The sequence below is a fragment of the Amblyomma mixtum genome, chromosome 7 (assembly GCF_055824585.1).
Source record: "Amblyomma mixtum isolate Tamu chromosome 7, ASM5582458v1, whole genome shotgun sequence".
Classification (NCBI taxonomy): domain Eukaryota; kingdom Metazoa; phylum Arthropoda; class Arachnida; order Ixodida; family Ixodidae; genus Amblyomma; species Amblyomma mixtum.
The window spans coordinates 49,030,949-49,103,037 of NC_143018.1; the positions used below are offsets into that span (position 1 = coordinate 49,030,949).

Here is a 72,089-nt window from a genome sequence, read left to right on the forward strand (position 1 = left end):
AAAGGAAATGATGCAGTAGCTGTCTTACATATCTCGGTGGACCCCCCCCCCCTCCTAGGCGGGTCTGTTTGAATTCCTGCCCCTCCACTATAGGCACTACATTCCAATTCCTCCAGCAAGCTAGGCTATAAATTAACTAGTTGGTTTATGCTGCACGAAACAATGAATCAAATGACACCATCCGAACATTCTGCCGCAAACGGTTGGTTCGCATGATATGATTTTTTCCAACACGCGGTGACAACAGCTACAACTACGGCGGTGATGGCTTTTCGCCTGAACAAGCTGCGTACACTGTCGCGTAAAAGCTGAAGGCCATTATGCCCGACAAAGCATTTCACTGCGGATCACATTTGACATGCAGGTAAAGGAACGTCTTAGAACGGCACTCAAAAAGAGTACTTCAAGACATAAATACAAATTGTAAACACAGAATGACACTGGATCATGTGAATCTTGGGTCACATACAGAGCCACAGAAGTAAAAACTATTCAAGCAAATAAGAAATTTAATGAGACAAGATTAGCATAATATTGCACATTGCTTTGTATTAACCAACCATCAGACAATAACTAAACAAAATAACAGATCAAGCAAACATACCAGTATAGGGGATTTCTATAAATAAAATGAGTGGTACTAGGCAGTATAATGAACACTTCTCAGAAAACCATATACATTTTCAGGTACAACAAAACAGAACAAACAATGCATAAACTATACAGATACAATGTCATGCTAAAATTGACAAATGCATCAACATGATTCAACAAAGGTATCTGGTAACATATGTTGCCGGCCATAGTTGTTCTTGTGGTAGGTGTCTTTCCAAGTCCTCTGCAAAAAGAATACTGAGAACTTCGCTTTGGATTTTGTTATGTAATGCTTATCATTCTTTATGTACTGTAAAAGCACACAATAGCCATGGCAACTTGGGACATATGAAATCGAGAGCTTTTGTTCTATGCAGCACAGGACTAGAGCTAAAATACTGTCTGAACAGAACAGTGCAATAGACGAACAGTAATGATGAATTCCAATCGCAGGTCCGGAGCTCCTGAATCCTACGGAGAGTGCGCGACCTGAAATTGCAATTGGAGTACACTTGACCTAGCCAGAGCATGTAGGTGGCGCTCACGAACTGCTTGAGGAAGTACCCGTCATTCCTTGTGCTTGCCCACGCTTTTCGCGTGCGCATCATCTGCTTTCTGAGCTGGAATCTTCAGAAGAGTAATCTGCACCGCTACTACTCTCCGACTCGCTGTCGTCAAGCAGAGCGAGCGGCAGTGCGCAATTCACTATTCGGCGGGAGATGCTGATCGTCTGCTACGGAGCGCAGAGCGGGCGCGGCGGACGCGACAAGCCGCCGGAAATGGAAGGCGCCGCTCACAAAGAACATCACGCAAACTTCCGGTCGACTCCGCCGATTTCGGCGGAGCAGTACCGACTGATCGACAGAGCGATCTTGGCTCAGCAACCGCTCCTTGTCTACGATTGGAAGACGCGATCCGTGGCTCAGATCTGCGTTTGGAATACAGTTGCTTCGAAAAGAGCAGAAAATGTTGCTCCCGAAGTTCTCCAACTCTGCGTTTGGAAGTCACCATAAGCTATATAGTGGCCGTTACAGCAAGGTTTTTCAAATGAATGCACTTCCATTACACTCTTGAGAAAAACTGAACATAGCACTGTGCACAACCCTCGAAACGTGCTCAAGAGGCTGATGCATTTGGAAAGAAACTATTTGAGAGTCTGAATGGCATTCTTTGCCATTCCGGGATTAATTCTGTAAAACTGAATCATGTGCAGACCTTCAAAGCCGCCTGCATACAATACGCACTAGCAGAACACTCACCCAAAGAACAGCTTTCGGACTTGCACAGAGAAGCCATCTGGCACTGCAACACGTCATAGCAAGATAATTTCATATCTTTTCTAATTAGTCACTACTTCAATGAATCGGGGATATAATATGAAACTTTGGCAATGCAAGCGTAAATGTTTGCATCAAGGCCTTTTGATAAAAAATTTTGCGAAGGGTGTGCTAATAACGGCTGCGAGTGTTGCTCTGTCACGTAGAGCTTTTTGGGTGATTCTAATAAGTGCACGGTCTTTATTTACGCAACTCGAAAGAATCAAAGAAACACGTGTAACAGGTACCACTTGAGCAAATAATGATGTATAGAAACTCTGTGGTTTCCATGAAGCTTAAGAAGGAACTGGCAGTCATATATGGTCCCTTCATGTAAGTATGTTGGACAAAGTAAGTTTGGACGGTGAGCGATTGTGAACTTGTGGAGAAATGAGGGCATGCCACCTGGGTCAGTGGAGCTTCCTTGTATTGATGGCATTCTTGAGGTTCAGCATAAGGCCCTCTTTGGAATGAGAAGATTACCGCACATGAATGCGCCACACACAACAGCAGCTGCAGGCAACTTCTTCATTTAAAGTGTGTGCGCTCGTGACGTGCCAAGTTATGGGAGTAGGGAGTAGAATATAGGCAGAAATTGCACTTAAATGGCTTAGCACCGGTATGAACACTCTCGTGATTTTGCACGTGTTGCTTCAATTTAAACCTACGTGGGCAAAAGCTGCATTCGTATGGCCTTTCACCAGTGTGAACTCTGAGATGTGTTCTCAGATGACTAGAAGTGCCTGTAGAGTATGTGCAGAAGTTGCACCGAAACTGCAATCTTTCACTCCAAGCCGCACTGCTCTCTGGAGCTTCTGTCTGTCTTGTGGGTCTCCCTTGCTCACTCCCACTGCAACCATTGGCTCTGGATTCCAGGAAGAAAGAGGATACTGTGGTGCTGTACGGTGTCCGTTCCAGTGTTCCAGCGTTGGACTGCAACTCACCACTTGAAAAACCTGGAGGCAAGCAGTAAACAAACATTTTTCAAGCAGTTAAAAACATTTCTCACAGCAGCAGCTTCAATAATTGCTATACATAACACTTCCAACTCAGCTCTATAGGTCTGCAAGGAAGCTCATCACCTTTTCGTGATTTGCTGAACGTTTTATGCACACTAACCCAGTTGTGCTAAATTTAGTTACGCTCACATATCAAATGCAGGAGCCCTTCATGAAAAGGAGACTGCTAGTATTCCATAAACTTCACTAAAGGACCATAGAGGGCCTACAGAAACTTCTGCCATAAGAGTCTTTAGATCATATTTTACACGTGCCAAAAAAATGACCAATTAGCACTCTGTGTAAACCCAGTAAAGGAACCAAGACAAGTGTAAGTTAACGAAAAACACAGGTACAACTCTGTCCAATTGAAGGATCAAGTCAAACTGCATATAACATCCTTCCCAGTGTTGACAGTTGTAAGCTTTGATTTCAGTTCCCAAGAAACACTAATCCTCCACGAAACTTGAATTTCTCGCAATACACAGCCAACTAAGGCAAAGAAAGCCGAATGTATTATAAGCACCTGATTATAGTTTGTTTGCCTTGTACTCATCTTGTGATATGAGTTAAAACACAGAGTAAACATACCATATTTGCATGTATATAACGCGAGGGCAGAGTTTGAGACCTGACAAAAATGAAGAGAAAAAGAAATTAGCACGTAGTCTCCCATGCAGCAGTGGTCTTGTCACAGCTGTGCCACCTCTGCTTTGTGCTACCTAGTCCTATGCCTGTTCGCCTTTTTTCCCTTTCTCTAGTCCACCCGAATCTTGCGGTGCTGTCTCATTGTCAACAGCCGGCGCTACCTGCTTTCCACATACATAGCTACCCTCTGATTTCCCCATGCACTCGGTGCAGCCCGCCCAAAATCGTTGAAAAGTTGGCTTCTCCTACAAGCTCGTGGTTCTTGTGGTGAAGGCTGCTGTAGTTGCCTTCAGCAGCGAGAAAAAACAAAATCATGTAATAATCACACTCTGATTCTGATTTTGGCACGAGGTGCGTTCTGAATCTGGTGAAGTGAAGAAAAAAAAAAACTTGAAATTTGTGCAAATACGGTAACTACTAGAACAACAAAGTCAACAGAACACTGAAAACAAAAAAATTATACATGTTGGAAATGAAAAAAAAAAAAATCACAGATGACACATGAAAGACTAGAGATCAAGGACACCAGGAATAATTTCACATTATAAAAGCACCACTCAATGAAATCACAATACAAATACAAAAAAGGCAGCAAGAGAACACAAATACCAAAACTAAAAAAAAGCAGAAATTAAAAATTTATACGGCATACCCACACTATAATTTCCACAGTGGCGATATGTGGAATGCCAGAATAAAATCTGAGCAAAAAATAGGTAACGCAAACATATACCAGTGGCGCCTTTTGTTTCAGGGTTCCTATCTTTTTTTTTAAATTAAAAGTGCAGTGAAGCGGAATCTGAACTCGTCTTTTTGCCGTGGGAACTCGATCTACACGTTCCGAGCATCCTTAGAAACTTCGACTTATTGCTCTGTGTGGCTGATTTCCCTAATTAAATCAGATTAACGTCCGGCTCCTGCCTTTATTTTTTGAATTCTCCCTCGTACGGTGGGTGGAGTCGACCAACGCGTGGAGTGCCTTTCACCCCGCTCTGTGGAGGCTTTGCTTTCACTTTATTTTGTTTTTAGGTTTCCGTTAGTAAATAGTTTCATTCGCAGATAATATAGCCGCAAAAATAAAAATACGCGCGGACTATTTGCTACTACGGATTACTAAGTATTACTCCGCCGATGGCAGAGCGGCAAGCCTCCACGGAGCTGGCTGAAAGGCACTCCACGCGTTGGTCGACTCCGCCCACCGTACGGGAACAATAAAAAAAAAGGCGGGAGCCAGACATTAATCCGATTTAATTACGAAAATCGGCCACACAGGGCAATAAGTCAAGTTCCTAAGAATGCTCGGAACGTGTAGATTGAGTTCTTGGGGCAGAAAGATGAGTTCAGATTCCTTTTCATTGCACCTTTAAGTTGTGAAACAGTGCTCTGAAGGCCATGGCAGCAATTTATTTCTATGGCTGTAGTCTGAGGATCTTACCCTCCATCAGAGGGTGAGAATCGAGGCAGTCCAAAGCACAGCACAGCGTGTCTTTTGGTTCTAAAGAAAGGGCATTCACAAAGTCCATGTTCGACTGTCTCCTCGCAGCCATGTGTTACAAGTAAGGCTGTGATGGACATGCTAATTCAGAATCAGCACTGTTTTGTAACAGAAACGTCGAGCCACGGACGGCACAGCTCAGGGTCTAATGTATTGAAGCGATGGTCGAAAAACTCGCCCGTGTTCCATGCAGCAATTGTGAGCTCCCATGCCAGCCTGCAAAGCCTATGCCGAACGCATCAATGCTCAGGTACAGAATCAGATGGAAATCAGGCTTCTCAAGAACTTCAGGTGATTTGTAAATGAAAATATCTCTTAGCAATCGTTACTATCAGACATGAAATGGTCTATTTTAGCTTTTTTCAGAAATGGTAGTGTGCACATCAAATCAGATGTACTTTCACTGATTTATTACACTATTCCTATGTTACTATCCTCAAGCTCAGCATTTCAATGCCTGTCCTAGGCCTATGCGCCTTTGTATGTACACCGCAAAAACTTTCACCACAGCTGTTTCACGAAATTCACACTAACATTTGAGCAGTACGTCAATGTAAGTAGCACTTGACACAATGATTCTATAAGGTCGTCAGGTCGGTACATGCATTCTGGCAACTCTCTTCAGACAGGCACTTTTCGAGCTTATCCCGAGGCATTGTAAGAAACTACTAATTGTCCAGAAGTAAACAAAGTACTTCATAAATTTGAATGGAGTGATAAAATGCACGACTTCAGGAGAGCTGCCCCTCATCGTCTCCTCTGTTCTTCAGAACTGCATCCTAAAATGGGGAGCAAGAGACAAACGCATTATTACCAGTAACTGCCAAGACAATATGATTCCACTTTTGACTTTGAGACTTGTTACTGCAATCATACCACACATAAAATTATGAGTTTTATCACAAAGAGTTGCACCTACTATTTTCATCACAAACAGCCTTCACAGCAGCAATGTTACTCTACATAAATTAGCATAGCATTGTAACAGTGAAAAATTATCAATTATAATGTAATGATATGCTAGCAATACCTTCAGCATTCCTCGAAACACTCATGGCAATTACAAAAGCAAAAAGGCTTCTAAGTGATATCAAATCTACCTCTGCTCATACCTTGAGCATGAGTAATTTCTCTCAACAAGCACAAAAAAACCATTTTACATCACAACATTTCACAGGCTACTCAAGAACTGCGCAAATATGACACAAAACGTCAGCAGAAATACTTCCTATAACTAATGAGGTAATGATAATCTCCATGAAACAGACCACCTATTAGCATGCAGTGAATGATTGCTCCACATGTATGATATACAAGCATACTATGCTTTTTCTTCATAGTAGTTTCATGCTGAAGGCATGGGTCCCTCAACGACTTTTCAAGTTCAGCTCAGAAGTAAAACAAATTGAGTACTTGAGAGCAAATTAAACATTGTCTTTCATATGTCTCACACACGTATATTCAAGAAAACCTTAACTGCAACATCACACTTCTATGAACATTGCAATTAAGTGAGAAGTAAAAATTCTACAGCTAGGTTCACTGGCTTAGGGCACGAATCGGCAGAAGCTGTTATAGCTTTGGTTTAGCCATACAGCCCTCCATTCTGACCCTCGTCATACCTCCTCCTTACACTTTAGCCGCCCTCTGGATTCTTCCCATGGCAGCCACCTCCTAGTTGCACATTCCTCCGCTATCGGCTTAACCACTCAAGCCACTAAGCCACCCATCGCCTCCCACCCTCTCTTTCTTTCCTCTCTCCTAAAAGTGGAGAGGGCATTCCCTCTCTCTACACTGCCCCCTGCCCAACGTGGCAGGACACAACTGAACTGAATTGAAATTAAAATAACCTAAATTAAATTGCCAATGCAGCCACTTGCCACATGTGGTAGGTGGCAATTGAAAAGGATTTAATTAAATTGTGTCAAGTAGCAATTAATTTAATTCACTATACAATTCGTCTAAAAGGTGCAGTGAAGAGAAATCTGAACTCGTCTTTTTGCTGCGGGAACTCAATCTACACGTTCCCAGCATTCTTAGAAACTTCCGATTTATTGCCCTGTGTGGCCGATTTCCTTAATTAAATCGGATTAACGTCTGGCTCCCGCCTTTTTTTAAATTCTCCGCATACGGAGGGAGGAGTCGACTAACGCATTGAGTGCCTTTCAGGCAGTTGCGTGGAGACTTTGCTTTCGCTTTTATTTTGTTTCTTTTAGGTTTCCGTGAATAAATAGGTGTCGTCAAAGACTACATAGCTGCAAATTAGGCCCACGGAAATAAAAATACGCATGGACTCATTGCTTTCGCCGATCACTATCTATCACTTCACCGATGGCAGAGCGGCAAGCCGCCACGGGACTGGTTGAAAGGTTGGTCGACCCCTCCCACCGTTTGCGGGGAATTAAAGAAGAAAAGGCGGGAGCCCGACGCTAATCCGATTTAAGTTAGGGAAATCAGCCGCACAGGGCAATAATTCGAAGTTTCTAAGAACGCTCGGAACATGTAGATCGATTTCCAGCGGTAAAAGTGCGAGTTCAGATTTCTCTTCAGCGTACCTTTAAGGCTGATGGTGTATTTTCCATGGTAAAATGCCCGGCTATATGGCTAAACCAGTCCTATAAAGCTCTCGCTGTAAAAAAAAAAAAAAAGTCACAAAGCATGTTGAATGGCTATGTTGCAGGTACAGCACAGAGCACAAGCAGATATTTAGAGTATGACTACATTAAATTTTTATGATGCAAGGGCAGTTTTGGCAAAAAAGAGTGCCATGGAACAATTTCCGAATACTCAAGGTGGGGTCAAAGATCCATTTCACAAGCTTTTCGCCCTATAAAAGCTGAGCACCAGACCAGGGGAAAGCTTGTCACCAACGTATCACCAATTTTACCTGGTGGCACTGGGGATCGAACCCCGCACCTTCTGCATGTGAGGTGGATGCTCCAATCACTAAGCCACTGCTGCAGTCAGGCATGAGGTATGAGTACGATGTAGTTCAAGTAAAGAGAAAACAGGAAGGCGGTATCCTAGACAACACATAACAAAATGGACACGGAGTTGGAGGAAAGCATCATTCTGTTAGCCAACATTTTGATAAGAGAATTTGTCTTCATCTGGGTATACTTAGCAGGCGTTTTGGTGAAAATAGCAGATATAGTTTTTTAGGTGGAAAGTAGAAGAAAATGATAGCTATGTGACTAAATTTGCAACTTCTCCACATTACTCTACAAGAAAAATATATCTGCTCATGAAAATATCAGCGCACAAACGCTGAAACTAACTTAACCTTTTCCAGTCACCTATAACTATTAGCCTCTTTTGTCTAAAAACTGACAGCTCTAACTTGTGACAACACCTCATTAAAATACAGTCAGCACACTAATACATACTACCACTTGCTTTATTTCACACATTTTCTTTTAGCATGAATGATGGTGTAAACATGTTTCTATTAGCAATTACCTTAGTAAATCTCTTGTAAGCAGCATGCAGTAAGCTAATCCGCTCGATGGGCATGGAAACCGTTTCACCTCATAATGCCAATAGCGATGTCCGATACTACCATTGCTCCAGGCAACAGGTGCACGTAAAAAGTCATAACTGAAAATTACCTTTTCAAATTACACTAGGTGCCTAAAGAGACGCTGAGGGAAAATTGAAGTTGGCTTTTATTGATAGATCACCACATTCTAACGTCAATGAGACAACTGGAACTGAAAACAGAGCTTCTTAAAAGCTAGAAAATATAAAAAAAATTGGACAAGTATCGCCACTACCAGCCAGTTTCATCAGAAAACTGCTGTGATTCCAAGGCAGCTTCTTTTGCACAGATCCTACTCTGTCATTCACTTCCAAACAATGATACTCAAGTCTTTTTCAGCAGTCACGAGTTTGGATGGAGTTGTGGGAAAAAGAAGTTCCACTTTTAAATCCAGTTCTGTCAGCAATAAATGTGCCCACTGCTGCAAACAAACGTCCATAATTGACAGAAAGAAGCAAGCAATCGATTTTCGCTACAAGCATAAGTTGGATGAAGTTTCACTCTGTGTTGCTTTAGGATACCTTCGTGCATTCCTTTCTTTTTTATCCTGTGAATTATAGTGCCGTCAAATTATACTCATGACTTGCTTTAGAACCACAGAACCTGTCACTAGTACCAAGATGCTAAAAAATATTCACATTATAATGCGTTTACATTCCTGAACATAACTTGCAAAAAGTAAGGCCCTCTCACAGCAACCACTAAAAGCTCCCGTTGCCACAGCAGCAGTTCACCAGGCATTGTTTCCTGTAGAAGAAAAGAAGGAAGGTGATGTGCAATTCAATAACACCACAAACTGGCATCCCTAACACATGACAAGGTGGAGGGCTATGGGAACGCTCGATCATGAGATTACATTCTTCATTAATGCATTAAGATATGGTTTTTTTCAGCATGGTCCTTTCCTGCACCAAACACAAGTTCAGAAATACCTGCCTGTTCTGTAAAGCACCGAGACTTTTCAAGAAATCAGAGTTTATAACACTTCCCTCTTTTAGGAGCATAATGACTTGCGGCAGATCTACAACTGCGTTTTCTCCTAAGAGTAAGCTGGAATGGAAAGCCATGTGTATGTTCATACAGCACTGATTTTAACATGGTGGCATTCTTGGATATTTGATTTTTTTTTTTAGTGTAAAACAGTGGTGCGAAATCTCATTTTTTTCTGGCGTGTCCGAGGTCATGTCACATCGAAGAAGAGGCCAGATGAGGCTAAAAATGTCACAACCATTTTTAACGGCCTGATTAAACAGATTTTCTGCCCCTTTAGGTTCCACCCGGGAACACAGATTCTGCAGGTTACTTTTAGCTACCTGAGCAGTGTACAGCTTATATGCCATTGCACATTGCCAGTGTTCTCACATAAACATCCAAGTTAGCATGAGTGCAGCTGTCAGTAGGCTTATCCCTTGGACTTTAAAAGAAGAACGTGCCTTCATGAGTAACATCTGCTGCCAAATTCATGAGCCTCAGTACCGGCCACACATATGCCACCTAAACGTGAATGAAGAACTGCAAAAACAGAGACGGCAAGGCAGGTCAACCCAGAAATCACTGCTGAGATGCAATTCTGCACTGATGGAAAAGCAGAGTGCAGGCTGACAATGAAGAGAGCTAGTAAGAAAGCGTGTATCCTCCTGAGACCGGGCAATGAAAAATTTGTCCAACATATTGGACAGCGGAAATGTATGTGCGGCAGCCATGCTCTATAAAGCTCTTTCACTGCCACTTTTATAACCTGTGCTGCTTTCTAGAGTGTACGATCAAAGTTGTACCACATCCCTCCTCTGACGGAGCTCTCGAATGAGTGGGAGTCAGTGTGAGCACATACGGTGGTGGTAAAAAAAAATAAAATAAAGGAACCGGATTCACATGCACTTTGACAGGTGGTGCAGCATTCTTTAAATTTATTAGCAGTTATAACAATGCAAGTAACACACATAAGCATGTATTCGAGAGACAAATGTTATAATTTTTCCTTGCACTTCAAACATTTTATAATTTTTACCATAGTGTAAACTTCCCAGCACATAGCCAAAAGCTTGAAAAATAACAAAATATATGTCAAACATGATTTGGGACCCAAAGTGTATTTGTCTGAAAAAAAAAAAATGGAGTAACACAGTTTGCTATCAGGGACCCGGGAAACTACCTTGACATATTGCAGGAACACCTTTTTCGATGTTCCAAACCAACCTCTGCAATGTTCTTAGGGAGTTGGCCAACTGCATGACCTGAATCATTGTGGAGTGAGGTACAGTCTTTGTCAAAAGTAACCAGGCTGCATGTTTTCCTTCTCAGTCGTCAATTATAGCTATTAGGCCAGCCCTCAAGGTCTAAATCTCTGGTATTGTAAGAAGAACCCCTGTTCTCACCTTCAAAGAACTTTTTGATTATTAGGGAAGCCGCGAGGGCTCTGTTATACGAATGAGAAGCAAACCATGGAGCCTGGTTACTTTTGACAAAGACTGTACATTCCAAACATGTCCCCTGAGCTGCATGCATTCAGCCAAGTTCTACCGCACAGTTCATGCGGCCCTTTTGAGAGTTTACTCACCTTTAGTTCTTCAAGGCCCATTCCTGGATAAACCAAGCTGATGAGCAGTGGCATGCATCCACATGGAAGATTATTCAATTTTGTCCACGAGTTTGAGACTTCTGCAGCCATTTTTGATAATTTATTGAACCATACTCCAACAAGAGACTCAAGCTGAAGTATGGCAATACCAAGTGCGCACCACGTTTCTGTGCTTGCTTGCTCCGAAACACCACGGTGTATTAATTATGCAGCCCGATGCTTAACCTAAGCCTGGATCTTCTGATCTCGAGTGCAACCACAAGATTTTGAACAGTCTAAAAAATCCTGGGTTCTGGCTGCCCCTCAGCCTTCGAAAACTGCAGCAGTTGCGGCCACTGTTATAGTGAGAAAGGTCTCACATTGGCCATCTTCAAAAAAGACGTGTAAAGTACTCTCAGATAAGGATGGTACGAAGCTAAGAACTGGTCAAATGTTTTAGGGGAATCCCCCAAGGTGGAATAAACTTGTAATAAGGGAGTAATTACTCACGACTGACTCCGGTGCTCCGGTGAAGCGGTGGTCCCAGGTTCGAACCCCGGACCAGGACGAATTTTTCTTTAACTACGAAGTTTCTGAGAAAGCTGTATAGCTTTCCTTCGTAGCCGTAGGGCTGCGCTTGGGTGGATGCCAATGAGTAATTACTCCCTTATTACAAATTTACTCCACCTTGGGGGATTCCCCTAAACATTTGACCAACACTGTTTCCACTTCGAGTTATTGATCAATTCGCTCTCGCCCTACCATAAGCTTGCCATCCCAGTTAGCTCAGTTGGTAGAGCGACTGCTCCGGTGAAGCGGTGGTCCCAGGTTCGAACCCCGGACCAGGACGAATTTTTCTTTAACTACGAAGTTTCTGAGAAAGCTGTATAGCTTTCCTTCGTAGCCGTAGGGCTGCGCTTGGGTGGATGCCAATGAGTAATTACTCCCTTATTACAAATTTACTCCACCTTGGGGGATTCCCCTAAACATTTGACCAACACTGTTTCCACTTCGAGTTATTGATCAATTCGCTCTCGCCCTACCATAAGCTTGCCATCCCAGTTAGCTCAGTTGGTAGAGCGACTGCTCCGGTGAAGCGGTGGTCCCAGGTTCGAACCCCGGACCAGGACGAATTTTTCTTTAACTACGAAGTTTCTGAGAAAGCTGTATAGCTTTCCTTTGTAGCCGTATGGCTGCGCTTGGGTGGATGCCAATGAGTAATTACTCCCTTATTACAAAGTTAAGAACTGAGCCACACAATGCTGACCATGCATCTTCGAAGCATCCTTGTAAAAAATCGAAACTTCTCTCAGTCACTCAGCATTACAGCGAGTCATGCCTCCTAAACACGGCTGACCATTCTCACCTGCATTTAAGCAAATCATAATCTCACGCACAGAGGCATCAAAAATTGATCAAAAGCCCACGAATTTGGTGCAGCCAAAAACTGATACAAAGGAAAAGCAGTGCGAGCACCTTTCTGGCAATGAGCTTCTCACAGTGCCGCCGTACGTCCATCATGTGATGTACCGTGCCGGTTGCCTGAACTGCACCTTGGCAGCTCAGAGCTTTCCTTGATCCTTCCAACTTTCTTTTTATGCGAAGCATACTGCTTTAGCTACCACTTCAGCCCTTCACCGTGGTTATGCGCCTCCAAATCACGTGATACATGACGTCACACCACGTGACACGATGACGTCACGACAGTGGAGAAACGGGGGCCCACCTCGCGCCGTCGCTGTGGTTGTGCGCCTCCAAATCACGTGATACATGACGTCACACCACGTGACACGATTACGTCACGACAGTAGAGAAACGGGGGCCCACCTCGCGCCGTCGCTGTGGTTTGCGCCTCCAAATCACGTGATACATGACGTCACACCACGTGACACGATGACGTCACGACAGTGGAGAAACGGGGGCCCACCTCGCACCGTCGCTGTGGTTGTGCGCCTCCAAATTACGCGACACGATGATGCTTCGCATTCTCCAGGCTTAACCAAGTTAAGCCTCAGCCATTTTTTTCTTTTCTGGTTGCCAAAGTTAGTGGATCAAGCTACACAATGTATCGACGAATGCATGAGGAAATACGGTAACAAATGCATTATAGCCCCAAATACGCAATCTCTATTTCTAAAGGGGTACAGACACAAAGTTTCTGGGTTTTTGTCTTTTTGACTTGAAAGAGGCCTACGGGCAGTGTCGGCCTTGGTCAGCACCAGCACTGAAGTGCTCCTGGAATGCCGCATTCCTGATGATGTCGGCATTGCTGGCTAGCACTGCTTGTTCCAATGAACGATCACTGGATCCGGTGATGTCACAGTAATTGGGGCAGGGGCACCTTGACATCGCTCGATGCAAGCGGAAATCCCGAGCAGCTTTTCAGGTAACATTAAAAATCACATTAAATTACATTTTACTCAATGTCTGCGATTGAAACTTGCTGAAAGGCATCTCTTTATGCCCATGAAAAATATATCACTTGCATTGAAATCTTGTGTCTGTACCCCTTTAAGCAACCGCAATTTCCAACCTCCTCTCCCCTTCTATGTCTGGGAACACTACCAGATGCAATAGATTTGTTTGTTTCTTCATTTATCAGATACCGAGAATACCTATGCACTACCCAAACGTTCCCAGAACATCATGCACTAGAAGAGATTATGTATGGAGTATTAGCAATTTCACTCTCCAGTCATACAAACAAATGAACATGAAAACAAGAGAAAACAATGGTGCTGACAGAAAGACAGCAACAGTTTTAAAAGCGATGACTACTCCTCAGCTGACATGCATTGCAGGCAGCATTTACATTGTGCCTTTCAGCAATATAGTAGTTCTTTTTTTTCTGACTTGTACCTCCTAGACAGATTTGCTTTATGGGGTTTCACATTCCAAAGCGACTCAGGCTATGAGGAATACTGCCGTGGAGGGCTCCGGATAATTTCGACCACCTGGGGTTCTTTATTGTGCCCTGACATCCCACAGTACACGGGCCTCTAGAATTTCACCGCCATCAAAACGTGACTGCCGCGGCCAGGATTGAACCTGTGTCTTTTGGGTCAGCAGCCGAGCACCATAACCACTGAGCCCCCGCAAAGGCTCCTTCTAAATATAACTGCATCGCAAGACAGCTGATGAGTTTACCAAACAAGGCTTTTTCTATGCAATGAGGAAAAGCTTCTTTACGCTGCTGAAGAATTAATAGACCAGAGTCATTTGCAGCATATTTACTTTTGTGGATTTATTTATTCAAATTCGCAATATTGTGTGTTATGTCCGTAGTTATGATTATAGGCAACTGTTGTGTTGCAAACTGTCAGTTACATATGCTTTTTCCGCCTATTTATAAGCATCTGAGCTAACACAGATAATTCAGTCACTATATATGAACTGGTGCTTCACTAAATCATATCGCAAGCTGCAACACGCATTACCGTAGCATGTCCTTTACTTGTTTGTGTATCCTGCTCTAAAATTCGATGGAACTGCATTTGGTGGGATGAAATGTGGTACAAGTTGGAAAATGATGCGCCTAGCACAAGCATTAAAATAGTAAACTTTTATTGGGTTTGGTCAGTTGAGTTTCGTCCAGGCTCGCAAGTGGCCTAAGAACCCAAAAGCGGACTCTAAGCAAAATATGATGAGATAAACAGAGCGATTTTTTTTCATCACGTTCTTGTGTCAACTAGCCCAACTATAGACTGACGTCAACACTCTAAGCAGTTTATCACCACTGATATCTATCCCGTGCAGAATAAAAGCAGGTCCTAGCAGTCGCACTTCTTGTCCTCAACAACGTTTCCGCAAACAAACCACTGCTGCCAAATTGGACAGTCGTCAGATCGCCAAACATGACGACGCATCAACTTCAATGGATGCAGCCTCCCCTACGCCGCAAGAACGGATAACATTATCCGTGCTTGTGCCGCGTACGCTTGTGCCACGTTCGAAGTATTTCACGCAGCGCGTACCGACAATCAACGTCGCACAGGATCCGGTATCAGCACCAGCTCCAAGGAACCACTCACCGTGCCTCCGAAATATTCACGTACGTCTCTCCGAAGTTCTCAGCATCAATACTGAGCCGGTACTTTGAAGATTCAACTTGACACTGAACTGACGAAATGCCCAAGCAGTTCCTGCATGCGGCTACTGCGGGCTATAACTCAGTTCAAACAGTTCAAGCTGCCCGGTAAATCACACATGTTGATCTCACATGGAGGAAAGCCGCGCTAGCCGCGATGCTGGCTACCGTTGGCTACATGCGTAAATTTGCAAAAAGCTGCAACTGCTACCGTGACCGTTGCTTACAGCTGCCAGCATGCTGTAACTGCTTTTACGATAGCTGTCAATTGATTATGTCGCTCCCTACACTCTTTAATGCCCAACGTCCAGACTGCTGTAATTAGCGCATTCCAGTGCTGACAAGGGCGCCTCTAGCAGCAAAACTCACGTTTATCGCAGGAGATCCGCACGAATCGCGCGGTTCGTAGCGTGACCATCGCGGTTGTCAGTTCTGATTGCTTGGGAATTGTGCTCGGAAATAGAAATATGCCCAGGTCAAACGTGAATTGTTGCGTTGTGGGCTGCTCAAGCACCTATACGAACTCACCAGGGACCAGGTTCTACAGTTTTCCCAGTAAACCTTACGAACTACCTCGGCGGCAGGAGTGGATAGCCCTCGTTCGGCGACAAAAGTGAGTCAAATACAAAGGCTGTTCGGCGGCAAAATTGAGTTGCAAAGAAGACGAAAAATGGCAAGTGGTCCATCGATCTCTCTCTCTCTCTCTTTTTTTTTTTTTTTTCAGCAAGAATGGCACGGACTGGAAACCGGCGCCTCACGCCAGAATATGCAGCAAACATTTTGTTGGAAACAAAAAAGCGAACGAAGAGGGGCACCCGGCTTATCACCCTTCCATCTTCCCAACTGTTTACAAGAAAGCACGAAGATCTCTTACCCACGGTCGACGTGCCCGGTAGGCAGTGGTTGTGCATTTGTTTGCTTTTTTTCATTGTTAGATTTAGGTGATGAGGGCAAGTGAACCGCTTGGGGCATGGAACGCCGACAAAACCATCGCATGCGAAATACCTGCCTGTTTTCATAAGTTCTAATTTTTCTGTGATTGCGTTAATTTGGCGGTATTGCAGTCTGTTATGTCCACTTTTATTACTCTAGGAAACGAGATTCATCAATACAGTATGCTTCGGAAAAGTGAGTGCGCGAGGAAAGGCTCATTCATCCTTGCGAGTCGCCAGGGCTGTGCAACCGTTTTATGCAAAAAGCGACGGTCGCAAGAGCACGCAGCTTGAATTTCTAGCCTTGCGACCGCGAGTGAAAAACGGCTAAACCAATCGGCAGAGCCTCGAGAGTGTCCGAAAACTTATTCATCCGGTCGCTTATTGATAGTGGCATACACGAAAATGGCGGGACGACAAAATGGAGTGCTTCGCGGAACTTCGCGCCAATTCTTTGAGGTGGTGCCGGTTTTTATTCGACAAACAACGCGCAGAGTTCAAAAACAGCAAAGAGAGACCTGGAATGAGAGGAAATTGGAAGAGCATTCGGCCTACCCCGTAAGTACCACACGCCTTCGCGAAATGCATTTTCGCGCGGGAGCAATTCTGGTGACCGACAAGATAAGTTATTAGCTTTTCTTGTGTAACAGCAGAACTTGTATGGTAACAATAGAAGATTTAAAAAAAAAATTGCATTGCTCAAAATTAGGTTTAGAGTGTACACATTATTGTAACTAAAGAAAGACAATGATGAAGGCACTTTCTGCAGGCATCTTAGTGGGCAGCCCAGAACCATTTTAGTTCCTCATGAGAGCGGCTGCTCATGTTTACAACATAACAAAATTCACTGTCAACTGAGTTTTTTTCTGTCCTATCGCTCTTTGTTCATGCCTGTCTAGTGGAGTGGCCGTGATATATACGCGATATATTCGACGTAGAACTGCAGTCGTATATTGGTCACAGCCCCTAACTTGGGAGGGGATAATAAAAAAAAAAATCGCAAAGAGCAACTGCAATTCATGTGTGTATAAATTTCCTTGCACGGCACGCTGCTTGCGGAACTGCCAGCTGAGACCTGCCTGCTGCTAGTATTGTCTTACTATTACCATTAGTACAATCTTCCAGCATTGATTTGTGTGTCGCTGTGAGCTATTTAAAGGGGTGGAGACACCAAATTTTGAGGCTATAAAAAGCCTGCTATGGGATTTCTCAGTACGCAAGGACACTCACAGCCTGGTGTTGGACACAACGACAATTTAAAAAATATTTTAATTCGGTTCCAAAGATTACCTAAATGCTCACTCTCACAATCTAGACCCATCGCTAGCGCGATCAACGCTGACGTCATACCAAAATACAGTGACGTACGATGAGCGGGGCACAGTCACAGCTGCAGCCATGAGGGACAAGTGACAAGCCACCGCCACTCGCTCGGTTAGTTTTTGTCAACGTATTGCGGAACTAGCCATGTTTACTGGCATTTTGCAAAGTGCTTCGCATTCTCACACGAATCCACGAAGGCGATATTATGGTGTGATCGTGCAATAAAAAAAAAAGTCGATGTCCTCATTGGAATCAGATTCGTCAAAATCCGAGCCGCTGGGACTAGCCATGCCATTGCTTGTTTTCATGCGCTGGTCAGCATGTGTGTGAGAAAGCAGACGGTGCAGCAGTAGGCGCATCACAACTTTGTGGGCCCATGTTATCAGGCAAAGTACTTGCGCATCCTAGATAGTGACGTCACCGTCCAACTCGGCGTTCAGAAACCGAAAATTGTTCATCTAAAAATGCAATATTAAATTATTCACTGTGAATATATGAATCTTCGAGTGTGTATCATGCTTCCTGGAGCAATAAGAAACGTTTGAAACAAAGAACGCCCCAACCACAAATTTGGTGTCTGCACCCCTTTAAGCACAATTCAGATAACTGTACTCTGTGTAGATGGCAATGGCCGACCACAAAGTGGCTCCTACAGTACGGTTAATAAGACTATAGCTTGAGATTGTCTGCTAGTGGATTTTGGGTTCTTGGGGTGTGGTGTCCTCGGACGTTGTTAGACGCTTTAAGCTACAAGATTATCAAATTCAATGGATGGAACCAAAGATGACATCATTTACAAGGAGTCTGATCCGAGCAGTGGCGACAAAGTTATGATGAACTCTAGCTAGCTGGTGTTATTCCTCATCCTGTCTGTTACGTGCAAATTCTTCAGTTAAGGTTTACCAACTGGCCTAACAATCTGCACCAATGTAAAATCTTGGTCCGCAGAAATGCAGACGAGGCCACAAGCCAGGAGGACGTGGGGATGCCATGCATTGATCATCCCTCCCAGATTGGACAGCAAAGGGCAACGCAAGATGACAATATCCGCTTATTGTGTATGCGTTTGGACACTCGCCTGCAGAATGCACCATTGCACGTAGCCAAAGACCTCATGCACAAAATCGATGTGATGGTGTACGAGGCTGAAATCCAGCACAGAAGTTCTTTGGTGTAAAACAATGTCTTTTATTGTACAAGTTTCCGTTATATTAATAAATGTACAGTTTCCATTCAGTCATTTTCTGTTTCCTTCTATATATATCACATGGTAATACTTCATTAATAATGCTTAAAGGTGCACTGAAGAGGAATCTGAACTCGTCTTTTTGCCGCGGGAACTCAATCTACACGTTCCGAGCATTCTTAGAAACTTCGATTTATTGCCCTGTGCGGCCGATTTTCCTAATTAAATCGAATTAACGCCCGGCTCCCGCCTTTTTTTTTTTTAATTCTCCCTCGTACGGTGGGCGGAGCCGTCCAACGCAGGGAGTGCCTTTCACCCAGTCCCGTGGCGGCTTGCCGCTCTGCCATCGGCGGAGTAATACGTAGTAGTCAGTAGAAGCAAATAGTCCGCGCGTATTTTTATTTCTGCGGGCTTATTTTGCGGTTATATTATCTGCAAATGAAACCATTTATTCGTGGAAACCTAAAAAACAAAATGAAGCGAAAGCAAAGCCTCCACGGAGCTGGCTGAAAGGCACTCCCCGCGTTGGTCGACTCCGCCCACCGTACGAGGGAGAATTAAAAAAAAAGGCTGGAGCCAGGCGTTAATTCGATTTAATTAGGGAAATCGGCCACACAGGGCAATAAGTCGCAGTTTCTAAGAATGCTAGGAACGTGTAGATCGAGTTCCTGCGGCAAAAAGACGAGTTCAGATTCCTCTTCAGTGCACCTTTAAGTAAACATATATTAGTCTAGGTCGTATTGTATAGACCCTTCTTTGGGCAGCGAAAGCCCCTTTATCAAGGTGTCCAAACCTATTTTTGGGGGCAGAAATTGGGTGCAGCAGGAGAGCCATCTATTGTCGGAATAATGCTGTTTGCTCTTCCTGCTTGTTTTTGTTGTGTTGCTGTTGCGGCAGAAGGGTTATGTAGTATCAGGGACAAAAGTGGTATACTCCATGCGGCGGGAGCCAGAGCAACGGAAAACTGCGGCATTTTGGCTAGCTAAAGCACGAAACATTGAAACTAGCCAAGCGACATGCTTGTTGATAAAATAAAGGTCACGCATTGGCTGTCTCAATCCCGGATGCCGCCAGTAGATGGCGTTGCAATGCAGTTTTGTGTTGCTCCGGCTCCTTCTGGTGGAGTATACCACTTTTGTCCCCTATAGTACAGCTGCCAAGCCATTGCTTTGCAAGCGCAGTTCTCCCTCCCCAAGTTGCTATCACGAATGAAGGGTGAAACGCAGCTATGACAAGATACTGTTCGTCAGGTGGGTGCACATTATAAGGCTTGGAACACAAGTAATCAGCACTGTACCCAACTTCTGCCCCTAGGTTTGGGTTGGGCTGCAACGGTAAAAGGAAAGCTGACTTAGAGTTTTGCAAGGGGTTTATTGAACCGCATAAGTTGCTGACTTCTTTTGCTCTTGCTTATGTCATGCATGATACGATTGTGCAGTGATGGTTTCAAAGAATGTGCAGCAGATCTTAAAATTAAGCACAGGCATTTAAAGGGACACTGAGGAGAAATTGAAGTTGGCTTGTGTCGACAGAATACCAGCTCCTTATTACAGAAACACCACTCATACTGACAACAAAGCTATTGTAACATAGAAAAGAGCAAGAACCAAAATACAGGTATCGTCGCCACAGGCCAAACTCGCAAGTACAAACGTGATGACGTCATAGGACAAAACAGTGTGTTCTAGCAACACTAGGACACGAGAAGCCACGAATCACTGAGGCGCAGCCAATGCATGCGCAAATCTCCTTGACGTCGCCAGATGACGCCACGTACCCGGCAGCTACGCGCGCGCCTGCAGCATAGGGACCAATCAGCGCCTGATCACCGGCGATAGGCGTGCTCCGTGTATTCCGCTAACGGTAACAAGGTACACGGTATGCAAAAGGTGCCTATTTGCGAGAACTTCGTTGACGACTTCGAGAGCAGGATCCATCGTAACGCTGTCAAAACGCCGATGCAAACGTAAACGAAGCGACGGTAGCAACGGCCGCAATAGCCGCAATAGCCGATAGATGCCTTCAACGTGCGGCCGGCGGTAGCTTTCTTTTCGGCTGTTGCTATAGCCGCACTGCTGGCCGCAAGAAATCACGGAGTCTGCCTTACGTCATGTGCACGTCATGTTTCACGTCACTTAGTCCTGTGTCGTCACAGGAGAATCCCAAGTTTGAATCAGAGCGGCGGGAAAAACTTTTTGAACTTCGAATCCAAATTTCTTAGAAATAAATGCATATTTCGCTGCCGGCCAAGTGGCAACAAAGCCATGAAATGCCGAACTATTGGATTTTGCTTTAAAAAAAATATTAATAGAGCTCTCCTCACTGTCCCTTTAAAAGATACAAATATGCCCATACGAATAACATCGCTGTTTACAACTGGCCAGTATTTGTGTTCCCGTTCCATTTTTATACTTGATGAGATTTGTCGTACCTTTAAAATATATTGTCACGTAGTGGTGACTGCAGTCCGGCGAACAGGAAAGCAGCGAGAATGTCTTCGAAGGAAACTTTATTTGGGCTGACTTGCACCCGCTAGGAACTGAATCACTTGGTGGCGGCGAAGCAACAAGCGTGCTCGGCGATCGTCGAACAGAATGCCCGCCGCTGTCGGCTGTGCTCTTTTTAAAGCTGATAGCGAACCTTCAAGATAAAGCTTGGAAAGTTACTAGAACATTCTGGTGCAAAGTAGAATCGGCTCCGCCTGGATGCGATCGATCGAGATAAATCTAGGCGCGTCTTGCGTCACAAACGAAGCGATAAAGCGGTGTGCCGGCAGCTTTGAAGAATGAACAAACAAACATTCGCGGCATTACTCCCCTCTCAAAGAAGCATCGACTCAATGCTTTAGAACATAATTCGCCTGCAAACAATTAAAAACGGATTGTCCAAAAATAAACACCGAATGTGGAAACACGACATCCTATAGCGTGCATGATAGGGCTTTAGGCGGACGACATGGACCACTTCTGGTCGTACGCGGCGTTGCTGGGATGCAGTCATTTGGTCAGGGATGACTTCATAGTCCAATTCACCTAGCCGATGAAGAACCTTGTACGGGCCGAAATAGCGGCGCAAAAGCTTTTCACTCAATCGTCGGCGGCGAATAGGCGTCCAAACCCAGACTCGGTCTCCTGGCTTGTATTCCGCGTTGCATCTTCATAGGTTGTAGCGTCTGACATCGGTCCGCTGCTGGTCTTTGATCCTTAATCAGGCAAGTCTTCAGGCTTCTGCGCGTTGAAGGTAGGCGGCGACGTTGACGTTATCTTCCTCGGTAATGTTCAGCAGCATGCCGTCCAGCGTGGTCGTGGCCTCTCTGCCATGGACGAGCCTAAAAGGCGTCATCTGGGTGGTCTCCTGCACTGCGATGTTGTAGGTGAAGACTACGTAAGGCAGAATGACGTCCCAGGTCTTGTGTTCGGCATCGACGTACATAGCGAGCATATTGGCAATGGTTTTGTTGAGGCGCTCGATCAGTCCGGTGGTCTGCGGGTGGTATGCAGTTGTCCTCCGGTGGCTGGTTTGGCTGTAATGCAGGATGGTTTGCGTCAGTTCCGCCGTGAAAGCTGTTCTGTCACCGTGAAAGCTGGAGGTCGATGAAAGAGGTAGCGAAAAGACCGTATTCATCACTCCTGATGGCCCCTTCGAGTTCAAGGTGATGCCGATTGGTCTCTGTTCCGCACCAGCCACATTTCAGCGAGTAATGGATACAGTGCTGGCAGGCCTGAAGTGGCAGATTTGTCTGGTATATTTAGATGACGTCGTTGTCTTCGCCTCAAACTTTGAGGAGCATCTAAAAAGGCTCCGAACAGTACTAGATGCAATCAAATCGTCCGGCCTAACCTTGAAAGCAGAGAAGTGCCACTTTGCCTATGAAGAGCTGCTCTTTCTAGGCCACATCATTAGCAAGGAAGGAGTACACCCAGATCCGGAGAAAATGGCTGCTATCGCAATGTTTCCGGCGCCGGCCGATAAGAAAGCTGTGCGCAGATTCCTCGGACTGTGCGCGTATTACCAACGATTTGTCAAGAACTTTTCGCGCATCGCCGAGCCACTGATCCACCTGACAAACGCAGACGTGCCGGCAGCTTTGAAGAATGAACAAACAAACATTTACTGCAATATGACTGATATAAAATTCAAGTTTTTTTTGCTTGCTCAAACACATGGTGATCATGAAGCAATTGTCGCTTCCTGTGTTACGAGAGCTGTACATGTACAGGGCGCGGCAGCTATTTGACAACAGCGTTGTGTCCGCACACACACACACAGACCGGATAAAGATCATTTGTGATCATTTAACATTGTGTATAAGCGGCCATGCATGCAACGAATGTCATCATTGAATGAAACTGCCGTCGGCAGCAATCGGACTCCAAACGACGTTGAAACGACTGCAGGCACTGATGACATGCGTCATCGGAACATTAGCCATTGCATCAACAACAGCTCCTCTTAGAGCTGCAATAGTGTTGTGCGGGTGCCTGTTGGGCTCTCTCTCAACAACGCCCCATACGTAGTAGTTCATTAAGTCGAGATCTGGGGAGCTGGGAGGCCACATGTTCGGAGTAACATGGTCGTGATTTTCGGTTTATTCTTGAGTTGTATCAGCTGTGTGGGATGGTGCAGAGTCTTGATGGGAAACGTATGGCTTCCCACGTCCTGCAGCAGTAATCCAGGGCTTCACAACCTTGTTCAATACCTTAGTGTAAGCAGCAGCATTGACTCTGGCGCTGTGAAAAAAAAATATGTGGAGGCATCACGTCTCCTTCACTACTCATGACTTTCAGGACCATCACTGATGCTGTAAATTGTGCACGCATGACATTTGGAACATCCTCAGTGTTTTTACACAGCCACTGATCATTTTTGCGGTACAGCTTTTGTTCCTGGACAGAGTTTTCTTAATCACAGAAGAACCACAACATCCCAGGATCCTCTGGGGTGCTTCAGTTTGTTCAGAGTGTGTGGCTATGATCAGGCATTTCTCCTTGGTTTTCTCAGGCAAGAACTGTCCTCTCTGCATAACATATGGCTTGTAATAAAAGTCCTTATGAACTGCATGTCTGACAATGTCCTGGTCAACCTCCACCTTCTTGGCCAGGGTCCTTATCGACTTGCCAGGGTCTTCATCAATGTCACTTTGGATGCAGCTGATTAATTCTGGCATCATAACAGTGTCAGAACGATGGCAGTGTCATTTCCTTTGGGAAACAGTGTCTACATCATCGCTGGCAGCCCGCAGTTCTTTCCAAACTTTGAACAAGAACGATTGGCAACCTTCAAGAACGTTGCGATCTCTGAATCGGGGTGTTCTGTAGCCAAGGGCATGATAACTGCATGCCTTTTCATTTCCTGAGTTAGCTGAAGTTATTTCATGGTTACCTGCAGTGAAAAAGGATTTGTGACCATTGCCACTAGCGCAAAAGACGGCAACGAAGATTGCGGAGGAAGAAGAAGAAGTGTGCGGCTCGTGCTCTCTCCTCGGCCGTTCTTGCTGACTGCTGCGGTGCTTAAGTCTTCGGGCTTCGTTCTTGATTGGCCCGCAAGGCTACTTACTACATGACATTTGGTTGAGGTGCAGGGTACGCCTTCCGTGTACCGGACGCCCCGTACAAGCCGGAAATCAAGCCCGAGGACTTAGGCACCGCAGCGGTCAGCAAGAATGGCCGAGGAGAGAGCACGAGCCGCATACTTCTTCTTTCTCCGCAATTTTCGTTGCCGTCTTTTGCACTGGTGGCATTATTGGATGCTGGATGCGGTTCTGGAGAAGTGGTACGGCCTTGTCCTTGCAAAATGTATGAGTAAAGGTGCACAGTAATTTTGGCTTGAATGTGTGCTATGTGCGGAGGCCGGATTAATGATTCTCAAACCATATCCTCGCAGAGTTTTCGAGCGCGAAGTACACATGGCACAGCTTAGTGTCAGGACCCACCTCATTGAAAATGAGGTGGGTCCTGCGGGGGGGTGGAGCAGAACTGTCGCTGTTGATGTTGGCGGATCCACTGTGTCTACGCCAACGCTTCGTGTTACCTTGCAGTCAGGGAGAAGTCCGAATTCGAGAGGCAGGCCTTTCAGTCGGTGACTGGCCTGGTGAACTGGTGTGTCCACTGTTGGTGTGTGTCCTGGGCTACACATTCTTGATGAGCACTTGAGCGCGCCGCCACGTTCTAGTGTCATGGTGACCATCGGTACAATGGCAATCCGAGCAACAGAAGGTGTCGTCGAGAGCAAGCAGGTTTTGCTTCTGGAAAGAGGCATTGCTGTTGCCCGGGCAGTTGTTTTCACTGATGGTAAAGTTGATGTCTTGCTTAGCAACTTCAGCAATGAACACCAGCACTTGAATAAGGGGACAACTGTGGCGCACCTTGAAGCCATCAAAGAAACTACGTGCGCGCATTGTTTAACCAGCGCTCCGCCAACTGCATTCAACGCCCCTACTGACCTGAACTACGATGTGAATCCGGACCTGCCTTACCGTCGTCAAAGAACTCCGGACTCCGTTCAACCGCTACCGTAGCTCCTTTGCATCGTCGGCACGTGTCGGATGCACACATCTTGTATAGCACTGCATTATTACAGATGACATTTTCCGTCCCCTTCGTCATTCACCCTATCGCGTTTCCCCTAAGGAATCCACTGCTATCAGGGCTCAAGTTCAGGATATGCTGGATACCAGCGTCATCCACCCATCTCGGAGCCCGTGGGCAGCCGTTGTGGTCCTTGTAAAGAAAAAAGATGAGACGTTGCGGTTTTGCGTCGCCTACCGTCTCCTGAACAACATCGCGAAAAAAAGTGTTTATCCTCTGCCAAGAATCGATGACACCTTGGATCGCCTCTGTGACGCCAAATATTTCTCTTCTACGGACCTGAAGTCGGGGTACTAGCAAATCGAGGCTGACGAGAGGGACCGTGAAAAGACGGCTTTCATCACACCAGATGGAATATACAAGCTCCAGGTCATGCCTTTCAGTGTTTGCTCCACACCAACCACTTTTCAAAGACTCATGGAGACCGTTCTTGTCGATCTGAAGTGGCACACTTGTCTTCTGTACCTGGACGACGTGATTGTCTTCACCCCAAATTTCATGGAGCACCTTCGTCGCCTCAATGCTGTCCTGCAGGCTATAAAGTCTTCTGGCCTTGCACATAAAGGTGCACTGAAGAGGAATCTGAACTCATCTTTCTGCCGTAGGAACTCGATCTACACGTTCCCAGCATTCTTAGAAACTTCGACTTATTGCCCTCTGTGGCCGATTTCCCTAATTAAATCGAATTAACGTCCGACTCCCGCCTTTATTTTTTGAATTCTCCCCGTACGGTGGGCAGAGTCGACCAACGCGTGGAGTGCCTTTCAGCCAGCTCCGTGGAGGCTTTGCTTTCGCTTTATTTTGTTTTTTAGGTTTCCGTGAATAAATAGTTTCATTCGCAGATAATATAGCTGCAAAATAAGCCCGCAGAAATAAAAATACGCACGGACTATTTGTTTCTACGGATTACTACGTATTACTCTGTCGATTCCAGAGTGCAAGCCGCCACGGGACTGGGTGAAAGGCACTCCACACATTGGTCGACTTCGCCCACCATACGGGGGAGAATTAAAAAAAGAAAGGCGGGAGCCGGACGTTAATTCGATTTAATTAAGGAAATCGGCCACACAGGGCAATAAATCGAGGTTTCTAAGAATGCTCGGAACGTGTAGATTGAACTAAGAACGAAAACCACGCAAAGGACGATACACAGGGAAGAAGTAGACAGGACGAGCGCGGACTTGCAACTGTTTAATTGAAACACATCTTCCTTCCATCACCAACCCTACGCATGCGCAACAAGCTATCTCTATCTAATCGAGTTCAGGAACTTCAGTTCCTTCTTGTACAGATGGACCGAAGCCTCGCTTACACACTTTTCGGGCCCATATCTATCAATCTGCCAGGCTTCGATGACCTCACGTGTTTTCTGGTCTTTGGCCCTTCCAATTATCTTTGTGCGCTCAGTGGCGTGCATTTATTGTCACACGAAAGACAGTGTTTTGGCAAATGCATGCCGCTGTGAGAGCCCAACGAATTTTTATGTTCTTGTAGGCGCTTATTAATGCAGCCTCCTGTTTGTCCCACGTAAACTGAGCCGCAACTAAGCGGGATTTCGTACACTACTCCCATTCTACAGGACACAAACTTGATTTTGTGGTTAACACCACAGCCTGCTTTTGTTCTTGATTCATTGTTAGTTAGCGCGCACAAACGGGACAGCTTGCAAGGCGCCGAAAAGAAGATTTCCACACCGAATTTCCTTGCCACTCTCTTCAGGCCATGCGAGGTCTTATGTACATAGGGCAGTACTTCAAACATAAAAATTCGTTGGGCTCTCACAGCGGCATGCATTTGCCAAAACACTGTCTTTCGTGTGACAATAAATGCACGCCACTCTTTGAGCGCACAAAGATAATCGGAAGGGCCAAAGACCAGAAAACACGTGAGGTCATCGAAGCCTGGCAGATTGATAGATATGGGCCCGAAAAGTGTGTAAGCGAAGCTTCGGTCCATCTGTACAAGAAGGAACTGAAGTTCCTGAACTCGATTAGATAGAGATAGCTTGTTGCGCATGCGTAGGGTTGGTGATGGAAGGAAGATGTGTTTCAATTAAACAGTTGCAAGTCCGCGCTCGTCCTGTCTACTTCTTCCCTGTGTATCGTCCTTTGCGTGGTTTTCGTTCGTAGTTCATGGATTACCAACTAGCCCCCCATCGTACACTCCTTCAGTGTAGATTGAGTTCCTGCAACAAAAAGACGAGTTCAGATTCCTCTTCACTGCACCTTTAAAGCCAAAAAATGTAATTTTGCTTGCGAGGAGCTGAAGTTCTTGGGCCACGCAGCCAACCGAGACTGCGTCCTTTCGGATTCAGAGAAAACCATTGCCATTGCGAATTTCCCGGCGGCGCGTGACCTGAAAGAAGTTCGCTGCTTCCTCGACTTATGTGCATATTACCTCCGGTTCGTCAAAAACTTCTCGTGCCGCACCCCTTACGCGCTTGACCAAGGCTGATGTGCCGTTCACCTGAGGCATCCTGCAGGAGCAGGCTTTTCAGGAACTCCAATGTCACCTTCAGACACCACCCGTACTGCCGACACAGAGGTGCACACCGATGCGAGCAATGTTGGTTTGGACGCTATTCTTGTATGGAGGCCAACTACTCTGCCACCGAAAAAGAGTGCCTCGCTATCGTATGGGCCATTTCGAAGTTTTGTCTATACCTCTATGGGACACCTTTCAAAGTCGTCACCGACCATCACGCGCTTTGTTGGCTAGCCAGCCTCTGGGACCCCTCAGCACACCTTGCAAGATGGAACCTATGCCTTCAGGAATATGATATTACTGTGACGTAAAAGTCTGGCTGTAAACATTTAGACGCCGACTACCTATCCCACACTTCCATGCACCCAGTTCCGGCAGCCCCTATTGACGAGGACGCCTTTGTGAACGCCCTCAGTCCCACCGACTTCACCGACGAACAACGCACTGGCCCGGATATCCAAGCCGTACTTGACTTCTTTCAAGGTACACGTGCCACGCTCCCTAAGGCCTTTGGCCGCGCTTTATCTTCTCTCTGCCTCCGCGACGGCGTTCTTGTCGAGAATTTTGCCCCGAACAGTCGCCAGTACTTGCTTGTCATGCCAGCAAGCCTAGGCGACGAAATTTTGCATGCCTGTCATGACGAGCCCTCTTCTGGCCACCTCGGCGTCACTCGAACCCTTGCCAGAAATAAGGAAAGGTACTTTTGGCCTGGTCTATCCGCTGCCGTGACGCATTATGCACGAACTTGCCGGGTCTGCCAGCGACGCAGTTCCACCTCTCAAATCTGCTGGTTTTCTCAAGCCCATTTCACCCCCGTCCCGTTCATTCCAACAAATTGGCATGGATTTGCTTGGACCGTTCCCTACCTCCAGCTCTGGAAACAGAGTAATCATAGCAGCTACTGACTACCTGATGCACTACACGGAAATGGCTGCTTTCCCCAGTGGCCATTGAGATCGCCAAATTCTTCGTTCATCAAATTGACTTGCGGCACGGCACACCAGAGGTTCTGATTACAGACCAAAGACCTGCCTTCTCGGCTGAGTTAATGCCGCACATTCTTGTTCTGAGTTGCACTCAGCAGCATAGAACGACCGCCTACCACCCCAAGAAAAACGGACTAACAGAACGTCTCAACAAGACACTTGCTGACATGCTGTCGATGTACATGGACGTAGAACATAGAACATGGGACGATGTCTTACCTTATGTCACGTTCGCGACAATACCGCCATCCAGTTACACTTTTCTCCAACGCGCTGAAGATGCTCGCCAGCTCGTCTGAGTGCGTATCCAAGGACAGCAAGACCGGGATGCACGCTGCTGCAACCTGCGCCGACGAGATGCCGAATTTCTGGCAGGCGACCTTGTCTGAGTTTGGTACCCAATCCGACGCTGTGGAATGGGCGTAAAACTCCTGCGCCATTATTTGTCCCTCAAGAGACGCCCGAACCCCAACGACGGAAGTGCTCCAAGGTGGTCCACGTTGTTCTCCTCAAACCTTACCACGCTAGGACGTACTGGCCTTGTGTCATGTGTGTCGTGTCAAGTGTGTGTCATGTGTGGGAAGCATCGGGCTGATGCTTCCCGAATGGGGCTTGGGAGCCAATGCCACCAGCGCAAAAGACGGCAACAAAGATTGCGGAGGAAGTGAGCGGCTTGTTGCTCCCTCCTCGGCTGTTCTTGCTGACCACTGCAGTGCTTAAGTCTTTGGGCTTCGTTCTTGATCCGCCTGCAAGGCTACTTACGGGGCACTATGATGCAAAGGATGGAGCATCACCTATAATGTATGTTCTCCAATACCTGCCGCACCCTGTACACATTGCTGCTTTTCTGTCATTAACTGGAAAGACATTTCGTTCTCATTGCCTTGTTACTGTAAAAGACGCTACTTTTTTCTGTTCATATATGTGTATAAACGTTTGTTTAATAAGCAAAATAAGTCCTGCAATCACTGTTTGTATGAAATAAACTTCAGCATCGTTCAACCTACCATCTGCTACTTATGATTGCCGGTGACCATTGCGTGTTGCCACGGGACTTGACCTGCCATCACGAAGTGGTGTGCCAACTTTTGACGAACTAGCCTGGCTTAAAGGAATTTCTGTCTGAAGTTTTAATAGATTACCAAAATAAGCCATCAACATAGTTTCATCTCATGGCGCCAGAAGTGTTCTAGTCCTCTGCTGTGCAGCATTGTAAAGCAGGGGTTCTGTTCCCCAGAACTCTTGGGCTCCTCAAAGTATGTTTTGGGTTTGTTTAATTTGGGTTTTTATATGTAAGAAGTAACAAATACATGAGGTTTACTGAATTGAACAAGTGTCATCACCAATGCCTGACGCCTAAGGTAGCTTATACACCAGTATGCTCTCCTTTCGGATGGTATATTTTAACGTGCAACGTGAAGGAGAACCACCAGAGCAGAGACGAAAAAACTGCAGCGATGCCTAAGTGGTCAGAGCGCGCGAGCAAGGGGCAACCAACTTCTTCCTCTACTAGCACATGCACTACCTCTGCTTCTACAATGGCATGTGTCACTGCCCCCCTATTCTGCAGCATCGACACAATATGGCTGGTAAGGCTTCATGCGAACAATGCGCATGACTTCAGTACGGTGCGACCGGCATGATGAGCAAGCAGTTGGGGCATGAGCAACTTCATAAGTGACATCACTGATGTGGTGCACTATTTCATAAGGGCCGAAGTATCTACGCAGCAACTTTTCAGAAAGTCTGCGGCAACGAACAGGTGTCCAAACTCGCACAAACTCGCACGGCGCATAACTGACGAAGCGTTGTCCGAGGTTGTACCTAGTGGCGTCAGTCTCCTGTTGAGGGTTAATTCGCAGGTGTGCCAGTTGCTGCGCTTCCTCAGCATGCTGAATGATGGTGGCTACATCGAGGTCATCACGAGTTGCAGTAGTGGTCCACGGGCAACATAGCATCCTACGGAGTGGTCACCTGTCGACCGAAGAACAAGCTGGAAGGGTGTCAGTCAGGTTGTTTCCTGCAGGGCGATGTTGTATGCAAACGTTACATACGGCAGAAGGGTGTCCCAAGTTTGATACTCAACGTCAATGTACACTGAAAGCATGTCGGCTAGTGTGCTCAAAGTTGAGTTACTCTACCAACCCATTTGTCAGTGTGTGATACACTGGAGCACGTCGATGGCTAGTGTGTGATGGGGATCATGGACTGGGTTAAGTGCGCCGTGAAAGCAGTCCCCGGTCAGTAACAATAACGCCGGGTGCTTCATGATACAAGACTATGTTGTGGATGAAGAACTGCGTCACTTCAGCAGCAGTGGCTTTGACAAGGGACGAGGCCTCAGCATACCGTGTCAGGTAGTTGGTCGCAGCAACTATCCAGCGCTTCCTAGACGAAGACCTCAGAAAAGGACCAAGGAGGTCCATACCCACCTGGTGAAAAGGGGTCTTTGGTAGATCGACGGGGTGAAGAAATCTGACTGGTTTCAATGAAGGAGACTTCTGACGTTGGCAGTCATGGCATGTTTTATTGTATAAGCAATACTGTGCCAGGTTTCGAGCCGTCGTGTCACTCCCAGCGGTGGCCACGGTTGACCTTGGCAGCGGTGCCGAGCAGTTTGCTCTGTCTACTACAGATGGCGCCACTAGGAGGTCCGGCACCTCTGGCTTTCGAAGTCGGCGTTAGCAGCATTGGTGCGCAGTGCATCAATGGCATTTGAATGATATCGGTTAAGCAATTAGCCTAATTTCTAGTCAGGCCACATAAATAAAAAATAACACTGAGTAGGAGATTGGTCAAGTTGGGGAATCGAACCAGGGTCTGTGGAGTGTGAAACGAGCACGCTAACCACTCCGCCATGCCAGCTCGATGGTTTGGAATGAACAAAGGCGCGTCTAGTGAATAGGGTGTCTTCGTTCACTCCCATCTTCCTCCTGTCCCATTAGGGTGAGGTTCAGGTGTCCACCGAGATATGCGAGACAGGTACATTTCCTTTCCTCAAAAACCAATTTACTGACGAGCAAGGCGTACAGCCGAATGGGTGATGGCTTTCTGTGGACTCTGGCAGCGTGGCGGAATGGTCGCGTGACCAGATATGGCGACGCCCATGCTCCCGCGCTGTAAAGCGTCTATAAATGCACGCTTGCCTTGGCGTGAATGCTTTGCTATACAGTCCTTGAAGGAGAACTGGCAGCGACGGGAAGAAGCGAGAAAGCGACAACGTGCGTAAGAGATGCCAGAACAGCATGAAGAACGTCTTGCAAAGTGTCATGCTATGGATGCAGCTCGGCGACAACGTTCTACCTCGCAGAGTGATTGGACGTCATCGGTCACCAATGAAGCTCAACACCTGACTGCTCAGGAATGCCGCAATGCTACCAGGGGAAGGTAACACGCCGAAGAATCGCCAGAAGAACGCGTGCACCATTGCTAACGCAATTTACCCGGTTTAACCAGAGCTAAACCACTACCAGTTTTTTATTTAGGCACGCGCCGATGGGAGTAACATGGTCCAATAATACTTTTGTCGAATCCGCACGAGTGTACGGCTCACTCCAAGATGGCTGGCGGGTGGTGCATCATGGCAGGCACTCAAGATCTCAGGCCACAGCTGTGATGGTACAAGAAGGAACGCCTCTGTGTAATTGGCACAGTTGCGCTTGTAGAGAACACCAGATTGTAAAGTGAATGTGTGGAGCCCTCAAAGAAAAACGCGCGGAATGTGAGCTGGTCCTAAGGACGTTGGAGTGGGCCCTAGTTTTAAAACTGGTATGAAAGAAAACCATGGCATGCCCGATTCGAGCTTTGTGTCTATTCAAACTATTCAAGAACTTGAGATCGTGTTCGATTTCTTTCAAATAATTTTGATTATGCACCATTTGATTTGTTCAGTGAATCGACTAGAAGTATGTTCGATTTGATATTTGAAAATTTTGAATATTTGTACGCCTTTACTAATTACCAATAGCTTTGCCATATAACAAACCTTGTACCTAGTGGAGTTGGGACCTGTGGTTCTTGGGGTCATTAAAACACAGCCGCAGTCGCTCCAACTGCCAGAACACAACTGCCCCTTCCCAGTCTTCACTGTTGGCAGAGCCTGGTGGACAGTACATTGCGGAGGATGCTGTGGACTCTTGGAGGAGAAAGTTGTATAGCACTGTACATGTGACAGTATATCTGTTCACAATAAATGCTTTCACCCTAGAGGGTTGATGCAGAATCCTCCACCTCTGTTCAGGATTCCAAGGCGTTTTCAATTGTGGCTTAAGCGATAGTTGAAAACTCGTCACTCATGTCTGTGAAGACTGCATGGCAGTTTTGTGTAGGGCTGCAGACAAGAACATGAAGGATACGTTACAGAAAACATTATCACGAATTGTTTTTAGCTAGCAATACATGGCAAAACTAAACATGTATAGAAATCACTGCAAGTTGGCTGTTAGGGACAGGTGAGTTACGCAGGGAAAGAAAAATACAAACTGTTCTTTGCATAAGTTTTCTCAGCTCTGGCCCGAATATAACATTGAAGCTGAGGTGCTGTTGCAGCTACTTCTTAGAAAATGACCAGCTTTGTTTTTTATGCTACAAAACTTAGTGGATCTTTCAAATTTGTGTTTAAACTACAATGTACCCTACATTGGCTGGTTTAAACTACAAAGTACCCTGCATTGGCTAGCTCTACATCATGATGAGATGCCTTCTTGGCTGAGTACGTAGCCTTAGCACTGCTTTCAGAAGGCATGGCATGCAGTAGCCCGCTTGCAAAGCACCAGCACCATGAGTTTGGTGAAGTGTGTTGATGTGCTGGTCATTTAAGGACAGGCCTCAAATATCAAGTTCTAGCAGGCCATGTCTCTGGCATACTGCTGGGACAGCAAATTCTTGAGTCTGGTTTGTTACACAGAGTGTATGACCTTTGAGCCTTGAGTGAAGCTGAACAGTTCAAATCGTAGACAAATTTATCTGCGGCTCATATTGGCGTTTCCAAAAAAGATGACTCGACAGCATCATTTTTGGTGCTCCTACTATTGCACACCTGGAGTGACATTTCGTAAATTCGATCTACATGTACACCTGTGGTCTACACCCCTGCTAAGATTGTCGTGCTATATGCAATATTACCTGCATTGAGCATCATAGACAGAAAACTCAAATTTTGGGGTGCACTCAATTCCATTATGTGTGAGATACAATTATTATATAGTGCCACTGGATGCCTGGGCATGGTGAAACTTGCGGTCAGGTGACATCACTTTTGGTTCAGTTGATGCCACTTCCTGTTTGGTGACACCATTTTCAGTTTGGTTAATGTCACTTCCGAACTGGGGATGTCACTTCTGGCCTGGTGGCATCACTTACAGTCTGTCATGAGTCATGACTGGTCATATTGACGCCAGCGCTCGTGCAGATGGAAGCGCCTTTCAAGAAGAAGAGGAAGTGTGTGTGTGAAAGTGATCTGGAAGCGCACGTCTGGGCTACGCCGCTGTTGACCCTCGGCCACTGATTACCAACATGACAATATGACGTGGTACACACATGCGCAGAGACCACACAGGGCATCACAGCATCCACATATGCCAAAGCACCACTGCGTACTGCCTGGGCTCCGATGTCGTATCACAGCATCAAAGCAAAATGGTCCAATGAGCTCATTATGCTGTTGCATAAATTTGGCAGAGACACTTAAGACTGCTATGTGCAAGAACGTGAAAGTATTAAATGCTGAGTCATGCTACATTACAGAATGACTGAGTCATGACTTTTATATGTTATGTTATAACATATGAGTCATGACATTCACATTTTAGTCATGACTATACATGTTCACTTACATGGGTTGCAACCTCGTACACTGGTGCTCTGACATCATCTGAATTTCGTGCTATGGACGGCTTGGTGCTAATGGGACATATTGTTACATTAGGCGGTGCATGCACTGATATGCGCACAAGGAAGGACGAAGACGAAGCTCGTAAGTTTTGAAGAAGACGACGGTCGAGCAGTGTCGGCCGGTGCCTGAAGTAAACACCTGTCGTTTGAAAGCCCTGTCTTCCGTGTCCGCTCTCTCCAGTCTCAAGTGACCCGCAACATCTTGGTTACGGGGTAGTTCTGCTTGAGACTGGAGAGAGCGGACACGGAAGACAGGGCTTTCAAACGACAGGTGTTTACTTCAGGCACAGGCCGACGCTGCTCGACCGTCGTCTTCTTCAAAACTTACGAGCTTCGTCTTCGTCCTTCCTCATGCGCATATCAGTGCATGCACCGCCTAATGTAATAATATAATGCTTTTGCATTAATAAACATGCCCTTATAGTTTCTGCTCATTCTCTGAGAGTTTGAGAGGCACTCAACAGTGTGGATTTGCCATTGATGGCACCAACGCAGTGCAGCATATGAGAGGCACTCAACAGTGTGGATTTGCCATTGATGGCACCAACGCAGTGCAGCATATTCCAGTGCTCTTCAAACTCTGCTGCAACCTACAGAATAACTTTTAAAGGCTATGCTGTACTTCCATATGCGAGAAGTGTTTTGGTTTGGTCACTGATTAATTTTTTCTACAAAGCATGGAAGAAACCATGCACATAAGCAATCCTTTACTATTACAACAAAGCAGTATGCACCTGGATAATATAACAAAGTATAGCCAACGTTTAGCCACTCGCGGCATCCCTCATAGCCTGAGTTGCTTTGGGACATTAAACCCCCATGAACCATGAATCTTTAGCTACTCGACAGCTACCCATGTGTGTCTGATGTGAAGTGCCCGGCATACTGTTGTCACCATGCAGCATGCTGTGGACTGACCCACCTGAAATCAGAGGGCAGTTCTCGCAAGCTGTGGCTCGTGGTTAGGAACCTGTCCACCAGTCCACAAAGAAACCAGTCCACAAAGCAGTGGAAGCCCAGTGGTCCTGAATATTGACGCATTTAGCCGTTATTGCAAAGAACAAAGTGCACTTAACGGTTGTGCAAGCTGGGTGGTCTGTGTGGAGGCACACTGAGTTACTGTACAGCGAAAACCTCCATTTACTCTCTTAGGATGCGTTGCAAGTCATAATGAGCGTGATAGTACATGTGAATTTACTGGCATGCAAACTCTCCATCTCTTTAGTAATCTGGCTCACCTGATAGGCTTGTTGAAACTGTAAGCTGCCGAACCTGTGCTTATGAACCTACTGTCTCGCACAGTGGCTGCACTTCGCGCCAACTCAAGCATGGTATCAAAAGTGTGTGGTGCCATCTGGACGAAGCTGAGAAGAGCAGGAAAAGCAGGTTTCATGATCTGAGCGAAACCTGTGTAACAAGAAGCAAAAAGGAAAACTTACTTTCTGTAATTTTTTTTTGGTGGGCACTCGCAGGTCTGGTAGCTGGTGGCTTGCATGCCTCGCCACTTCCCGGAAACGGGAACATGGGCAAACCCACCACTGATGCCGTTGGTGTTTTTTTCAACACTACATGCTGCAAATGCTTGCGTGGCCACTGTGCACATTAAAAATGCCGCAATGCCTTCCTCGTTGCTCAGGTCATCATTATGACAAGTAGTGAGGGATGAGCAGGAATGTGGGAGATGCAGTCAAAGCAGACAAAAACCTCTAATAGCGCTGACGATTCCATTACAAAGAGTTCATTTTGAACTCAAACCAAGCAAGAATGCAATCCACAGGCCACCCTTGCTATAGTCGGATACAACTTAAGTCTGCAGTGAAGCTCCGCCCTCATTCAGCCTCTGTGCACAGAATTCCTCCACGATGAAAAAGTAGTCCGCTGCTGAAACGTTTCTTGTTGCCTAAACAAGAAGCTTAGCACAAGAAAAATATTATGAGCTCTAGAATTTTGATACAGGGATTGTTTGATACAGTCAAACATTAAAAAGTTGATTTCGTTTACTGTTCGATTGGCCAGCGGAGTAATACAAGGCGCCGCAGACCGCTGCCCGGTGTTAGCAACTGCTTTTTTTTAAGTTGTATCCTACTATAGTGATCACTGGGGCCGTCGAGGTGCTTCCTGGTAGTAAGTGACAGTGTGTCACAGGCCTTTCTCGGCTCACAACTATGAATGGGCCCTGAGGCTTTTAAAGGGACACTGAGGAGAGCTCTATTAATATTTCTTTTATAGCAAAATCCGATAGTTCGGCATTTCATGGCTTTGTTGCCACTTGGCCAGCAGAGAAAGATGCCTTTATTTCTAAGAAATTTGGATTCGAAGTTGAAAAAGTTTTTCCCGCCGCTCTGATTCAAACTTGGGATTCTCCTATGACGACACAGGACTAAGTGACGTGAAATATGACGTGCACAGGATGTAACGCAGACTCCGTGATTTCTGGCAGCCAGCAGTGTGGCCCAGCAGTGCGGCCCAGCAGCAGCCGAAAAGAAAGCTACCGCCGGCCGCACGTTGAAGGCATCTATCGGCTATTGCGGCTGTCGCTTCGTTTACGTTTGCACCAGCGTTTTGCCAGCGTTACAATGGATCCCGTTCTCGAAGTCGTCAACGAAGTTCTTGCAAATAGACACCTTTAGCATACCGTGTACCTTGTTACCGTTAGCGGAATACCGGGAGCCCGCATATCGCTGTGAGCTGGCGCTGATTGGTCCCGGCACTGCAGGCGCGCGCGTAGCTTTTGGATACGTGGCGCCATCTGGCGACGTCAAGAAGATTTGCGCATGCATTTGCTGCGCCTCAGTGATTCGTGGCTTCTCGTGTCCTAGTGTTTCTAGAACCATTGGTTCTAGCAACACTGTTTTGTCCTATGATGTCATGAAGCTTGTACTTGCGAGTTTGGCCTGTGGCGGCGATACCTGTATTTTGGTTCTTGCTCTTTTCTACGTTACAAGAGCTTTGTTTTCAGTATGAATGGCGTTTTTGTAATCAGGTGCTGGTATTCTGTCGATGCAAGTCAACTTCAATTTCTCCTCAGTGTCTCTTTAATGTTGGCATGAACATCGTCTATGAAATGGCCATTTATTGTCGTTATGAATTTTTGCATCACTGTAATTATGCTCAACTTTCTTTCCTTGTAGTGTTTGTGTATTTATTGCTAGAGCAGAAAAGAGAGATATTTGTGCAGGCTGGACCGTGAAAAGCAAAGTGACAGCAAGAGAGACAAAACCATGAAAGGCAAGCCTATGGATGCAAGAAATAAGCATGGTTGCAGAGACGTCTGGACAATTGAAAATGCTGCAAGTGATGAGGGCTGTCAGTTTGTTGATGTAAGTGAGACCTTATTGCAAAGGTTGTGTAGGTGCAGTGCTCGTCATGCTTGTGCAGAGTGCTTCCAAGGTGGTGGGTTATATGAAAGAAGCCAAGAGTCATTGAAACCAAGGAAAGTTTTGGCGGATATTTTATAGAACTAGCTGCAGTGCGAACAGAAGCATACACAAAAGAGCACAACAACTAGGGCGAGCGCTGTCCCTGTTGTTGTGTGTTCTTTCGTTTGCATTTTTATTCATGCTAGCAGCTAGTTGTAGTATGAACCAACCTGCCCAAAGGACTCTTGTGCATTATTGGGGAGTGTTTTATTAAAATTTTTTTTTTAATGTGGCAGTGATCAAAGTGTTGAATTAGTAGTGTAATCATTTTCTATTTCGAACATTATTTAATAAGAAATGCCTCAGACTGCGAGCATTTAGTTACCTCTATGGTATAGGCAATGGTTGCTGGATATTAATACTGCTAAGATTATGCACATCATTTTTTCAACTTGCCAGTGCCTTTTGTATCAAGCTATGCTCTTGTCAGGGAGTGGCTGAAGACAGTGTCTCGATGCAAGTACTTGGGGGTGCACGTAACTGCTACTGTATATTGGTACACCCATATCATCAATTTTTTATCATCTGCTAACCATACTTTGGGTTTCTTCCATCAAGTCCCTACAGACTAAACCAGAACTGATACATCCTATCCGATTACAACCAAACATCTAATCTGTCTGGCATTGAGTGAACCTTATCGCTTTTTGGTGTGGCTGAGGGGCATAACATTCAAAGTGTAATTTTTTTTGACGAAATAATTTATTGCATGCCTCAACAAAACTGCCTGTTTTGTTTACCTCCTGCTCCTGTTTCAACTAGCACTGATAACTCTTGCAAAGTTTAGCTGCCACTAGCAGATGCATCTATCCAATCAGCTATCCAATAGCTATCCAATCATGGAACAAGGTCCCTAGCTCGGTTTTTGTGTCAGCTGACTCTAAAAATTCCTCTGTGAGGTCACTGATGATTCGGGCCTAGAATGTGCCCGATTCACTCCAGTCCACTAGGGATGCTGATGGGTGGACGCTTCACACACACACACGCACACACCACAGCATTCGTGTTGCTAGAAGACTAGTATACTGCTGATGAAGTAGAATAGCCTCCACATCGCTAGGCTCTCATTCAACTTGCTTCACCATGACCATGGAGCCAACATAAAATTGTGATGTTTTTGGTATGACTACTATGTCTGGGATTCTCCACTGCTATGTTCTGTTTGTGATTCTCTTGGAGCCCACGATATTCTACATCATGAAAGTAACATGCATTCCCCACACTGTACAGGAGTGTAATTGAGGGGACAAAAGCAAAGACTTCTTTGCGATTTTCTCAGCAACAGTCTCTTTTTAAAGCAAAAGTTTTACTTTCCTAGTCGAGCGAGTTTCACCATGTGTAATCCATTTGGCCTTCAACTCGAATTGAAGGAGTTATGCCACGTGACTCGACGCAGCTGGAGCCGCGCGTCTTTGCCGAAGCCCCGACCACTGCTTGGTTCTGACTGAATACCAAAGGTTGCTTCTGAAAGCCGGGTGCTAGGCCATGTTATCTGTGTGGGGCTGAGAATGTTGACTGCAAGAGATCTACAAACAAATCTTAGGAAGGAGCAGTTGCTTGGGAAAACCAGCTTGGAACCTCAGTGTGTTTGGAGCCCTTTATTTTGGTATATTAGATGTTAAATAAAGACCTGTTTGTACTTTCATTCGAGTCCATAGTCTGTGCCTCTTGACAGTTAGCAGTTTCATTAATTTCTGTAAGAGGTGCTGTACTGTTCGAAATTTTATGTCCAACACACAAAATCCAAATGACCACATTTTACTACCTTGAAGCCAAGCTTGGTGTTATACAGCCTGAGGGAGGCACGTGTTTATCTGTATGCATGGCTGTTTCCTCCTTTGATCTATCGTTCTCCAACTTATTGGAAAAGCTAAAAGCTTGATGCTGTGATATAAGTACTTAGCTTTATCAGGCAAATTATGATTGCTGCATAATTTTAATTGGACAATCGTACTTGTTTACCAAAAGATAATAAAATTCGGCACCTGAGGTAACATGCAATAAATCAACGGCAGAATGCACAACTGTTCCACTGCCTTTCAAAGCTGCAGTACAGATTGTTGTATCGTGAGTGCCGCCGTTTTGGGGTAGTGGCAACTAATGTCTAGGCCGGTAATGACTGCCATGCTGGTATGTGCGATTGCATGAGCAGTATGCACAGCAGACAAGACACAGGTGACCCCAAATGGCATTTCAAAGCTTCCGCATTCATTTCGTCATGTCCTAAAAGCTTCTGACTGACAGAAATAATTAGCTGATGATTGCGCTTCTCGGTAATGCAATTTTTGAGCGCAGCTGCTGCAGCACTCAGCTGTAGGTGACCGCATACGGAACACGCAGTGCTGAACAGAGGTGGCTGTGTGTTTTGACTTGGGTGGTGCACAGAGTGTTCCGCCACCGATGAGCTTCGGCTCAAGCGAATGGGCAATGCGTAATTACAGTATGCACAACTCTGGTGCTATCTCTGGCGAGCGGCGCATACCTTTCCGATGCCGTCATTGGCGAGCAGACAACCATGTGCAGCACTCCGGTGCCGTGCAACCTGCCTTCGCTGTATCATTGTACCCTCCTCCGCTTTCCTCCTAGCGCTGCCTTCGTTATCACCGCCTTTCATACTCCACTGCGCTTCGCACGCGGTTACGCCAAAGATGGTGAGGCATGCCACTCTACCCGGGAATGGGCGCCTGATAGCTGTGCTGTAAGAGGTTTTCCAGCAGCAGTAAAGCCTTTTGGTCAAGAAATGGCCCAGACTTCAGCAAATGATGGGGCCAGAGCTGCGGTCATTGTTGTGCCGATGATTGAATTTGACTATCAGTCGTATGCAACTTATGCGGTGCGAAGTAGCGGTGACGGTGGTTGAGTAAGCGATGCAGGACAGCTGCCATTCTTCCTTCTGTGATATTTTATCGAGTTCAAGAGATATTTTATCGAGTTCAAGAGATAGACTAGGGTAACGAATTTGGACTGTTTGATGCTATGAAGTTAGTCTTTTCCTTACGGCTGTTGTAAGTGCGTTGATTTATTGCACTTCATTTGTCTAAGGTCCAGCGTGCATGCATTTAATTTACTGCTTGAATCGCTGCAGCACGGAGCTTTCACGATACGTCTCTTACCAATTTTGATGGGAGTGAAAGTTGCCTTCATGAACCGTTATATTCTAGCGTATTTGATGTGAACAAGTTTGCATGTTCTATGAAATGGCTCTTTTTCACATAGCCACTCGTACTGTATACAGCAAAAGGTTATGCAATGCATGTTCTTAGAGCGAAAGTATAGTAGTCGTTTCTCGTGACCAAGCTGCCTTGCATTGTCACCAGTGGATGAAGCATGCATGTCTTCTCATACCTTCATTAATTTTGAGACAAGTGGCTTGCCGGACTATGCCGAAATACTTTTTTGCTTGCCGCATCCCATAAGCTATAGCTACTAGCAATAGACCTTATGCGAAATGCACTGCCATCTAGCGGTCGCCGCGCGCGATCCGCCATGTTGGAGGATAGCCGCCGCATTCACTAGCACACCGGTACACGCTCGTCGCGCGCGCTTGAGTTTCACCGTCCTCAATATGCCCACATTCTGTTCAGTGTTTTGCTGTACGGGTCACAAAGACGTCCAGGGAAAAAAAGCGCTTGATTTGAGCGCATTTCTATTTTTGGACAGCGATCCCCGACATCCGCAGCACAAATGTTGCAGAACCGTCGCTACATGTCGAGGCATCGCGCAACGCATTTCGTTATCTCCAGGCAGCTAATGAAATAAGAAATTGTAAGCACGAAGAAAATATCACACAAAAGCTGTTTTTCTCCTGCGATTTTCCATGAAGTGCTGCGATTATCGGCCTCGCAAGAGAGTAATCGTGATCAGCTGTTCAGTGGTACGGGTTGCGCTTTGTGTGAACCGTCGTCGCTCCTAGCGTAACCCGCCGCAGCGATTACATGTGTTAGTTTTAGTGCGAATATTTGTTTTGACGGAACACTAGCAAGGATTCACTTCATTTATTATGCAGCACACCACTCCGAGGCTTTCGCAAGGCTGCTCACCACTGGTACGAACTGCCCGCTCGCCGCACGAAGCAACTTTAAGCACTAGGGCAAACAAATGCTGCATGAAGTTTTCAAGGAAAATGAAAGGCGTTGCATGTTGAGAGGAAACTTTTTTCGACACTACCAACATGAGCGTGAGGTTCACTATCATTTGCTTTCGGCGCCGACGCTCGGCAGAGAAAACGCTACCACAACAACAGCAATTCAAGCGGCACGCCCATTCGCAAAAAGTTTCGAACCAAATAAAAACTGACTCAAACTAGACCGAAATGCGCACATTTTTAGCCGTAAACGAAAACTGTAATTGCCGTGTACATTTCTTGGTCTTCGGCGTCGGCAGACTGACCTAGGACTCTGTGAAAAACGTTCGGGAAGTGTTTTGGGCGCGTAATAAGTGTTTGCGAAGTCACTTGGAAACTTGGGCAGCAGAGACAGGTCGACTGACCATTCAGTCATGTTTACAGGCTCAAGTGAAAGGAAATAAGATTTTGGAGCCAGCACAGCCGTAAGGAAGCTATCGCCGGGCGCGTCTAAATCCAGAGAGCAGAGGTGCAACGAGCTTCAGTCATCCTCCAACATGGCCGATTTCCACTGGTTCTTCTTTTCCCCGATAGATGGCAGCAATTTTGCATAAGGTCCATACCTTGTGTAGGTACTGGGTTTGTGACTGTCTGTTCTCCAAAAGTGTTCAGAGGACATGCGAATGCAGCTAATGGGACAAAACCCTTTTGGTTGATGCTTGCAATCCAAAGATGCTGCTTGTCTTTATTTGATGGGATGAAACTGGAATGGCTGGCACTCAGACATGCCACAGCTATCGGCGCAGTTCACGTGGTCCTGCAGCTAATTTTTTCTGCTTCCGATAGTCGCTGGCCAATGCCTAGTGGTAGTCCAACAACCATGAATATCAATTCATAACAATGTCTAAACACAAAACGCTTTGCAGCTACTTCATCGCGTAAAAGACTGCGTAATGCATACGTATTCTGCTTACCTTACCTTGGCGCTCCTGCTGCGTACACATACTACTACGGAGGAGAGGTTTATTGGTTTATTGGGGTTTAACACCCCAAAGCAGGGTGAGCTCACGGGCTAGTTGGTTATTCATAATAATTTTTCAACAGCGCATGCTACACAAGGACACAAGACGAGGAAACACACACAAGAGCGCTGAACTGCAACTTTATTTGAGAAAAAGGCGCCAACCTCTACATATATACCCTCAATGCGTTAGTACGCCTTCTGTTTCTCTGTCAAACAAAGAGATAGCGTTCTTGTCTGTTTTTATGTGATTTTGACCTGGTTTTTTCCGGTAGTTCTTCCTTCGTTTTTACTTTTGATTTTACCCTCCTTTTTGTACCTCTGTTTTATCTCTTTTAGTCTTCGTGTTAGCACTTCTTACATCTCATTTGTCACCACTTTTTTAGCCGTGTTAGTTGTTGGCCCTCATGCACTTCAGATGTTTTTTCGCCTCGGTCTTCATCATGCTTAGTTACCGTGATTTGTGCTTTTACCACTTTTAAAAACGATTTCTGCCCACTGTTTGTTACGCAAAAAAAGGGCAAGTGAAATAATTTTTTCTCGCTGCTTCTTGTAATCTTTCTTCTTTTTTGCGGTCTTGGTCACCCTTGTATTGTATGCTTAACTCTTGAATATTTTTTCTTGCTTGTGGCATGACACGTGCAGTGATTTTAGGTTTTATCCTAGTGGGCGGTTCCTTGAGGGTATATATGTAGAGGTTGGCACCTTTTCTCAAATAAAGTTGCAGTTCAGCGCTCTTGTGTGTGTTTCCTCGTCTTGTGTCCTTGTGTAGCATGCGCTGTTGAAAAATTATAACCCCAAAGCAACTCAGGCTATGAAAGACGCCGTAGTGAAGGGCTCCGGAAATTTCGACCACCTGGGGTTCTTTGACGTGCACTGACATCGCACAGCACACGGGCCTCTAGAATTTCGCCTCCATCGAAATTCAGCCGCCGCGGCTGGGATCGAACCTGCGTCTTTCGGGTCAGCAGCCGAGCGCCATAACCACTGAGCCACCACGGCGGGGCATGGAGGAGAGGTGTTACACGCACCAAGTTCAAGCTATTTTCCTCTTGTCTGTAGAAAAATCATATAAAGTACATAAATTTTAGGCTGTTTTGCTATTAGGGTTAGCTTTTGAATGACTAATTTGCCAGCAGGCCTCCTGCATATCTGGTACTTTTGCCATGATTTGACTGAGATATCATGAAAGGCTATTTTCATAATATTATGAAGAATTAATAAACAATTATTTGAGCACAAATGAATACTGTTCACATTTTTGCTGTATATATGTTTGCATGTGAAACGTTGGGCATTTCAGCACTGACAAGTGTTGGCTAAAATTTAACCTACTCTGTCTTCTGTAAGTTTTTCTGCTCCTCATCAGCCATCCTGTGGCAGAAATGCTAGATTTCACTGTGCGAAATGCGATTTCCTTGTGTCCTCTTTGCAGGCTGCAACCATGACTGAAGGCTGTGATGATTTCTCCTTCAGCACGGGCTTCATTTTCACATCGGCATTGTGTGATGGCAATGCGTCGTCATTCATCAGCCACCAGGAAACCCGCACCACAGATGTGGGAAGTTCATGACATCTAGGCTCGTGCGGCTAAACCATCTTGTTGATACGCAAGCACTCTTATTGTTGTAGGGTTCAAATATCCTTAGTAAAAAGGTCACCATCATTGGACAGCAGTCATCTTTATGAATCATGTTTCTAACCTTTTACTACCTTTTTGTGTCCTTGCAGTTCCTTTCAGTGTGCACATAATAACTGCAGCTTTTGTACTCAGCGATATTATCAAGTTTCATGTTGCTGCCTGGAACAGTCTTATGTGGGCATTGAGAAAACTGATTTTGGTCACCTTGCGACTCTTATCAGTGCACTCTTTTAGCTTCTCTATAATTAGATATGTCCCCGAGGATCAGCAGTGCTGGCTGAATGCCACCTCCATTCAGCACACAGCGTTGTTTCAGTATGTTCTTCCCATTCTGTACAGCTTGCTATTCAGGGCCATTGGGCTTAGGATCCAATTCACTGCAAACATGTTTTTGAAACTGCTAGCCCTCTTGGAACTTGTGGAATTCCTATGCTGTGAAGCAGGTTCCCTTGCCCAGCTGTACAACTCTTGGCATACGCTGTATGTAGCAAAGCAGCACTTCATTGCTGTAATTAGCTGTGCTGCTTTTGCATTCATTGGTGTCAGAATTGATGTCCACTATTATAATCTGTTTCCTTATTTTGTCAAGTAAGCCTATGGCCACTCATTCTCAATGCCGGTTTGGAACCTCTTTTTGTAGAAGTGCTGCTTTTGGTGCCTGTCTTTATGATGCTTTGCAAACAAATGCTGCACCTCTGCCTTTGAATGAGATGTCTTTCTGGCATAGGCATTTGGTACACTGTCTTTGTTGCTCATCCAAGAATGCTGTTTATGCTTATATGACAAGTGGATGTGGCCTTCAGCGCACTCTTTTTTTTTGTACCTAAGCCAGCAATCATGGAACAGCTTGTGTTGTGGCTTTTCCTAACTGTTGTAAATATTGTTTCTTAGCCCCTTTAAGCACTCATTCTTTTTTTTATAAATTTTATTTCTTCACAATTCACCTTCACGGACAAGTCGCTTTATGGACATTTTTGCTCGGGAACCTAAGTGTCCATATTTACGCGACTAGACTGTACTATATAGTAATGAATGCCCGTACACTTTTCCTAACCTTAGTCATCATCATTTCGTGGTGCCTTTAAACATTTTTTTTTTTCTAAATTTTATTTCTTCACAGTTCACCTTTATAGATTACTCTCTGTATGAACATTTTTGCTCAAGAACCTGAGTGTCCATACTAACATGACTATACTGTACTATTTAATAAAAAATGCCAACCATACATCATGTTACAAACACGACATTTTTACTTTTCTCTTATATGTCACTGAAACTTATGTATACCTAAAAAGCTTCATTTCTACTAAATTCATGTGCTAACCATCTGTGTAGAATGATAGTCTTGAATTGTACTCAGTGAACTGGAATTGGCTCAGAATTAGGCACCTTGCATTATATTTTTCCAATTATTTTTAACAGACCCATTTTTCGAAACAACCTTACCTTTACCCTGCATTTACAATGCCGAAAGATACTGCATCTGTGCCTGTTCCATAAAATATTTTATCTCTCTCATTCTTCAGGGCAAACTGCTAATGTCATATCAAGTTTCAGCTTGCGTTGATGACCATGACAAGGTCAGCATTTCTTCACGTCAGATACATTTTTTTATCTGCAAGTTGGGACTTCCTTAAAGGGTTGCAGAAATCACTGAGTAATGCATCTTTTAGAATTGATGTTAATGACTTGTTTTATAAAACAGCCTGTCACATTTTGGCATTTTATACATATTCTGTTACGCTTCTTTTTTAATCTGTTACAGTTTTTAATACTGTTGTGCTATATTCACTGTGGCCCCTGTTGCTGTGAGAGACTATGTCGCATTTTTTTCTTTTGAATTTTGCTTGTTTGCTTTTGATTTTGTTGTATAACCACACTCCCCTTTGCGATGTTCTTTGGTCCTGGTGTACACATATGTAAATAGATTCATAAACAGAAATTGTGCATTATCCTCATCTTTTCCTTATCACTTTCTTAAACAAATTTTTGACTGCAGGAGGAGGTGGCGTGAAAAAAAAATGAAGAAAAAAAAATGAGCGCTTTACTGCGAACAATAGCATAGCTACTCATTGCTTTGTCAGCTTTTGCGAGTTTCTCAGGCTTTGAGCAAGCATATAATTTTTTTTTGTCCGTTCTGGGTTTATTGAACTTCGTGGGGATCGCAAAATAGTGCAGTGCACATAGTATCCAACGTTCAAAATTTTTCAAAATAGGGGGGTTCGAAATGCAGAATCTTTTAGAAATATACTGTCAGCCGTGGTGGACATCAGTTACCGTGATAGTTCTTAGATAATTAACGAAACTACTAATTAGTTTTAATGGTACAGTCTGGTGTTTAGTGCTAATAGGTAGGTCAAAGCCATGGACAAGATGATGGTATATCAGTTTTTGGAACAAAGAAAAAGCCATTCCCTAAAGCTCTACAGTGCAAGCAAATCCGGTGATTTTTTTTGCGAATGAAACAGAAACTGAATGCATGAGACGTGTCAAAAGCTCGGCTCAAATGCAGGCGTATTCTGATTACATCTTGCAATGACTAAAGCTCCAAATTTGGACTGTCTTCTCCGTTTTGCCACGTGATATGTACATTTTCTGCTTCGTCACAGTCAAAAATAAAGACAACATAGTTGATGGTGACTATCAATTGTCTTGCTCCAAACGGTGAAGCAAAAGAATGTGCATGGCATAGTACAATAGTGCAGGCTGTTCGAATCGGATGCTATTTAGGTACTGTAGCACATCATGGCAAGTTCGTAGCCATTTACAAGACAATGCCACATGGTTTTTGCAATTAGATCAAGCCCTGCAGTGCGAGGAGATTTGGTGCTCTCTTTCGCCCAAAGCAAACAGAGCATTTGAACTGTGCAGGAGCATTTGCAGAGCATTTGAACTGTGAACAGTATTCATTTGTGCTCAAATAATTGTTTATTAATTCTTCATAATATTATGAAAATAGCCTTTCATGATATCTCAGTCAAATCATGGCAAAAGTACCAGATATGCAGGAGGCCTGCTGGCAAATTAGTCATTCAAAAGCTAACCCTAATAGCAAAACAGCCTAAAATTTATGTACTTTATATGATTTTTCTACAGACAAGAGGAAAATAGCTTGAACTTGGTGCGTGTAACACCTCTCCTCCATGCCCCGCCGTGGTGGCTCAGTGGTTATGGCGCTCGGCTGCTGACCCGAAAGACGCAGGTTCGATCCCAGCCGCGGCGGCTGAATTTCGATGGAGGCGAAATTCTAGAGGCCCGTGTGCTGTGCGATGTCAGTGCACGTTAAAGAACCCCAGGTGGTCGAAATTTCCGGAGCCCTTCACTACGGCGTCTTTCATAGCCTGAGTTGCTTTGGGGTTATAATTTTTCAACAGCGCATGCTACACAAGGACACAAGACGAGGAAACACACACAAGAGCGCTGAACTGCAACTTTATTTGAGAAAAGGTGCCAACCTCTACATATATACCCTCAAGGAACCGCCCACTAGGATAAAACCTAAAATCACTGCACGTGTCATGCCACAAGCAAGAAAAAATATTCAAGAGTTAAGCATACAATACAAGGGTGACCAAGACCGCAAAAAAGAAGAAAGATTACAAGAAGCAGCGAGAAAAAATTATTTCACTTGCCCTTTTTTTGCGTAACAAACAGTGGGCAGAAATCGTTTTTAAAAGTGGTAAAAGCACAAATCACGGTAACTAAGCATGATGAAGACCGAGGCGAAAAAACATCTGAAGTGCATGAGGGCCAACAACTAACACGGCTAAAAAAGTGGTGACAAATGAGATGTAAGAAGTGCTAACACGAAGACTAAAAGAGATAAAACAGAGGTACAAAAAGGAGGGTAAAATCAAAAGTAAAAACGAAGGAAGAACTACCGGAAAAAACCAGGTCAAAATCACATAAAAACAGACAAGAACGCTATCTCTTTGTTTGACAGAGAAACAGAAGGCGTACTAACGCATTGAGGGTATATATGTAGAGGTTGGCGCCTTTTTCTCAAATAAAGTTGCAGTTCAGCGCTCTTGTGTGTGTTTCCTCGTCTTGTGTCCTTGTGTAGCATGCGCTGTTGAAAAATTATTATGAATAACCAACTAGCCCGTGAGCTCACCCTGCTTTGGGGTGTTAAACCCCAATAAACCAATAAACCTCTCCTCCGTAGTAGTATGTGTACGCAGCAGGAGCGCCAAGGTAAGGTAAGCAGAATACGTATGCATTACGCAGTCTTTTACGCGATGAAGTAGCTGCAAAGCGTTTTGTGTTTAGACATTGTTATGAATTGATATTCAAGGTTGTTGGACTACCACTAGGCATTGGCCAGCGACTATCGGAAGCAGAAAAAATTAGCTGCAGGACCACGTGAACTGCGCCGATAGCTGTGGCATGTCTGAGTGCCAGCCATTCCAGTTTCATCCCATCAAATAAAGACAAGCAGCATCTTTGGATTGCAAGCATCAACCAAAAGGGTTTTGTCCCATTAGCTGCATTCGCATGTCCTCTGAACACTTTTGGAGAACGGACAGTCACAAACCCAGTACCTACACAAGGTATTGCTAGTAGCTATAGCTTATGGGATGCGGCAAGCAAAAAAGTATTTCGGCATAGTCCGGCAAGCCACTTGTCTCAAAATTAATGAAGGTATGAGAAGACATGCATGCTTCATCCACTGGTGACAATGCAAGGCAGCTTGGTCACGAGAAACGACTACTATACTTTCGCTCTAAGAACATGCATTGCATAACCTTTTGCTGTATACAGTACGAGTGGCTATGTGAAAAAGAGCCATTTCATAGAACATGCAAACTTGTTCACATCAAATACGCTAGAATATAACGGTTCATGAAGGCAACTTTCACTCCCATCAAAATTGGTAAGAGACGTATCGTGAAAGCTCCGTGCTGCAGCGATTCAAGCAGTAAATTAAATGCATGCACGCTGGACCTTAGACAAATGAAGTGCAATAAATCAACGCACTTACAACAGCCGTAAGGAAAAGACTAACTTCATAGCATCAAACAGTCCAAATTCGTTACCCTAGTCTATCTCTTGAACTCGATAAAATATCTCTTGAACTCGATAAAATATCACAGAAGGAAGAATGGCAGCTGTCCTGCATCGCTTACTCAACCACCGTCACCGCTACTTCGCACCGCATAAGTTGCATACGACTGATAGTCAAATTCAATCATCGGCACAACAATGACCGCAGCTCTGGCCCCATCATTTGCTGAAGTCTGGGCCATTTCTTGACCAAAAGGCTTTACTGCTGCTGGAAAACCTCTTACAGCACAGCTATCAGGCGCCCATTCCCGGGTAGAGTGGCATGCCTCACCATCTTTGGCGTAACCGCGTGCGAAGCGCAGTGGAGTATGAAAGGCGGTGATAACGAAGGCAGCGCTAGGAGGAAAGCGGAGGAGGGTACAATGATACAGCGAAGGCAGGTTGCACGGCACCGGAGTGCTGCACATGGTTGTCTGCTCGCCAATGACGGCATCGGAAAGGTATGCGCCGCTCGCCAGAGATAGCACCAGAGTTGTGCATACTGTAATTACGCATTGCCCATTCGCTTGAGCCGAAGCTCATCGGTGGCGGAACACTCTGTGCACCACCCAAGTCAAAACACACAGCCACCTCTGTTCAGCACTGCGTGTTCCGTATGCGGTCACCTACAGCTGAGTGCTGCAGCAGCTGCGCTCAAAAATTGCATTACCGAGAAGCGCAATCATCAGCTAATTATTTCTGTCAGTCAGAAGCTTTTAGGACATGACGAAATGAATGCGGAAGCTTTGAAATGCCATTTGGGGTCACCTGTGTCTTGTCTGCTGTGCATACTGCTCATGCAATCGCACATACCAGCATGGCAGTCATTACCGGCCTAGACATTAGTTGCCACTACCCCAAAACGGCGGCACTCACGATACAACAATCTGTACTGCAGCTTTGAAAGGCAGTGGAACAGTTGTGCATTCTGCCGTTGATTTATTGCATGTTACCTCAGGTGCCGAATTTTATTATCTTTTGGTAAACAAGTACGATTGTCCAATTAAAATTATGCAGCAATCATAATTTGCCTGATAAAGCTAAGTACTTATATCACAGCATCAAGCTTTTAGCTTTTCCAATAAGTTGGAGAACGATAGATCAAAGGAGGAAACAGCCATGCATACAGATAAACACGTGCCTCCCTCAGGCTGTATAACACCAAGCTTGGCTTCAAGGTAGTAAAATGTGGTCATTTGGATTTTGTGTGTTGGACATAAAATTTCGAACAGTACAGCACCTCTTACAGAAATTAATGAAACTGCTAACTGTCAAGAGGCACAGACTATGGACTCGAATGAAAGTACAAACAGGTCTTTATTTAACATCTAATATACCAAAATAAAGGGCTCCAAACACACTGAGGTTCCAAGCTGGTTTTCCCAAGCAACTGCTCCTTCCTAAGATTTGTTTGTAGATCTCTTGCAGTCAACATTCTCAGCCCCACACAGATAACATGGCCTAGCACCCGGCTTTCAGAAGCAACCTTTGGTATTCAGTCAGAACCAAGCAGTGGTCGGGGCTTCGGCAAAGACGCGCGGCTCCAGCTGCGTCGAGTCACGTGGCATAACTCCTTCAATTCGAGTTGAAGGCCAAATGGATTACACATGGTGAAACTCGCTCGACTAGGAAAGTAAAACTTTTGCTTTAAAAAGAGACTGTTGCTGAGAAAATCGCAAAGAAGTCTTTGCTTTTGTCCCCTCAATTACACTCCTGTACAGTGTGGGGAATGCATGTTACTTTCATGATGTAGAATATCGTGGGCTCCAAGAGAATCACAAACAGAACATAGCAGTGGAGAATCCCAGACATAGTAGTCATACCAAAAACATCACAATTTTATGTTGGCTCCATGGTCATGGTGAAGCAAGTTGAATGAGAGCCTAGCGATGTGGAGGCTATTCTACTTCATCAGCAGTATACTAGTCTTCTAGCAACACGAATGCTGTGGTGTGTGCGTGTGTGTGTGTGAAGCGTCCACCCATCAGCATCCCTAGTGGACTGGAGTAAATCGGGCACATTCTAGGCCCGAATCATCAGTGACCTCACAGAGGAATTTTTAGAATCAGCTGACACAAAAACCGAGCTAGGGACCTTGTTCCATGATTGGATAGCTATTGGATAGCTGATTGGATAGATGCATCTGCTAGTGGCAGCTAAACTTTGCAAGAGTTATCAGTGCTAGTTGAAACAGGAGCAGGAGGTAAACAAAACAGGCAGTTTTGTTGAGGCATGCAATAAATTATTTCGTCAAAAAAAATTACACTTTGAATGTTATGCCCCTCAGCCACACCAAAAAGCGATAAGGTTCACTCAATGCCAGACAGATTAGATGTTTGGTTGTAATCGGATAGGATGTATCAGTTCTGGTTTAGTCTGTAGGGACTTGATGGAAGAAACCCAAAGTATGGTTAGCAGATGATAAAAAATTGATGATATGGGTGTACCAATATACAGTAGCAGTTACGTGCACCCCCAAGTACTTGCATCGAGACACTGTCTTCAGCCACTCCCTGACAAGAGCATAGCTTGATACAAAAGGCACTGGCAAGTTGAAAAAATGATGTGCATAATCTTAGCAGTATTAATATCCAGCAACCATTGCCTATACCATAGAGGTAACTAAATGCTCGCAGTCTGAGGCATTTCTTATTAAATAATGTTCGAAATAGAAAATGATTACACTACTAATTCAACACTTTGATCACTGCCACATTAAAAAAAAAATTTTAATAAAACACTCCCCAATAATGCACAAGAGTCCTTTGGGCAGGTTGGTTCATACTACAACTAGCTGCTAGCATGAATAAAAATGCAAACGAAAGAACACACAACAACAGGGACAGCGCTCGCCCTAGTTGTTGTGCTCTTTTGTGTATGCTTCTGTTCGCACTGCAGCTAGTTCTATAAAATATCCGCCAAAACTTTCCTTGGTTTCAATGACTCTTGGCTTCTTTCATATAACCCACCACCTTGGAAGCACTCTGCACAAGCATGACGAGCACTGCACCTACACAACCTTTGCAATAAGGTCTCACTTACATCAACAAACTGACAGCCCTCATCACTTGCAGCATTTTCAATTGTCCAGACGTCTCTGCAACCATGCTTATTTCTTGCATCCATAGGCTTGCCTTTCATGGTTTTGTCTCTCTTGCTGTCACTTTGCTTTTCACGGTCCAGCCTGCACAAATATCTCTCTTTTCTGCTCTAGCAATAAATACACAAACACTACAAGGAAAGAAAGTTGAGCATAATTACAGTGATGCAAAAATTCATAACGACAATAAATGGCCATTTCATAGACGATGTTCATGCCAACATTAAAGAGACACTGAGGAGAAATTGAAGTTGACTTGCATCGACAGAATACCAGCACCTGATTACAAAAACGCCATTCATACTGAAAACAAAGCTCTTGTAACGTAGAAAAGAGCAAGAACCAAAATACAGGTATCGCCGCCACAGGCCAAACTCGCAAGTACAAGCTTCATGACATCATAGGACAAAACAGTGTTGCTAGAACCAATGGTTCTAGAAACACTAGGACACGAGAAGCCACGAATCACTGAGGCGCAGCAAATGCATGCGCAAATCTTCTTGACGTCGCCAGATGGCGCCACGTATCCAAAAGCTACGCGCGCGCCTGCAGTGCCGGGACCAATCAGCGCCAGCTCACAGCGATATGCGGGCTCCCGGTATTCCGCTAACGGTAACAAGGTACACGGTATGCTAAAGGTGTCTATTTGCAAGAACTTCGTTGACGACTTCGAGAACGGGATCCATTGTAACGCTGGCAAAACGCTGGTGCAAACGTAAACGAAGCGACAGCCGCAATAGCCGATAGATGCCTTCAACGTGCGGCCGGCGGTAGCTTTCTTTTCGGCTGCTGCTGGGCCGCACTGCTGGGCCACACTGCTGGCTGCCAGAAATCACGGAGTCTGCGTTACATCCTGTGCACGTCATATTTCACGTCACTTAGTCCTGTGTCGTCATAGGAGAATCCCAAGTTTGAATCAGAGCGGCGGGAAAAACTTTTTCAACTTCGAATCCAAATTTCTTAGAAATAAAGGCATCTTTCTCTGCTGGCCAAGTGGCAACAAAGCCATGAAATGCCGAACTATCGGATTTTGCTATAAAAGAAATATTAATAGAGCTCTCCTCAGTGTCCCTTTAAAAGCCTCAGGGCCCATTCATAGTTGTGAGCCGAGAAAGGCCTGTGACACACTGTCACTTACTACCAGGAAGCACCTCGACGGCCCCAGTGATCACTATAGTAGGATACAACTTAAAAAAAAGCAGTTGCTAACACCGGGCAGCGGTCTGCGGCGCCTTGTATTACTCCGCTGGCCAATCGAACAGTAAACGAAATCAACTTTTTAATGTTTGACTGTATCAAACAATCCCTGTATCAAAATTCAAAATCATAACGCTCAAGAGAGTTTAGTGATAAGAAAAGTAGAGAAAGTTGGCCTGAGCAGATACTGTGAATCTGTACTTGGTATGCAAGTCGAATGGTTGGAAAGCAGAAACAGTAAGTAGAGGTGGTAGTTGTTAAGGGCTAAGGCCAATTCTTTACCCGGCCACAAAATCATTTGCCTTCTCTAGCCTCCTTCTCCCGGCCAACGTGCCCTTTACCTCCTCTCCCCTCTGCACAAGCCACCACATTCCCTCTCCTTGCTATAACTGCGAAGCTTCAAACGATCAGACATGGATCTTCCAATGCTAACATGTTGCAGAAGTTACAGAGCGAGGACTGACAACTATTTGTGAGTGAGTGCAACCATGAAAACATGAACCAATGAAAAGATAAGAACACAGTGAGACAAAGCGCTTGAGTATGCTCTTGAACCGGTGCTTCTCCCCATTGTCAGTGATATTATCACAGCTGGACGCCGCCTGTATTTTTTGCCGCTGCTGCGTCATTTCAAGTTAAGCAACTTATGACAATATTTCTGAGTGTTTTTGTTGTTACTCACATCGTGCTGTTAGCGTAGATCCTCAAATGAACAAATTTTCGCCCATCAGTTCTGTTTTCAAAAATGAAATAAGCGCAGTGTTCATCACTGCCATCTTTAGGCCGACCATTAGGCAGGTTTTCAACCAGCAGCATGTATCTTGCACCAACTCTTATTTTCTGTAAAGACAAAAAAGTGCAGTGCTTTCATGACGAGTATGCCACAGTGGAAGTGGAAGACAAAACCATTCGCATTTATCAGCGCCTAGTGAAGCGCCTTTCAGTGAACTCTCACAAGTACAAATCAACAGGAAGGAAACAGGTTTGGAAGCAAGACAGAGTGACGACTGCTCTGACTAAATTACCTATCTCAATAGTTTCCAAACCTAAATGCAAGCTGCAGTTTGCACCCACATATCGCGAGTCAACTATAGATGTATCTTCCTGTTACCACTGTTTATGCTAGACCAACAACATCAATCTGCCGCTCATGACGCCTCAGCTTACTACAACAAAAATGCTGAGAATTCGTGCACAATTACAAATCCTAGGACAGTTTTGCTGGTTTCTATTCCTGGTTTGCTGGTGCAAACGGTGGCTTCCACACAAGTGTTGAAACACTGTGAAAGAGAGCACTTAAAACATTTGTAAGAATAACAGGGAAATACAGTGCACCGGCGAAAACTCCCTAGAAGGTTTATGTTGCAGAAAACATGACCATAGACTGTGTTTGCGTCTGACCTAAGTCTTTGCCAACAAAGAATGCATAATTATTATAACATTATTATTACTGATTCTGTAAACATCAATATACATCTACAAGGACATGAAAAGAGGGAAGAAAACAACTACGAACTGTCACCAGAGGTACCTGATGTCCTTGCGTGGGGTAGACTTGTGTATGCTTAAGGTGGTCTTCGTAGCCTCATCAGCACTACCCACACAATGATGGCGCATAACTTCAGGCAGCGATTGTGCAAGTGGTAGATACACAGAGCAGAGATAAAGTAATTAAGATCTGTACTGGCCAGGACAACTTCATTGAATCTCAACCTGACCCCATTGCATGCATAAAGAATATTTCGAAAATGTGCTTCTCTGCACTCTGAGACTGCGCTGGTGTTTTCTTCGCAAACAACCATGGAATTATAAAAAACATTAAAACGTAATTACACACCTAGGTGGTAATGCTCAGCGCAAGATGCGATGATGATTACTGAATAATGGCAGTGAGAGAACGAGTTGGTTTTTCATTCTGACAGTGAAAGCGCTCAAAAAGACAAGGACGGCAGAATAAGAGAGACATACAAAGCGCTTTGTATGTCTCTCTTAATCTGTCGTCCTTGTCTTTTTGAGCACTTTCACTGTCAGGATGATGATTATGCACAGAAAGATGCAGCCATGGTGGAGGTACCCGTTCCCTTCCCCAGGTCACAGCGGGCTGCACAGACGAGAATGACTATGAAAACAAACACACCTTTATTGGGGCCTTCATTCTGTTTGTTTTGTATTGAAGTTAGTAGGAGGCATGGGCTATGGAAGGGGAGGTCACGTGACCGCGCCCCCATGGTGGCATCCCATGCAGCCGTCACGCTTCTGGACCATTATGGCTACATCGACGACATGTATGCTTCGTCCTGGAATATTTGCATTAACTGCTATGCTCTAACAAGCATCTGCCACGTTTCGTCAAATGAAGTTCTGTGTCTCTGCCCCTTTAGGTTACATGTTCGTGCATGGAACTACGATGTCGCATACAGCCTCTATCTTTTGCCTTCAAGTACCTTCATCTTTATCTTCAACAACCTCTACTCTCAACTATCTTCCGCATCGGTGTACCATTTCTAACGTGTGTCAGATTCGCTCTCCCCGCCTGCCACCTCTGCAGAGACTGCTGACTTTTCAGAGAAAAGGCATTCTTCATGCATCTAGAACATAAGAAGTCTTCACGTATGTGCTTTTTTCTGGGGCATTGCCCAGAAAATAGATCACTAGAAAGGTTGCAGGCAGCTTGCTACAGGTGCTGTATTTAGGCAGCCGACGAGTAATTATCGTTGATCGAAATGAATACATAGATGCGCTAAACGTATACTTCACATGTAGCCCCAAGAGATGCATCTGAAATGTGTTTGCCCCTTGAATTACCAAAGCAAAAGGGAAAAATATTGCTCTGCTGGTAGCTGAAAAGAAGAAAATATCGACCGGCTTAGCCTCAAATGACGCGTTTGAAGCGTGCCACAATCCTCTTCATTCCCAAAATAATGTAATGCATCTAATATGACCACAATGCAACACAAACAAAAATCCCACTATACCTCTTCAAACCTCTCGTACTCTGTTGTCAACCTCTCGGCCATGGCGCCGAGGTATGCGGCATGGAATGAAATGAAGCAAATCAGGAATAGAGATGCCAGGTTCATGCTTCTTCTGTCGACGCAAGCCTTCAATGACATAACTAACTCGACTGCCGTTTTTATATTCTGCTAATGTTCGGGCGTGGAAATTCATTACACCAAAGTCTCTACTTAATTCTTGCAACGTTACCAAGAATTGTCAGCCTCATAATTAAAAATAATTAAGTGCCCTTCCCTGCTAAACGATGGCTGCACAGCTAAAACAGATGATATTTAGCGTTCCATTTTTACCTCTAGAAAACTCTCTCCGCATTAGGGTGTGTTCATCAATCTCACTGTAAGAATACATGCATCGTCAAATGTAAAAAAAATCCAAAAGAAAACTAAGCAATCATGCTTAATCGTAAGACATAGCATCTACAGCCATAAGAGCCTTGAAATGATCTCTATGCATGTATATTAAGGTAGAAGAGCCTTAATGCGAACGAAGCTGTTGTTAAGGTCAAAAATTAGAATAATTGTTCCATGTGGCAAGTAGCTGCTCCTTAAGCGCAGTCGCACAATAGAAAGGTTGCCGATGCTGGCACGACCGCCATTCTGATGGCTGTGCCACAACTTCGCAATACCTAGCGAAAAGAAGAGGGTGGGATTGCAGCATTTTTTCAAAAAAGGCACTTGTGGCTTAGTTGTACAATTTAGATTTCGACAGAAAACTTTCAGCGCAAAAAGTCTTATTGCACAGGAAAAAAAAGAACAGCCACCAAGAACATCATAGAAAAGGAAGGGTAAATGCATTGACGTTTTGCCGCGGCTGCAAGTGCCTTGTTCACAATATGACACGAAGCAAAGATCCAGCCGATTTTTGTCTCACTGTGAAGAAGGCACCTGTAGCGGCAGCTATATATCAGCGTAATTACGCTGTTTTTTCAACCCTTCTATGTTCTTGGTGAGTGCTCATTTTTCCCATACGCAGTATGGTTATAACTATAGCGCTAAACACGGACACACACACACACACACACGCATGCACGCAGAATACCGAAAAGGAATGAACATCAACATTCTTCTTCATTTTATAACCTTAATGCTTGTGCCACACAAGTATACTTATTGTATTAGGTGCGTAATGCCTCACATACATTCAGGTGATTATTTTCGCAGCCAGTGCCACATGTTCAAATATCATTTCACAAAATGTCATTTCTTGATAACATTGAAAATCTATTTCAACAATTTCATAAAAGTACGTAATACATTAGGTAGCACGAAGGCGCCAAATGACTGCAAAAAGTTTGGTATGAGTACAATGTAATTTGAAGGTCACTAGATAATTGATGACATTGAATTTAAGTAAACAAACTGAAATTTGCTGTCTCTGAGGTCTGTCTTAGTTTTTGGAAGCGTTTTCTTATATAAGCGGAGGATATAAGTGGAGGGCTTATGTTTAGTTTGATTAGCTTACAAATAAACTTGCTTATTTTGACTACATGTAGTGAATATCTAATCCTTGTTAATTCCTAGTCAGTGTCTATGCAAAATAAATACTGGTGAAAGTATGCCTTTCATAGGTGTATAGTTGGGGCGAATTGATTGGTTTCTGAATGAAATCAAACTTACTGCCATTAAATATGCGCCTGTGCTGCTTCTAGAGGCTATTAAAGCTTGAAGGATTGAGCATTTAAGCCATGTAATGTGCCCATATCACAAGGGTACAAATGTGCATGCCACCTACCCCAAAAGTTAGTTCTTTCGAATTATATTGAAAGATTGATTCTTTTCAGGGAGTGCAGCCAAAGAGAATATTCAAGAACTTGAAGTTGGTGGGCCTGCTTCCTCAACAAAAAAATTCTTTATGTAAGCTCGCCTTCTGGTGACAAATGGGCACTCCACAGCTTTTCAGCATGGAGGGCCCTTCCCCCCATCCTTCTGGCCTTTTTTTTGCCCTTGCTATTTGCCCACCGCCTCAATATATTAAAATGTAAAAATGAAAATAATGGTGTTGGTTTATTTTCTAAAAGATTGATGTACGTTGTCACGGCTCTATAACAGGAAGTAGAAATTAATGCAGAAAAGAGTCACTCTTCTTCGTCATTGCATGACGTGTGGCACTTCTTTTAATTGTAGGCATAGTTCACGCAATTCAACATACCTTTTCATGTCAGCCTACTTTTTCATCCTTTGCATCGTCCTCAAACAATCAAGAACTATCGCATGAACTATTTTTTGTTTAAAGCGCCTCTGTGGCCAGGCACAGGTTCACATGCATGGGGTAGAAGTTTTACTACTCCTGGTGCAGTGGTGCAGCAGTTAAGCGATGCACCACTGCCCTGCAATGGCAGGTGCTCCCAGTGGTGGGCCTTGTACGGCCCAGGTTCCTCTTCCCGAGCGACCTCTCACGAGGAGACATAAATTTAACTGTCACAATGCGTAGTTTGCTCGTAATCCGGGTGGCAGGTTATGATGCCGCGACAAGGTCATGTGGCCAAGAGGCCCACCTGCCTCCTAGGTTGCTATCTGCGGACCATCTGCCAGAGCCATGACCGTGATTTTTCACTCACAGTGCTGAGGATGAAAAAATATAAAACCCGAAAAAGAGAGAACCCTACATATATTCCAGCCTGGTGCCTTAGACAGCAGATCATCTAGCAACTGTAGATCTATAATTTCTCTAAAGCCTTCAACAAAGTTCCCCATCAGCTACTGCTCCTTAAATTTAGCACACTCTTGACATCTTTAGGTGGATTGAATACTTCCTAACTAATCCCTCTCAGTTTGTCTTAGCTAATGATTGCACCTCACTTCCTTGTAGTGAAGAATTCGGCGTACTCCAAGGTTGTTTTAGGTTCTTTATTGTTTTGTACATATATATATATATATATATATATAAGATGCGAAATTGAGAAACGCTTCTTTTAAGTAAACATTTATTGGGAGTCGACGTTTCGGACAGAGCCTGTCCTTTTTCAAGACTGAAGTTACATGGTTCTTGCTTCTCTTCTTAAAGGGTCTTCATCTGTACAGGTGTTCGACACATGAGCCAAAACAAGCCGACGATGCAGAAGGAACTCTCTGATCCGTTCTTCCTTCTGCATCGTCGGCTTCTTTTGGCTCATGTGTCAAAGCCTCGCAGTTTATTATCGCTAGTTGTTTAATTTTTTTTTTCTGTGTATGGCATTTATACTTGGTTTCAGCTACGACGATACATGAAGCACAAAATGAACAAGAAGAGGGAATGATTTGAGAAGATGAACCAAATGTTTCAGAAGTATATTTGTCTTTGCCCAAGACATGTCACCTTGCCAAAGCATTAGTTAGCAGACTAAAGCGATTTCCTACCTGAGTTTTTCTTTACTCGTCATGCTGTGCTATCAAGAATTCCCTCATTTCCGTTCATCTACCATAGGCCAAACATTGTGTTGAAATTTTTACCTGCTTCGGTTCAGACAAAGATATTAAAATTCATCATGTGACACCTGGTGGAGCGTGTCATGCGGACATTAAGCTGACATTTCACCATGTTTCCTGATATACTGCCAACCTGACAATTTTGTGAGCCATGTAATTTTTGCCATTTATTTTGTTCACTTAAAATGTTCCACCCATGCCACGTATTTGATGCCTACTGTCGTCACAAGAGTTATACTCATTTTTATGTTGAGGTTGCAATTACCACGTCAAGTATTCACACTATATGTATACGTCTTACTGTCATAAGGTCTGCCATTTGTACTGTGCTTATTTCTCCTTTGCACCCTAGCCAAGGCTATGGGTCCAAACAGTTTTGTGTGTATTGATTGTAAAATAAAACAAATACAAAGCTTCAATGTTCTGAAATTCCGCAGTATTTATGCAGTTTTTGAGAGGAAATAGTCAGCCCTAATCTCAACTCTGTTCTTATGAGTCACTGCCATGATTTCTTTTTAAATCCACAAATACCAAGAAGGATAAAATGACAGCATAATGAAAATGTCACTTGTGTTCCACGTGCTCTAGCGCAAGTCACCTGCGGACGCAACGTCCGCAGGTGACTTGTTGCAGTGCCTATAACGAAAATAATACAAACTGTTTGATATATTGTACTGCGGCATGTACTTTCTTTTGATTCACCACACTCCAAAACAACGGCCATGTAGTTGGCGATGACCATTTAGAAATGAGCGCTATAGGCATTGTAACATGGCACCAGTGTGCAAGATGCTTGACATGGTGTTTCCTAAGGCGTGAAAAATTTCCTCGTGCTTCCCAGCAAACCACAAACCTCTCAGAGGCATTTAGCTAGACGTCTCTGAAAGGTTAGTGGTTTGCTGGGTTCAAAGCTTTGGAGAGCAACTTTTCGTTTCATAAATGAATATGGCACCGTCTTGGCCATGGCTACTATCTCGCCATTGGTCATAATCAGAAGACTGCAAATTAAAAGGTTCATTGGTAACATTTCTAATCAGCACATCACTGACGTCCACCGCGGCTGGGAGTTTGTTCTCGAAAATATATCCTATTGTGACCACCCCATTTTTAAATATTTTTTTGAAAGTGGTCGCTAAAACACCAAGTACATAGGCAGATATTTGCTCAGAATTATTACAAGCCTATGTTTCTATGCTGGCTCCAATCTTTCCTTGTATAGAAAAAAATTGTCATGCTGCTCATACAAAACTTTTCTTTCGGAAATGAGTCAAGTTTCGCACTTTTTGACCTCGAAAAAGCATGTATCTCTCATCTGTACTACTCGAAGAGCTTGAGTACAAATAAAGAGAGTGCGTAGGGGCTAATCTGGCATTTCGCCAGCCTCCGGTCGTGCATATATTTGGTGTCACAAGAGAACAATACGTAAGTATAACTCACCCCGTGTCCCAGAGCAAAGCAGCCTCAGTAGCTTAATTTACCACGTTCTGCCTGTTATTCAAGTCAAATATTTGTGTGTTGTCTTTGCAACGCAGAGGCATATATCCATCAAAAAAGGCCATCTGTAGGCAGCGGTGTCTACCAATTGTCATGACGTCGCTGTTAATCACATTTCATGGTGGCACCTGCTATTCCACTCTAGGGGATTAGCCATGATGTTATTATGACAATCTGTCGATGCCATTGGCTGGAGGGCACCCTTTGAGGGGCATTTGCATTCGCAATCCCGAGTTGTGTCCGACTATAGAGGAACTCATGTATGGATGGCGGCAGAACTTCGTGGAATATACGCAGGACACGTGAGAGGGGCCAAACTTTTTAGTCTAATGGCAGTTTTGACGCATCTTTAGCCGATGTGGTTTGTGACAAGAAGCTCGCGGCTGACACTCCGATCCTGCATGTTCTGGCTGTTAAGCTGTTGCTGAGATACTGGTAGACGACGATATCGACAAATGGAGGCTTCCTTGCTGAGAAGACTTTTTTAGTGCAGCCTGTATTAGGCCCTCTAACTTGTAAACCAGTACTTGAAGCCCTCGCAGCTGCACTATTCATTTTATTTATTGATGCATTAGCATTAGAGCGCCTATTATCGCCATAAGTGTCCTGTAAAGCCTGGCTGACAGGAGGAGAGAAGGAATTCAATCTCCTCCCTCTCTGTATTCAGGGGAGAGGAGAAAGGGAGAGGGTAGGAGCGACGGGTGGAGCGACCGTGGAATGGTGTCCCTCTTGTATGGTACTGGGGGGGGAGGCATATATTAGAAACGGCAAGAAATAGAAGAGAAAGTGACCTGCCTGCATTGCCGTTTGGCACAACGGGCAGGGGACAGTGTATTACACACTGGCTACTGGACTGGATCGGGAGAGTAGAGCTCAGGTACGGCGTGTAACTTGAGGATTGATTGACTGGATCATGTCACTCTGGCACTATCTGAACCCGTCAGCAGCAGTGGTTGCTCTGTCTGGGAGGGGACAACACTAATTCTAACGCATACTCCGGCGCTTGAATGGCATTGATACCCTACGAATTTTATTTCTTGAGAAACTGTGCCACAGAGGGATCATGCCTTCACGAAATTCAACCTGCCTCTCCCCTCTTTGCTGCCTTCTTCGCGACACATTACTATGAATATGCTGGTGCCGTCCCCAGGGTAAGCGCGCAGTTACCATTTGTGTATAGAGGCAGTCTTTTCAGTTCTATCCATCAGATGCAAAAACATTTTTCATAGAAAAAACAAAAACGCTTGTGTCGCACTTGGTGACAAACTCTACTTGAATTATCCGGTCGTATCCGTGCAGCACGTCGCATTTCATCAGAACTGAGCCAAAGTTTAATATCCATGCGCTCGAGGCAATTGCAGCGCTCTTTTACTTGTGATCTTGTTCTGCCTGTGACACCTAACAAATGCCAGCTGACATGGCTGCATTAGTGGAGATGTTGACATTGAATGATTACTTGGTACAATGTTTGACCTTTTATGGACGGCATACAGGAAATGGAAATCAGCTGTCATGCACACAAAGCAACCGCGAACAAGGATAAAATAAAGAGACAAAAACATGTGATCTATATAGCTCTTCTGTCTGCACTTTTCGCAGATAAATGCTGTTCTCGATTCGCCCTTGTGCAGTACTTTTCAAATTCGTTGTCGCTATTGCACGGCCAGCTTTTAGGTGCGCAGGGTTTAGAGCTTAATTAGGTGAAAGATTCAAATTTCATCTAATTCCACTTTTTGCGCTAGAGCACGTGGAACACAAGTGACATTTTCATTATGCTGTCATTTTATCCTTCTTGGTATTTGTGGATTTAAAAAGAAATCATGGCAGTGACTCATAAGAACAGAGTTGAGATTAGGGCTGACTATTTCCTCTCAAAAACTGCATAAATACTGCGGAATTTCAGAACATTGAAGCTTTGTATTTGTTTTATTTTACAATCAATACACACAAAACTGTTTGGACCCATAGCCTTGGCTAGGGTGCAAAGGAGAAATAAGCACAGTACAAATGGCAGACCTTATGACAGTAAGACGTATACATATAGTGTGAATACTTGACGTGGTAATTGCAACCTCAACATAAAAATGAGTATAACTCTTGTGACGACAGTAGGCATCAAATACGTGGCATGGGTGGAACATTTTAAGTGAACAAAATAAATGGCAAAAATTACATGGCTCACAAAATTGTCAGGTTGGCAGTATATCAGGAAACATGGTGAAATGTCAGCTTAATGTCCGCATGACACGCTCCACCAGGTGTCACATGATGAATTTTAATATCTTTGTCTGAACCGAAGCAGGTAAAAATTTCAACACAATGTTTGGCCTATGGTAGATGAACGGAAATGAGGGAATTCTTGATAGCACAGCATGACGAGTAAAGAAAAACTCAGGTAGGAAATCGCTTTAGTCTGCTAACTAATGCTTTGGCAAGGTGACATGTCTTGGGCAAAGACAAATATACTTCTGAAACATTTGGTTCATCTTCTCAAAACATTCCCTCTTCTTGTTCATTTTGTGCTTCATGTATCGTCGTAGCTGAAACCAAGTATAAATGCCATACACAGAAAAAAAAAATTAAACAACTAGCGATAATAAACTGCGAGGCTTTGACACATGAGCCAAAACAAGCCGACGATGCAGAAGGAAGAACGGCTCAGAGAGTTCCTTCTGCATCGTCGGCTTGTTTTGGCTCATGTGTCGAACACCTGTACAGATGAAGACCCTTTAAGAAGAGAAGCAAGAACCATGTAACTTCAGTCTTGAAAAAGGACAGGCTCTGTCCGAAACGTCGACTCCCAATAAATGTTTACTTAAAAGAAGCGTTTCTCAATTTCGCATCTTATATATATATATATATATATATATGTACAAAACAATAAAGAACCTAAAACAACCTTGGAGTACGCCGAATTCTTCACTACAAGGAAGTGAGGTGCAATCATTAGCTAAGACAAACTGAGAGGGATTAGTTAGGAAGTATTCAATCCACCTAAAGATGTCAAGAGTGTGCTAAATTTAAGGAGCAGTAGCTGATGGGGAACTTTGTTGAAGGCTTTAGAGAAATTATAGATCTACAGTTGCTAGATGATCTGCTGTCTAAGGCACCAGGCTGGAATATATGTAGGGTTCTCTCTTTTTCGGGTTTTATATTTTTTCATCCTCAGCACTGTGAGTGAAAAATCACGGTCATGGCTCTGGCAGATGGTCCGCAGATAGCAACCTAGGAGGCAGGTGGGCCTCTTGGCCACATGACCTTGTCGCGGCATCATAACCTGCCACCCGGATTACGAGCAAACTACGCATTGTGACAGTTAAATTTATGTCTCCTCGTGAGAGGTCGCTCGGGAAGAGGAACCTGGGCCGTACAAGGCCCACCACTGGGAGCACCTGCCATTGCAGGGCAGTGGTGCATCGCTTAACTGCTGCACCACTGCACCAGGAGTAGTAAAACTTCTACCCCATGCATGTGAACCTGTGCCTGGCCACAGAGGCGCTTTAAACAAAAAATAGTTCATGCGATAGTTCTTGATTGTTTGAGGACGATGCAAAGGATGAAAAAGTAGGCTGACATGAAAAGGTATGTTGAATTGCGTGAACTATGCCTACAATTAAAAGAAGTGCCACACGTCATGCAATGACGAAGAAGAGTGACTCTTTTCTGCATTAATTTCTACTTCCTGTTATAGAGCCGTGACAACGTACATCAATCTTTTAGAAAATAAACCAACACCATTATTTTCATTTTTACATTTTAATATATTGAGGCGGTGGGCAAATAGCAAGGGCAAAAAAAAGGCCAGAAGGATGGGGGGAAGGGCCCTCCATGCTGAAAAGCTGTGGAGTGCCCATTTGTCACCAGAAGGCGAGCTTACATAAAGAATTTTTTTGTTGAGGAAGCAGGCCCACCAACTTCAAGTTCTTGAATATTCTCTTTGGCTGCACTCCCTGAAAAGAATCAATCTTTCAATATAATTCGAAAGAACTAACTTTTGGGGTAGGTGGCATGCACATTTGTACCCTTGTGATATGGGCACATTACATGGCTTAAATGCTCAATCCTTCAAGCTTTAATAGCCTCTAGAAGCAGCACAGGCGCATATTTAATGGCAGTAAGTTTGATTTCATTCAGAAACCAATCAATTCGCCCCAACTATACACCTATGAAAGGCATACTTTCACCAGTATTTATTTTGCATAGACACTGACTAGGAATTAACAAGGATTAGATATCCACTACATGTAGTCGAAATAAGCAAGTTTATTTGTAAGCTAATCAAACTAAACATAAGCCCTCCACTTATATCCTCCGCTTATATAAGAAAACGCTTCCAAAAACTAAGACAGACCTCAGAGACAGCAAATTTCAGTTTGTTTACTTAAATTCAATGTCATCAATTATCTAGTGACCTTCAAATTACATTGTACTCATACCAAACTTTTTGCAGTCATTTGGCGCCTTCGTGCTACCTAATGTATTACGTACTTTTATGAAATTGTTGAAATAGATTTTCAATGTTATCAAGAAATGACATTTTGTGAAATGATATTTGAACATGTGGCACTGGCTGCGAAAATAATCACCTGAATGTATGTGAGGCATTACGCACCTAATACAATAAGTATACTTGTGTGGCACAAGCATTAAGGTTATAAAATGAAGAAGAATGTTGATGTTCATTCCTTTTCGGTATTCTGCGTGCATGCGTGTGTGTGTGTGTGTGTGTCCGTGTTTAGCGCTATAGTTATAACCATACTGCGTATGGGAAAAATGAGCACTCACCAAGAACATAGAAGGGTTGAAAAAACAGCGTAATTACGCTGATATATAGCTGCCGCTACAGGTGCCTTCTTCACAGTGAGACAAAAATCGGCTGGATCTTTGCTTCGTGTCATATTGTGAACAAGGCACTTGCAGCCGCGGCAAAACGTCAATGCATTTACCCTTCCTTTTCTATGATGTTCTTGGTGGCTGTTCTTTTTTTTCCTGTGCAATAAGACTTTTTGCGCTGAAAGTTTTCTGTCGAAATCTAAATTGTACAACTAAGCCACAAGTGCCTTTTTTGAAAAAATGCTGCAATCCCACCCTCTTCTTTTCGCTAGGTATTGCGAAGTTGTGGCACAGCCATCAGAATGGCGGTCGTGCCAGCATCGGCAACCTTTCTATTGTGCGACTGCGCTTAAGGAGCAGCTACTTGCCACATGGAACAATTATTCTAATTTTTGACCTTAACAACAGCTTCGTTCGCATTAAGGCTCTTCTACCTTAATATACATGCATAGAGATCATTTCAAGGCTCTTATGGCTGTAGATGCTATGTCTTACGATTAAGCATGATTGCTTAGTTTTCTTTTGGATTTTTTTTACATTTGACGATGCATGTATTCTTACAGTGAGATTGATGAACACACCCTAATGCGGAGAGAGTTTTCTAGAGGTAAAAATGGAACGCTAAATATCATCTGTTTTAGCTGTGCAGCCATCGTTTAGCAGGGAAGGGCACTTAATTATTTTTAATTATGAGGCTGACAATTCTTGGTAACGTTGCAAGAATTAAGTAGAGACTTTGGTGTAATGAATTTCCACGCCCGAACATTAGCAGAATATAAAAACGGCAGTCGAGTTAGTTATGTCATTGAAGGCTTGCGTCGACAGAAGAAGCATGAACCTGGCATCTCTATTCCTGATTTGCTTCATTTCATTCCATGCCGCATACCTCGGCGCCATGGCCGAGAGGTTGACAACAGAGTACGAGAGGTTTGAAGAGGTATAGTGGGATTTTTGTTTGTGTTGCATTGTGGTCATATTAGATGCATTACATTATTTTGGGAATGAAGAGGATTGTGGCACGCTTCAAACGCGTCATTTGAGGCTAAGCCGGTCGATATTTTCTTCTTTTCAGCTACCAGCAGAGCAATATTTTTCCCTTTTGCTTTGGTAATTCAAGGGGCAAACACATTTCAGATGCATCTCTTGGGGCTACATGTGAAGTATACGTTTAGCGCATCTATGTATTCATTTCGATCAACGATAATTACTCGTCGGCTGCCTAAATACAGCACCTGTAGCAAGCTGCCTGCAACCTTTCTAGTGATCTATTTTCTGGGCAATGCCCCAGAAAAAAGCACATACGTGAAGACTTCTTATGTTCTAGATGCATGAAGAATGCCTTTTCTCTGAAAAGTCAGCAGTCTCTGCAGAGGTGGCAGGCGGGGAGAGCGAATCTGACACACGTTAGAAATGGTACACCGATGCGGAAGATAGTTGAGAGTAGAGGTTGTTGAAGATAAAGATGAAGGTACTTGAAGGCAAAAGATAGAGGCTGTATGCGACATCGTAGTTCCATGCACGAACATGTAACCTAAAGGGGCAGAGACACAGAACTTCATTTGACGAAACGTGGCAGATGCTTGTTAGAGCATAGCAGTTAATGCAAATATTCCAGGACGAAGCATACATGTCGTCGATGTAGCCATAATGGTCCAGAAGCGTGACGGCTGCATGGGATGCCACCATGGGGGCGCGGTCACGTGACCTCCCCTTCCATAGCCCATGCCTCCTACTAACTTCAATACAAAACAAACAGAATGAAGGCCCCAATAAAGGTGTGTTTGTTTTCATAGTCATTCTCGTCTGTGCAGCCCGCTGTGACCTGGGGAAGGGAACGGGTACCTCCACCATGGCTGCATCTTTCTGTGCATAATCATCATCCTGACAGTGAAAGTGCTCAAAAAGACAAGGACGACAGATTAAGAGAGACATACAAAGCGCTTTGTATGTCTCTCTTATTCTGCCGTCCTTGTCTTTTTGAGCGCTTTCACTGTCAGAATGAAAAACCAACTCGTTCTCTCACTGCCATTATTCAGTAATCATCATCGCATCTTGCGCTGAGCATTACCACCTAGGTGTGTAATTACGTTTTAATGTTTTTTATAATTCCATGGTTGTTTGCGAAGAAAACACCAGCGCAGTCTCAGAGTGCAGAGAAGCACATTTTCGAAATATTCTTTATGCATGCAATGGGGTCAGGTTGAGATTCAATGAAGTTGTCCTGGCCAGTACAGATCTTAATTACTTTATCTCTGCTCTGTGTATCTACCACTTGCACAATCGCTGCCTGAAGTTATGCGCCATCATTGTGTGGGTAGTGCTGATGAGGCTACGAAGACCACCTTAAGCATACACAAGTCTACCCCACGCAAGGACATCAGGTACCTCTGGTGACAGTTCGTAGTTGTTTTCTTCCCTCTTTTCATGTCCTTGTAGATGTATATTGATGTTTACAGAATCAGTAATAATAATGTTATAATAATTATGCATTCTTTGTTGGCAAAGACTTAGGTCAGACGCAAACACAGTCTATGGTCATGTTTTCTGCAACATAAACCTTCTAGGGAGTTTTCGCCGGTGCACTGTATTTCCCTGTTATTCTTACAAATGTTTTAAGTGCTCTCTTTCACAGTGTTTCAACACTTGTGTGGAAGCCACCGTTTGCACCAGCAAACCAGGAATAGAAACCAGCAAAACTGTCCTAGGATTTGTAATTGTGCACGAATTCTCAGCATTTTTGTTGTAGTAAGCTGAGGCGTCATGAGCGGCAGATTGATGTTGTTGGTCTAGCATAAACAGTGGTAACAGGAAGATACATCTATAGTTGACTCGCGATATGTGGGTGCAAACTGCAGCTTGCATTTAGGTTTGGAAACTATTGAGATAGGTAATTTAGTCAGAGCAGTCGTCACTCTGTCTTGCTTCCAAACCTGTTTCCTTCCTGTTGATTTGTACTTGTGAGAGTTCACTGAAAGGCGCTTCACTAGGCGCTGATAAATGCGAATGGTTTTGTCTTCCACTTCCACTGTGGCATACTCGTCATGAAAGCACTGCACTTTTTTGTCTTTACAGAAAATAAGAGTTGGTGCAAGATACATGCTGCTGGTTGAAAACCTGCCTAATGGTCGGCCTAAAGATGGCAGTGATGAACACTGCGCTTATTTCATTTTTGAAAACAGAACTGATGGGCGAAAATTTGTTCATTTGAGGATCTACGCTAACAGCACGATGTGAGTAACAACAAAAACACTCAGAAATATTGTCATAAGTTGCTTAACTTGAAATGACGCAGCAGCGGCAAAAAATACAGGCGGCGTCCAGCTGTGATAATATCACTGACAATGGGGAGAAACACCGGTTCAAGAGCATACTCAAGCGCTTTGTCTCACTGTGTTCTTATCTTTTCATTGGTTCATGTTTTCATGGTTGCACTCACTCACAAATAGTTGTCAGTCCTCGCTCTGTAACTTCTGCAACATGTTAGCATTGGAAGATCCATGTCTGATCGTTTGAAGCTTCGCAGTTATAGCAAGGAGAGGGAATGTGGTGGCTTGTGCAGAAGGGAGAGGAGGTAAAGGGCACGTTGGCCGGGAGAAGGAGGCTAGAGAAGGCAAATGATTTTGTGGCCGGGTAAAGAATCGGCCTTAGCCCTTAACAACTACCACCTCTACTTACTGTTTCTGCTTTCCAACCATTCGACTTGCATACCAAGTACAGATTCACAGTATTTGCTCAGGCCAACTTTCTCTACTTTTCTTATCACTAAACTCTCTTGAGTGTTATGATGTTCGGCTGCTCAGCCCCAGTTCGCATGTTTGATCGCAGTCGCTGCGGCTGCACTTCATTGAAGGTGGTATGCAAACAACTTCGGAAGGATGAAATATCGGTGCACATTTAAAAATTCCAGGGGGTCCGAATTATTCCAAATTGTTACTCTACCACTCCCTTACTGGGCAGAGTGCCATTATCATAATCATCATCATCATTTATTTTCTCTTAAAGGCAGCAATGGAGCATTGCATAAGGGAGGGAGTACAAATGGTAATAATGGGTCAAAAAGACAGAACACAAATATAAATTGCAAGCACAAATAAACAGTAAAACGCATTGAAATTAACAAGGCAATAAATAGGTAAACAGGAAGGCTTTCCGCAGGAATTGGGGAAAGAAGTAAGCAATCAATATATGTTTAAATTTTACTGAGTTGATTTCATTGACAATAAAGTCAGGAAGTACATTCCACTCAGATATAACAGTTGGCAAAAAGAAATTATTGAAGGCGTTAGTGGTACCATGAATGCGCTGAACACTGTTTCAGTTAAATGTCAGGAGGATCTCAAGGGGGGCAGAATAAGGTACTCACATAAATGTAGGAAATTATGATAAAGTTTTTGAAATAGGCAAAGTCTTGCTATCTTACGTCATGATGACAGGGGAGCTGGACCAATGGAAGTTTTGATTTTTGTTACGCTTAGCCGAGAATCATATTTGGATGTTATGAAACAAGCAGCTCGGTTTTGGATTGCTTCTAATGCTTGAATTAGGTATTCTTGATGAGGGTTCCGAATAGTCAATGCATATTCAAATTTGGTACAGATGAACGTTTCATATGCGATTAGTCTAACCGTGGGCAGAGACAATGTGAGTGAGTGATTTGGAAACGGGTGCAGCAAGTGACTTGACGTGCTTTGACCAGTTCAGATTAGTTATTATTGCGATGCCAAGACACCTGTAAGATTCAACTTGCGATAGCATGGTCATGTTTAGCAAATATGAATAGAGCTAGTTAGGTTATTTCCTGGACACACGCAAAAACTTACATTTGGTCACATTCAACTTCATGAGCCAGGTAGAGCGATTTAGCACGTAAAAAGTTGTATGCGAAACCAACTGCCAATCAGATTTGCTCCACCCTTGTTACTCTTTTTTTTTCTCTCTTTATGCTTCCAATACATTCGTTTAGGGAGTACGGCTCTGCCAGAGCGACCTTTCCTAATGAATATGAAATGAAGTTGACTCAAGCAAAGCCAGCTGATCCGTTCAAAGTGGTAGAAACAGAGGGTGAGTATAATGCTGCTTTTGACAAAATACACAAGGAGCAATTTCAGCGAATTTTCTGCTATCCTTATTATTTTTCAGCGCACGTAAAACACTAGGCAGATGCTTTACAAGTTACTAGAAAGGTTATTGAAAATTATTGAAAAACATTACAGCCGATTTAGCTTTGTTGGCCAA

The 72,089-nt window shown here is 44.3% G+C and overlaps 1 protein-coding gene and 1 long non-coding RNA gene across 2 annotated transcripts; one reads left to right on the forward strand and one right to left on the reverse strand.

Annotated features, from left to right (window-relative positions):
• Window positions 1-491: 491 nt before the first annotated feature.
• On the reverse strand, window positions 492-15,373 carry LOC149336019 (uncharacterized). Its single transcript, XR_016284134.1, has 2 exons — window positions 15,178-15,373; window positions 492-2,866 (listed from the first exon to the last, which is right to left on the reverse strand). It is a non-coding gene; the product is annotated as an uncharacterized LOC149336019 (long non-coding RNA).
• A 253-nt stretch (window positions 15,374-15,626) lies between these two features.
• Window positions 15,627-46,748, forward strand: LOC149336020 (uncharacterized). The gene is made up of 5 exons (XM_089554640.1): window positions 15,627-15,846; window positions 15,958-16,118; window positions 31,089-31,095; window positions 37,802-37,943; window positions 44,562-46,748. The coding sequence occupies exons 1-5, from the start codon at window positions 15,701-15,703 to the stop codon at window positions 44,697-44,699; spliced, it is 594 nt and encodes a 197-aa protein (XP_089410766.1). The 5' UTR covers window positions 15,627-15,700; the 3' UTR covers window positions 44,700-46,748.
• The last annotated feature ends 25,341 nt before the right edge of the window (window positions 46,749-72,089 follow it).

Coding starts and splice junctions, on each gene's coding strand:
- LOC149336020 (XM_089554640.1), top strand. CDS start 15,701: ATGCCCAGGTCAAACGTGAATTGTTGCGTTGTGGGCTGCTCAAGCACC. Junction 15,847..15,957: donor GCCCTCGTTCGGCGACAAAA/GTGAGTCAAATA, acceptor TTTTTTTTTCAG/CAAGAATGGCACGGACTGGA. Junction 37,944..44,561: donor AGGGCTGTCAGTTTGTTGAT/GTAAGTGAGACC, acceptor TCCTCTTTGCAG/GCTGCAACCATGACTGAAGG.